Source organism: Pinus tabuliformis, chromosome 9, assembly GCF_031772625.1.
Source record: "Pinus tabuliformis cultivar Carrire ecotype Pingquan chromosome 9, CPIR1, whole genome shotgun sequence".
Lineage (NCBI taxonomy): Eukaryota > Viridiplantae > Streptophyta > Pinopsida > Pinales > Pinaceae > Pinus > Pinus tabuliformis.
Window position 1 is genome coordinate 1,685,078,499 of NC_142307.1, and position 72,089 is coordinate 1,685,150,587.

The following is a 72,089-nucleotide window of genomic DNA, read 5'->3' on the forward strand; positions in this document are numbered from 1 at the left end:
GCTACAACAAGATTATTTTTAGGTATTGAGTTGCATGTATTGTTTCCTTTCTAGTTTTGGCATGCATGGTTATGAATGTATGTATTAATAGTAACCCTTCGAGAGTTGAATCACTTCACAGTAATTGTTCCTCACATGTTTACCATGGTGGATTGGTTAGCTTGGGTAAATGTGGGAGGAGTGTGTTACAGAGTGGTATCAGAGCATGGTTCAACACTTGGACTAGATTGGTGGAATGTGTTTTTCATTCATGCATGTAGGTTGTATATGTGCTTGTTATGCATGCATGGTAGTGGCCATTCTTACAGTTCTGTTTACATGTAGGAGTTGATGGTGTTGTGGTTAGGATGCATTAATCATGAATACATGTTAGTTGTATATGCATTTGTTATGCATGTCAGTGTTTGCATGTTGTTATGCATGCATTGTCATGGTTATAATTATGCATGTATAGTAGGTCAAAAATGCATTGTGAGGTCATTGTGTGCATTTTAGGTCATAATGATGCTATTGGTATTTTATCATACTAATGTGTTGGATAAGATAGAGAAGGAGATGCAGATCATTAGAGTGAGGTTGCAGCACTAGACTTTTGGGGTAAGAGTAGATCATCATACATGTATTGTATTTTTGGCGTGTATGTATGTTAGTTAATGAATTGTTATATGCATTAGGGTTATATACATATTTGACATTTTTGTTGTTGTTGTGGTTACAACATGGTAGATTCTAGTTGATCAATGTATTCATATGCACATTCGTGGTTTGTCATGAATGATAGTAACTTGTTGTTATATGCACTGTTTTTGTTGTTTTATGTTAGTTAGCTTGATGATTATATTATATGTTGTTGATGAGTATGCTATATGTTATGAAACCATCTCAAGAAAAGATAGAAAAGATAGATCAACGCCTTAGAATTCAACCTCTTCAAGGGGGCAACCTCCTTTACATTACATAAATGAACAATTCTTGGATGATACAAATGAAAAGACCTCATTTCTATATATAGGAGTCTAAGGGGTTATAACATAATCAGAGCCGACATAACAATAATAATGTAAGGGCGCAATAATAATAGTGGGCTTCTATGGGGCACAATAGTAACAATATGGGCACTACATGGGTAAATCAATATAATAAGTGGGTTATACTAATAACAATAAGGGGTTACACTAGTAGTATAGGGGCCTAACATGCCCCTCTCCTTCAAAAAGCGTTGTCCTCAACGCTTGAGTAGTTCTTGATGCTTTTGTATAAAATTCTTGTCCTCCCATGTGGAATATTCAGCGGGCAAGTTCTTCCACTTGATGAAATACTCTGAAATTGATCGATTTCGTAGCTGTCGGGTTCTTGTTTCTGTGACTGCTCCAGGTTCCAATATGATTTTTCCTTCCTCTTCAATTTCTGGCAATATTGCTTGAATTGGGATCTTTTGCAACTTTTGAATAAGTGGCCATACTTCTTCGTCCTTCTTCCATTCATCCCTTGCTTCGTTTATCCAATCTGGTTGGATAATATAAATAGCACAAAACAATGCTTCCACATCCTCATCCTTGAAGAGTCTTCCCATTCGGTAAGGTCACCATTTTTTAAGTGCATGTAGTATTGCCAACATTTCCTTCTCATAAATAGCTTGCTTGAGATGTAGCAATAAAAATACCCAATCACCTACATCAAAACATTTTTCACTACGATGTTGATCTACCTGTTGTTTCGTTTGATTTTGCACTGAAGTGGTGTTATCCTTTAAAAGTTGGAGAACTTGCTGTTGATGCTCGATGTGATCTTTCTCTGCTTGAACCTTTTTCTTCTTAATATGTCCTTCTATCTTTTGAGGAGTGGTAATTTCTTCCAGTCCTTTACAAGATATGGTCGGTTTCATTTCTTGATGCTCGATGTGATCTTTCCCTTCTTGAACATTTTTCTTCTTGATATGTCCTTCTATCCTGATAGTTTGAGGAGTGGTAATTTCGAACAATGAATTACAAGATATGGTTGGATTCATTTCTTCTTTCTCGATGTGATGTTTCACTTCTTGCACCTTTTTCTTGATATGTCCTTCTATCTTGAGAGTTTGAGGAGTGGTAATTCTTGCCAATGCTTTACAAGATATGGTCTGATTCGTTTCTTCTTTCTCTGGGGTGGGGTCCTGGCGTATATCTTCTTCTTTTGATGTTTCTTGATCCTTTTCTTCCTCCTCTTTATATTCTATGTAAAATAATTTCTTCTCAGCACACTTATGACCTTTAGTGCATTTGCTATCACAATTGTAACAAAGCCCTTGTTCTCTTTTTTCTTCCAATTGTTGTGGTGTTACCCTTGTAGGTTGTGGAAGGCTAGGAGAAACAACACTTCCATCTTTATAGTTGTGAGGGGTACGCTTCCTGGTTTCCATAATTTTGCTTTCCACTATGTCACAAAGCCCTTTAACTCTTTCCAATTGTTGTGGTGTTGCTCTTTGTATCCTCATAATGTGCTATCATTTCCTCCGTGAAAATTGACCACGTAACAAGTTGTTTACGAGAACAAAGCCATTTGTACCATAAAAATTGATCTGGTTCTAAATATGAAGATGCAATACATACCTTTTGTAACAGTTGTACACCATGTAGATCAAAATATTGCTCCATCTGAAGTATCCAATTTACCGGATCCTTGCCATCAAACTTCCTCATCTTGCTTTTTCTTGATTTTAGGAGCTCGACCTTGAAACGACTGTAACGATGCACTTTTCGATCTTTAAGTTCTAAAAATGCAACCTGTAGTATCCTTTTGTGTCCTCTTTCAAATTCCACTAGTCTGATCCAAATTGGATTATCCAAGAAAGAGTTATGCACAATCTCCCGCAGTGACCTGATTGTAGACTAGTTCAGTAGAGAGAACTTGTATGAAGTGCCACGTGTCGCTGTTTCAATATTTGACTCTCAAAAATATACAAAAGAAAACTACATTCCGTCCTCTTTCTGTACCTTCTTACGAAATTTCAATCCGATGCTCAGAAAGAAAGTTATGACGATTTTGCCTAGGTCACCTGTTTTGAGTGTAATTCAGGAGTCTGCAAAAAGACCAATTTCCTGAGATCATATCTCTGAAAATATTGCGCAAAAATATCTGAAATTTGGACCCAATGTTCAGCGTGAATTATTCTCAAATGGGTTTTTGTTTCGACTTTTGAAACATCACAGAAAAAATGTTATAGCGAAAATGCCACGATGACCTGTTTGGAGCAGCGAAACCCTAGAATCCAAAGCTCTAATACCAAATGTTATGAAACCAGCTCAAGAAAAGATAGAAAAGATAGATCAACGCCTTAGAATTCAGCCTCTTCGAGGGGGAAACCTCCTTTACATTACAAAAATGAACAATTCTTGGATGATACAAATGAAAAGACCTCCTTTCTATATATAGGAGTCTAAGGGGTTATAACATAATCAGAGCCGACATAACAATAATAATGTAAGGGCGCAATAATAATAGTGGGCTTCTATGGGGCACAATAGTAACAATATGGGCACTACATGGGTACATCAATATAATAAGTGGGTTATACTAATAACAATAAGGGGTTACACTAGTAGTATAGGGGCCTAACACTATATGCTAACTTGTTGTTGTTATATGTTAGTTAAATTGATTATTAGGGTTATTTTAGTTAAGAACTTGATGTTATATGTATCGTGCTAACCTATATTGATCTATGCAGATGATTATGGTTATGACATTCAATTATGAATTAATATATTGTAATATTATGTCATAATAATCTATACTAGTTGTGCATATGTGGTTGTTATTCATGAATAACAATTGTTAATGATTTTATTAGGTGAACATGTTAGCTAGTCACTGTTATGGATATCATGACCTTATTTATGTTGAGTTGATGCGTTGTGAATTTATATCATGCTAGAGTAGATTGATTGTGCAGACAAGATAACCTCCCCTGAGATACACCAAGGTATGTGTTTTCTTATGTCTTCTATTTGGTGTTTGAATGTTTGATTATGTCATTTATTTGGTGTTTGAGAGTTTGGTGTCTATTCTGTTCTCTATCTATTGTTTGAATGTTTTCTTAATTGCATGATATGAGTATGTGTTTGTAAGATTGCATGAATCAATGGACTTGTTTTAATATGGTTGTACTAACACATTATATGTTGAGACAACTAATATGTACTTGAGTGCAAGTGAGTGCTAGTTGTAGTGTTATGATTTAGGTCTATTATTGACTATTGTTTATGATATGGTTGTTAGCCTTGGAAAGGGTTGATTCCAAATTAATAGATATGATGCATTGATCTTTGGAACATGTGACTAGCATATGTGAATAGTTGAAGGGAAACTTGTTTGGTATTAGCATGAAAGGGTAATAGTTGATGTGTTTATATAACTAATAGTTGTGTGATGTGACAATACATAGTAAGAATCAATTGCAACAAGGTAACATGTAAAAGAAGGGAATTAGGTGATAACTCCTCTGGCTATGTTTGGAGATATCAACTCCAAACGAATGAGTGCTAACATTATGTGGATATGTGTTATATTTATGACCATGTATTTGACAGGTATAACTGATCCAAAATGGATCCTAAAAACCCTATAAGTCTTCAAAAATAAAAAACTATCATATGAGAGAAACCCTTACAAAAGGTGGATTACACCATCGGGTAAGAAAAAACACGTAGAAATAGTGAAAACAGAGCCTATCAGAGTCTATCGCAACAATGCACAGGAGCTATCGGATCTGGCCGATCAACGGTCCAGATCTGATCGACATATCACAATCGGCGGTGGCAGGTGTGTTATAGACATTTTTGTGCCTCGCAGCATGGAGCATGAAATGTCAATAATTACAGGGATCCTCAGTCCCTAAACATGTTGTTCTTACCCCTAGAAGAACAAGGTCAGCAAACCACAGCACTTCCCATCAGTTCTCCACCTGAAAACACTCAAAAACAGGCTATTTTTGGATCATGTCAGCTGCTCCACTGAGCATCTGCGCTGGAATGCAACTGCTCCTCCTTGTACCTGCGCTAAAAGTCAAAACTAATGAAGGCTACCTGCGCTGGGCGAGATTGGCCAAGTGGCACAGTCATTCTGCAAGGTGTCAATTGCCCAGGAAGCTTCCAAACTGACACTTGGTTCAAGGGATTTGCCCTGTGATGAGTAAGAGGTACTTGATCTCCATGTGTAAGCAAGGATCTCCAAGTGGACTCAAGAACTGAAGTTTAACTGAAGAGGGAGAGGACACAAGGCAGCTTTATGTCAGTCTCAAGCTGACTCATCCTTTCTTCTTCTATCCTATATATAGAGCTCTTCTATGAGGTCTAAGGGGGCTGGAATTTTGTGCAAAGCAAGGAAGTGCTGTTGGTTTACAGTTAGAGCTATTGGGTGATTGCTTTTATAGAGGTGAAGAGGAGATTTCTTGCTGCTGGGGAGGTGCTGCTGGATTGGAGCCATTGATGGTTGTAACCTTCTTAGAACCTTTTACTTCTATCAATAAAGCTTTGAATGTTCTCCTATATACTTGTATTGCATTGATGTATTGTATTTACTTGTATATCTGATTCACTCTAATCCATGCATCAGTTATGAGTACATGTTTCTTGTAGTTTTCCTTCTCTTGTTTGTGCAGGATCTTTGTGTAGCTGGACCGGCAAAGGGAGCAAGGAGCTGGGAACAAGAGACAAAGAGAGAGGATAGGATCGACAAAAGCGAAAGACACCGGTTGGTCAATCTTTTCTTCCTTCTCTGTACTTTCATAAAGGAAAATATCCAAGCTTTACTTTCAGTTGTTGCTAAGGACTGTCACCCTTAGAGTAGGGATAGGGTCATCCGAGTCGGATACTTTTCCCCACAACAAACTAGCAACTCCGCTGGGGAGCCTAGTATCTTGTTGGTGTTTGTAGTATCTTTGCTATTCATTTCCTGAACCAAAGAGTACCAAATCGAAAAGCTTTTGACTATATCAAAAGCGAAGTAGAGGGGCTGCTACTCTTGCTCATTTTTTGAGCAGATTCATGATTTGAAGAGCTGATCTACAAAATAATCTTGTACTCTTTGTGATAGCTTTTCATCCTCTTGATCATCCCTTAGCTTGTACTTGACCTATAGCTTTTTATTTCAGCAAAAACAGTGAATTTTTGAGCTTTTTATGACCCGGAAATCCTTGTAAACGCAACTCTCGTGTCTCAGTGCAGGCTGTCCACAGGCAGTCTGCATTCCAGCGCAGGTACTCCCTTCGGGAACTGCACTGAGAGTCAATTTGACAGACCAGAGCCTGCGCTGATCCAGTTAGGCTATGTCTTCCTGAGGTTTCCCACTGTGTCTTAGCCCTGTTTTCACTGTTATTTTGCTGTTGATTGCTTGTCATTGTACTTGCTGTAAACCAACTTTCCTTGACATTATTCCGCCTCAGTTGTGTGATGAAACTATGATTGTTCTTTCAGTATTTCTTGTTTCAGTTACAGTTTCCCATTGTGAAAACCAAACCAGTATAGCTGTGGCCTCTTAGATCCTGAACTGTAAAAGTGTCTTTGTGATCTTAAGAGCTAGTTTTATTACTGTTCATGGCTGTTTGAGTTTGTTTGTTTTTCATCTTGTGGTTTGAATCTATACATTTCCAGTGTCTAAAAAAGTCGATCTTAAGGTGTCTTTTGATTTTGGACAAGCTTGTTTACTTTCGCTCGAAATTAGATTCAAAGTTATACAACAGTTTCCTTTTTGTCTTACATCAACATTAAGGATAACGAAAAGAAATATCTGCATTGTGCATTTTGCATTTGACTGTGTGCTTGACGATTTAGGAAAATTTGCATTTTAGTGTGTGTTCTATGATCTGTGAGAAAAGTTGATATCCTCTTTTCCCTCAGTAGATTAAGGTTTTCAAAGTTGAAAGATCGAAAAGTTTTGCTTCTCATCTTAGATTGCATGTAGGAAGTTGTATATATACATCTCGTGGTGATCCTTAAAGGCAAACTGCTAAGCAAGATCAACATTAAAATAAATCCAATTTACATAACAACGCTTTGTAACATAACGCAAACATCTAGAGGTCTAGGTAGAGACGTGTTCCGGCGTCGTTAAACATAGTGACTGTCGATCTCTACGAAGGTGGGTGATTCCTCCTGAGAGTCGGTGGCACTAATACGGACTTGTGCTCCCGCGTACCGTCGCGTATATTGGGAGACCCCTATAGGCATTTATCCTTTATCCATAGGAAGCCGTGTTGACCGCCCTACTGATCGCGATGCAGTGAACACAGCATTCACGAAGATCGACCACCCGTACCGTAAAACGTATTCTGTGGTTTCGCGAAAGGTTTGGCACACCCTCTGCCTAGATCTCCAGAGCAGTTTCTTTTGGCCTTTTTCAAACTCTATAACTGAAAAAGTCCAACCGAGCATTTGTCACTTCGGGCTCGTTAATACATCGAAGGCGACTAGAGTCATCTTTAGCTTTTTCTCGACTCTTAAAACATGAAAAAGCAAGTTTGTGTCTAAAAGCGTCGTTAATAAAATTTATTTTAAGCGGAACAAAATCACCTGTTATTCCCACGTTGATCTTTCAGTTGAAAAGTATGGAGCCCACCAACCAAGGAGGCAACCTTGGCGGAAGTCCAAATCCCTTCTCCTCTTGGGGAGATGTTGGTGCGCCTCATATGGCAACATTATCACTTCCAGGATTGACAATCGGCCTCCCTGTATGGCTCTTTTCAACTAATGTAGTCCAGATCGCCACTAATCCTGAGCAATCGAATCAAAAGTCAGACCAGTCTAGAACTACCCACCAGCCTTCCACTTCTTACAATACTTCCTCTGATCCTTCATCTTCGCGAGGTGGAGCTGGCAAAAGTCAACCTCCCAAAAAGAAGAAGAGAGAAAAGAAGAAGAAGGAGCCTAAGGCAACTGGGGGCAAGCAAAAGACATCTGACGAAAACCCACCCACTGCACAGACCGGGCCTAAATCGCCATGTGTCATATGTAGAGGAGACCATTTCCACAGAGATTGTCCCTGTATTCCCCGGATACTAAGGGACTGGTCCCCTCGTCTGCACAATTCGGGGGCATCAACCTCTGACCATCAGGTTGATTGCTTTCCGTCAACCAGTGAAAGTAAACAAAAAGGGGGAGTAAGATTCCCCTGTAAGTTGTGTGAAGGCAGTCATGCCATCCACCGTTGTCCCTTCTTAGACGAAGCGAAAAGAGTTTTGGAAGATCGTCCGGTTTCACCGGTAAAACTTCCTCCTGGATACAAAAAACTCGTGCCAAGTCCTTCGTTGGTTGAAAATACAGCTGGCCCGCTCAAGTGGTCGGCTGAAGCGTCAGTCACTGAAAATGAACCTACTGAATCCAGACCGGACGAAAGTCCAAAGGTCGATACGGCAGTTGACCCGGTTCTACCTTCAGAAGTTTCATCTTCAAATGACACCGTCGCCGAAGAGTCATCTTCATGCGACACCCTCACTGAAGAGAATAAGGATGACACCATCCAGGTTCTTTTCATCAGCACCGACTCTGATGAGCGTCAGGGCAATGCGCCCATTCCTTTATCGCAGGAAGGAACATCATCAGGGTCATATCCGGCCGTATATTCGGTCCCACCACCAAGCAACCTGGTTGTATCCTTTGATTGGAATCAACTAGGCAGACCCCGGTTACCAGCCAGTGTACCATTCAGAATCATTGTCCAGATCTATAGAATGATCATGGCTGGTACTATCATTGATGAAGGGGCGTCTGTGAGTATCCTTTCCTCTGTTGCTTGGAAAGAACTGGGTTCCCCAGCGCTTTTACCTGAGTTAAGAAATCTCTCAGGTTTTGATAAAGGAACCATTCGACCATTAGGAATCCTCCCCAATGTGCCTGTTACATTGAAAGGGAAGACCGTTAAATTGAACGTGATGGTCGTCCAAGGACCCTTGGATTATAACCTACTCCTTGGACATGACTATATTTATTGCATGGGAGCGATAGTCTCCTCACTCTTTAGAGTAATGTGTTTTCCACACGAAGGAAGGATGGTCAAGCTCGTAGACCAAATTTCATTTCCGGGATCTCGCATCGCAAATAGTCAAATACCATTCCTAAATGGTCGGTTCGCGCAAGATTCGCCTCCGCCCCCAGTCCTCCTTCCCGATGAGTGCGAGTGATTCGGAAAGAAAGACTGGAACCCAGGGGGCATGCACCCTGGTCTGCTTCGGGCAGAAGAAACCCTGGGTATAAGGTAGAATTTCCGCAGAAGAATATGACTAGTCCGTACCCCGTCCGTGGATGGAAGAGGGGTTGTTCTGGAATAGTATTCTTTTGTTAAAGTTATGTGTTTGGCAAAAGAGTCATTCACCTTTGTCTAAAGAGGTGGGCACTGCCCAAGTAGGAATTCCCTTATTGCGACAAGCAGTAACCATCTTTGGGGAAAAGCAAGCCTCACCCATTAAAACAAATGTTTTGAAGGATAAGTAGGGGCAGCCTCCAAAGAAAGAGATTCTATTGTTGTGATATAGGGTAACCATATTTGAGTAACCCAATGATAGACATCGCCGGAGAAAGAGATTGATTTGCGGCAGCAAATAGAACCCTCTTCGGACAATAAGAAAGAGGCAAGCCTCCCTCAATAATACCAATGTTTTGTCTTTGAGTAGTGTTCTTTTCTTGTCACAAATAGCTGTTCGTTAAAAGTTGGGCCGACGAGAAGACTGAGTACCGCGTAAGACCCCTTAAAATAACGAGAAGACTAGTATCGTTAACATTAGATTGGCAAGATGACGAGTAGCTGTGAACACCCAAAGAAAAGCAGAGGTCGGGGAGAGGAGGGGCAGCCTCGAAATCCTACCCTATACCTGGGGACATGCAAACTTTTGGAATGTGAGCGAGGGACGACTATTTATTTTTTTAAATTTTTAGGTCCTCCCTTTAAACCTGTAGGTCTAACCCTTTAAACTCGTAGGATTAGTCGATTCCGACCTTGCGTGAAGAAAGTCTGTGGGGCAAAAGTAAAACTTGCCAAAGTTGGAGCATAGCTTCGTGAGATAAAGCTCCTTAAAAAAATAGCTATCTCACAGGAGGCGTTCTTATTCTATGACTGGTATATCGAGCAGTTTTAGCACATAGTTCATGCTCGTTAAAAAATAAACGCAAAATCCGAGCAGTTTTAGCGCATAGTTCATGCTCGTTAAAAAATAAACATAAGTTTATGAGCAGGCTTTCCTTTAGAGTTCAAGCTCATTCAGAAAAAATGAATCGGTAAATAACCTTTTGAGATCGTAAATTCATCAGCCATAAAAGCCTTGGTCGTGTTTGTGCACCGTCACCTCCACTTTTCATTTGGCCGATCATTCACCTCCATTTGTGTGTTTACCTCTTTTGAGAAACAGCTGCGAAGAGTGATTTCACCTAGCCATCCTTGTGACACTGCCGTGATTGGAAAATTCCAACCTGTACCTGGAATCTGCTGCTATCCCTGTTTATCACTCGTTCCTCAAAAGACGAGTCTTCTTTGAGCTCTTTTCACTGACTCGTAAAATATGAAAAGTTTGCCGAGTTTTGGCCTTCCAGCTCGTTAAACGACCGGAACGCTATCCCTCCTCTAGATTTTAATCTTTTTGGACCTGAGGGATTATTGCACAAAAAGATCGAGCGCTTGTTTTGTTCGGCTCGTTAAAGCAATCGAAAACTCATCCCTTCTGTATTGTTTTATACTTTTTCGGACTTAAGGGATTAGATGACGAAAAAGGAATTCTGGAGTTGACTTTATGTACCTTTTCAGACTCTCTAAAAATGAAAAGGACCGAGTTTTCCTTGTCGTTAGACTCGTTAAAATGATTAAATAGCGACAAACTTGTCTTTAGACGAGAACGAGTTTCCCTATCGCTAAGCTCGTTAAATCATAGCGATGGGCTTGCCCGAAGGGCAGGTTATAGAACAAGCATATGTTATCCTCCCCAAGCTTGACAAAAATAAAGAGGTACTGGTCAGAAATGACTGGGGAAAAATTGGGAGAACATCAAAGCTTAATGGTAGCAAGTCGCTCTTGAACATGACACTTTTCCTCCGTACTACATCGGGTTGGGTTGTTTCATTCATCGGTCTCATCACCATGGTCTTCGCCAAACCGTCCACTTTTGGGGTAATGCTACCGATCCATCGCATCAGTGTCATTATATGTTCAAGAGAGGTCATTCTGAAAGTGTCAACTGTGTCCCATCCACTGCCATACATTATCCTTCATCCATTCATGATCGCCACCCTGAATCATATATCACAGTTTGTTTTCACCTCCACTAAAATCATTAGCTCCGTTTCGTGTCATTGATGTGGGATTCATTAAGGCCCTCCTTTGACGGATCGCTTCTTGTCGACTTCAGCTCATTATCCAAGAAGTTGATCTAGGAACAACCCCATCAGTACTTTGAAGCTTGCATGCCTCAATGGCAAGTTTCTCACTTCCGGCGACAGGTATACATCAATGACCTTCGACCAGAAGATTTTGCGTGGCGTTCGACGCCAAGTCCTTTATTCACGCCACGTGAATTGTACTGCAGTACCTTGAGGGTCATTATCATTATCGGTGATTCCTCTCGCGCTTGTTAACGGTTTTCATCATTGACCGGTAATCAAGCGATGTCTTTCCATGTTCGACTTCAGCGAAATTCTCACATGGATCGACTTGTACTTAGAGTGAAGATCGAACGAGTTTGAAGACCCCGGATCTAGTTTCATCCATCCGGGCTGCGATACATATTCAGGAAATATAAAAGCATTTGTCATGTACATCATTGCAGCAGATGATCATCCTACTCAAAGGATGATAATTTCAGCAGAGAATTATCAGTCTACCATCAGACGATCGTCTGTTCTATGTACCAAAATGTATTTATAAAGCTGAGCATGGGAATGCCCGCCTCAGCTAGATCATGAAAACAAAATGAAAAATAATGTATTGTATTGTATTGTATTACAGGGCGCCTCCTCAGCACTGGAATGAACTTCGGACCCTCTAGATAAAGCATTTCACCCGATAAACGGCCTCATACTTTAGGGGGCAACTGTTATAGACATTTTTGTGCCTCGCAGCATGGAGCATGAAATGTCAATAATTACAGGGATCCTCAGTCCCTAAACATGTTGTTCTTACCCCTAGAAGAACAAGGTCAGCAAACCACAACACTTCCCATCAGTTCTCCACCTGAAAACACTCAAAAACAGGCTATTTTTGGATCATGTCAGCTGCTCCACTGAGCATCTGCGCTGGAATGCAACTGCTCCTCCTTGTACCTGTGCTGAAAGTCAAAACTAATGAAGGCTACCTGCGCTGGGCGAGATTGGCCAAGTGGCACAGTCATTCTGCAAGGTGTCAATTGCCCAGGAAGCTTCCAAACTGACACTTGGTTCAAGGGATTCGCCCTGTGATGAGTAAGAGGTACTTGATCTCCATGTGTAAGCAAGGATCTCCAAGTGGACTCAAGAACTGAAGTTTAACTGAAGAGGGAGAGGACACAAGGCAGCTTTATGTCAGTCTCAAGCTGACTCATCCTTTCTTCTTCTATCCTATATATAGAGCTCTTCTATGAGGTCTAAGGGGGCTGGAATTTTGTGCAAAGCAAGGAAGTGCTGTTGGTTTATAGTTAGAGCTATTGGGTGATTGCTTTTATAGAGGTGAAGAGGAGATTTCTTGCTGCTGGGGAGGTGCTGCTGGATTGGAGCCATTGATGGTTGTAACCTTCTCAGAACCTTTTACTTCTATCAATAAAGCTTTGAATGTTCTCCTATATACTTGTATTGCATTGATGTATTATATTTACTTGTATATCTGATTCACTCTAATCCATGCATCAGTTATGAGTACATGTTTCTTGTAGTTTTCCTTCTCTTGTTTGTGCAGGATCTTTGTGTAGCTGGACCGGCAAAGGGAGCAAGGAGCTGGGAACAAGAGACAAAGAGAGAGGATAGGATCGACAAAAGCGAAAGACACCGGTTGGTCAATCTTTTCTTCCTTCTCTGTACTTTCATAAAGGAAAATATCCAAGCTTTACTTTCAGTTGTTGCTAAGGACTGTCACCCTTAGAGTAGGGATAGGGTCATCCGAGTCGGATACTTTTCCCCACAACAAGGTGGAGTTAATTGGGCACGGCCTTATAGAAATCACGATGGTGATCAAGCGTGATTAGACGAGGATCGTCGATCAAGCACATAGATCCAACGGTCTAGATCTACCCACGCTATATCACATCACTCGCATGCATGTACTAAGGGACTTAACCCACGGCCCGGAGGATTAGCAATATGCGATTGTGATATCATAATATCGCATCGTAACTACATAAGGGGTGATGCCAAGAATGGCAGCAACCATGCGATGCACGATAGTCGATAAGGCCGATCGGCGAAATTGGCGATTTAAGGTCCCGAAGGATATGCGATAGTGATATATAGCTGGACCCGGAAGGGTTATGAATGTGATATTATAGTATTTGAAGTTTGATATGAAGCATTTTGTATGTTTCCTTTGTATTTGGGTTTTTTCGTTATAAACCCAAATACGAAGAAAACCAGGACTAAACAATTTGCGATAGCGGTTTAAGGGCAGACCCAATGGATTTTAGGGTAGATTCCATAACATTTTAGGTCCGATAAAAGGCATTTTTATGGATTTATAGCATTTTATGCGTATTTCTTTGTGTAAATAGAGAATGACTATTTTGGATTTTTAATGCACCAATGGTCCCTTCCGTTACAAGACAGGTGGCAAGCATCCCTGAATACGTTTAACAATGATTATTTAATGCTCAGAGGGGATTTGAGCAGACAGAGGCCGGGAGCTAGAGAGCCCGAAGGGGAAAACGAGCAGAGAAATTCCAATTGGCTTAAAAGCCACTAAATGACAGGGACAGGAGCAGGCAGTGCTAAGATAGAGAGAAAACAGAGACAAAGAGCGATATGGGGAGTCTGTGTACTCAAAAAGACTTTGGGGATCCAAGTAAAGCCCTGTTGTTTTATTCCTGTTGTGTTGAGAGTCAATTTGAGCTCACATTTGTAAAAAATCTACTCTTGAAGACATAATAGAGAGTTCACCACTGAAAGCTAGACCAGGAGACATAGCCCAAGAGTTTTGGGTGAACTCCTTGATTATTTGTTGTGTTATGCGTGTATCTTTTATGTTTTTCTAACTGCTTCATTGTCTATATTATTCGCAATATTTTCGATTCGTTGCACTAAATAATATAGGCAAATCCTGCACATGAGTTTGTAATACCTTAATATTAGTCTAAGATCTCATTTTCAGATCAAGTGGTATCGAAGCTTTAGGTTCGCTAAGGTTAGACAAGCTTGTGCTAGATTTTTGAATGCTAACAAGGTCAAGGCTCAAACTAGGAGAAGGATAACTTGTTGAGGATAATCCAGAGATTGGAAGGGTCTAATCTCAGAGGAGAGTGGTTGGAGAAGTCCCACTGGAATCAGAATCTCAATTCATGGACAGTTTTATGGCCATGTGAGCCATGGTGGAAGAGATGTATCGAGAATTTAAGAAGGGTCGAGGTGAAAACACTTCAACACCCAAACAAGACAAAGTAGCATAGGAACCTTCTACAGATTCCCATCCAGAGGGCAAAGGGGAAGGGGAAAATCTTCCTCCATCATCTCCTCCACCATCACCTCCATCATCCTCATCTCCTAGCCCTGAAAAGAGAAAGAAGAAATAATCTTTGATTAAATTAGATATGAAATTTGATTTGCCAATCTGATATGGAGAATTAAATGCATAAAAGTTATATAACTGGATTAGACAGATTGATGTATATTACATGGTGTAGAACATTGATTCAAAGAGGAGAAAGATTCAACTGGATAGCCTTTGCCTTGGAGGAACTGCACTAGTGTGGTGGGAAGGCAAGACACAAGCTAATCTGAAGAGATATGGTAAAATTCTTTCTACCTGGAATGAATTTGTTTTTGCCATTAAAAAACAGTTCTATCCTCTAGCTTATATGCAACAAGTAATGATGAGTTGGCAAACTCTTCGCCAATTAAAGGGCCAAAGTGTACAAAGTTATACCCAGGAATTTAGAAAAAGAGCTTTAACTCTAGGCATATCTCTAGACTCACCTGAAACTTTGCTGAAGTATATAGGTGGTTTGCATAGCTATTTGAAGCACACCATTCTCATGTTTAATCCCGCTAGCCTAGATGATGTATTGGTGCAGGCTACACATCTAGAAGCTAGAGTCAAGAATGTGAACCCAGAGATTCGAGGATCATCAAAACCCTCTGCAAGCAAGAACAAAGAAAAGAAGACACTGGAATGGAAGGAGAGGAAGACAAACACTGTACAGAATGACAAACCTTCATGCACTCACTACAAGAAGGATGGACACGATGATGAACACTACTGGTCTTTGCATCCAGAACTGAAACCTAAGAAGTTTGGTGGTAAGAAGAAGAATACTACTGTTGCTATTCAGAAAGACATGGGGTTAGACTCAGGTGATGAAACAACAGTCATAGCCACAGGTATAAAAGGTAAAAATTCTGAAGCATCTACAAGTAATTCTGCACAATCTATTGATAATGAAGATAATGAGAGGAAAACACATGAGCTTTTTCATATTAGAGTTATTTCCAAGCACCAAAATATTGATACTTTATTTGATAGTGGTTCACAAGTAAACTTGATTTCTGAAACAATTGTAAAGAAGTTGGGCTTACTAACAACACCTCACAAGAAACCATATAAATTAGGTTGGATATGTGATAAAGCAAAGCTACAAGTGACAAGACAATGTAAACTTAGGTTTTCTATTGGGTCAACATTTGTAGATGAGGTTGAGTTAGATGTAGTTCCCTTGGATATATGTGGCATTGTTTTAGGAAGTCCTTACTTGTATGATAGAAAATCCATTTTCTATAGAGCTGAAAATAAGTATCAACTCACTAAAGATGGAATAGAATATATAGTAAGAGATCATAAGCTCAAAAATGACTACTCTCTCATAGACTTAGGGTAAATGAAAAGAATTATAAATTCATGCAAGCAATTTTTACTAATGGTTGTAAAGGAAAAGAACCCTGATAAAACCAATGTATTTGAAGGTTGTGATGCTAAACAAAAAGCTGATTTAGTTAAATTTGTTTTAGAATATGATATCATATTTCAAGAAGCTAAAGGTATGCCACCCAAAAGGGAAATAATACATGATATTCATTTGCAGCAAGATGCTCCATTACCTAACATTGGAATGTATAGGTTATCCTCTTTAGAGAATGCAGAGATCAAGAAGCAAGTACAAGAGCTGCTCGATAAAGGGTTCATAAGACTAAGCACATCACCATGTGGATCTCCAATCATACTGGTGAGAAAGAAGGATGGTTCCTGGATGATGTGAATTGATTACAAAGCACTAAATAAAATAACGATCAAGAATTGTTATCCTCTTCCTCGCATTGATGATCTATTAGATTAGCTGAAAGAAGCAGTTTAGTTTTCCAAGTTGGACTTACATAGTGGCTATCATCAGGTCAGAGTTGCAGAACAAGATGCATGGAAGACTACTTTCAAAACAAAGCAAGGGCTGTACGAATGGATGGTTATGCCTTTTGGCTTAACTAATGCTCCTACCATTTTCATGAGAGTTATGAAAGATGTACTCCGAACTTTTATTGATGATTTTGTAAATGTATATTTCGATGAAATTCTTGTTTTCAGTAAAACATGGAAAGAACATTTGAAGCATGTAAAGCAGACTTTAGATGTTTTGAAAAGAGAAAATCTCTATGTGAAGTTATCAAAATGTGAATTTGGAAAAACATCTTTAAATTATTTGGGTCATATTGTAGGGGGTGGTGAATTGAAGATAGATCCATCTAAGGTTGAATTCAATATGAACTAGCCTAAACCCAAATCTGCTACAGAAGCTAGGAGTTTCCTAGGAGCAGCACAATATTGGAGAAAGTTTATTGCTAACTTTTCCTTGATTGCCGCTCCCTTACATGCTTTAACATGATTGAACAAGGTGTTTCATGGAGAGGCAAACAATAGAAAGCCTTCGACACCTTAAAATAAAAAAAATTAGTACAACACCAATACTAGCACTGCCAGATCTTCAACAACCATTTGAGATTGAAACATATGCCAATGACTATGCCATGGGAGCAGTGTTGATGCAACACGGTAAACCCATATGCTATCATTCTGAGACATTTAATTATGCAATAGTTAATTATCCCACATATGATAAAGAATTGTATGCTCTAGTACAGAGTGTGAAAAAGTGGAAACATTACCTGATGGGCAAAGAAACAATTATACATACAGATCATCAACCACTTCAATATTTGCACTCACAAACTAAATTGCAGCAATCAAGGCACTATAGTTGGATGGGTTTTCTATAGCAGTTTCATCTTATCATTAGATATAAGAAAGGCATACACAATAACGTTGCAGATATGCTATCAAGACCAATCATAAATGCATATACCATACTTAATCATAACTCAGTAATGCATGAAAGAGACATTGAACAATATGCTCAAGATGTAGATTTTAAATATGTATATGCAAATTTAAGTCACGGAAAACAAGTAGAAGAATTGGATTATTACGTTAAGGACCAACTCTTGTATCATTTGGGAAATTTATGCATTCCAAAAACTGAAAGAGTTAACATAATCTGAGAAGCACATACTTCTCTTATAACAAGCCATTTTGGTGTAAGTATAAGAGTTGCACAACTGCAAAGGTTCCGTTATTGGCCAAGAATGCATGAAATAATTTCTAGATATATGAAAGGGTGTACTATGTGTGCTAAAAGCAAGCCTAGTAATAGAAAATTAGGCTTGTACACTCCACTTGCAGTTCCTTCCCATCCTTGGGAAAGTGTTTCCATGGAATTTGTTGGGGGATTACCAAAATGTAGAAAAGGTCATGATTATTTATATGTTATTGTGGATAGGTTCAGCAAAATGTGTATTTTAATACCTTGTAACAAGCAGATTACAGCTGAACAAACAACAAAGTTGTTCTTTTTGCATGTATGGGTCCATTTTGGTTACCCACTTCTATTGTATTTGATCGATATTCCCGATTTGTTGGGAAGTTTTGGTCAAGTCCGTGGGAATTTATGGACACCAGGTTGAAGAAGAGCACATCATTTCATCCACAAACAAATGGTCAAATAGAGGTGGTCAACAGGATAGTGATCTAGTTGCTCATGGGCTATTGCAAAAATCATCCCAAGCTTTGGGATGAACATTTGTGTTATGTGCAACACGCTTACAACCGTGCCAAGCACTCTTCTACTTAGAGATCTCCTTTTGAGACTTGTTTTGGTTTTACACCAAAGTCTCCCTTGGATTTTGTCTTTGGTAATGACATAGCAGTTAATGGACACAGTGATGTGGACAAAGAAACCAAGTTCATTGAACAGATCCAAGGAATTCACCAGGTAGTGCCGGAACAGCTGGAAAGAAGCCAGGCCAAGTACAAGGCAAGGCATGACAAGCATCGAATTGAGCATAGCTTCCAAGTTGATGATCAAGTCTGGCTGTACATCAGCAAATATAGAATGCAAGGTGAAGGTAAGAAGCTAAAGCCAATAAGGTATGGTCCTTTCAAGATACTTGAGAAAATTGGTGAAAACGCTTTTCGCCTTGATTTTCTAGCTTATATGCACATCTATTCAGTCATTAATGCAGAAAACTTGAGACTATTTGAACCTTGATTGACTAAAGATCTTAAAGAGCAAAGTCATTTGCCTTCTATTGATGATCTGTTGCCTGAATATCTCAATGAGTTGTAGGAAGACACAGTTCTGGACAAAAAGTTGAGAATTGCATGCATAGGGGATGTTGAGTACCTCAGAATCGGACTCAAAGGTTCAAAACCAAGCAGTGCACGATGGATAGAGATTGGACAAGTGAGGAAGCTGTATCCTCACTTGATCGATGCATAAAAACCAACTTTTGGTGGTCCAAAAGCTTCTCAGTGGGAAGGCATGATCCAAAATGGATCCTAAAAACCCTCTAAGTCTTCAAAAATAGAAAACTATAGTATGAGAAAAACCCTTATAAAAGGCGAATTACACTATCGAGCGAGAAAAAACACACAGAAATAGTGAAAACAGAGCCTATTGGAGTCTATCGCAGCAATGCACAAGAGCCATTGGATCTGGCCGATCAACAGTCCAGATCTGATCGGCATATCGCAATTGACAGTGGTAGGTGGAGTTAATCGAGCACGACCTTATATAAATTGTGATGGTGATTAAGCGTGATTAGACGAGGACCATTGGTTAAGCACACAGATACGACGGTCTAGCTCTACCCATGCTATATCACATCGCTCGTATGCATGTACTAAGGAGCTTAACCCGCGGCCCGAAGGATGAACGATATGTGATTGTGATATCACAATATTGCATCACAACTACATAAGGGGTAATGCCAAGGAGGCTAGCGACCATGTGATGTGCCGATAGCCGATAAGGCCGATCAACGCAGTCGACAATCCGAGCTCCTGAAGGATATGCGATAGCAATATATAGCTAGAACCGAAAGGGTTATGAATGCAATATTATAGTATTTGAAGTCTGATATGGAGCATTTTGTCGAGTTTTTTGTGTATTTGGGGTTTTTTGCTATAAACCCAAATATGAAGAAAACTACGACTAAATGATTTGCGATAGCGATTTAAAGGCAGACCCGATGGAGTTTAGGGCAGATTCCATAACATTTTAGGTCTAATAAAAGGCATTTTTATGGATTTTACATCGTTTTAAGTGTATTTCTATGTGTAAGCATAGAACAACTGTTTTGGGATTTTTAATGCGCCAATGGTCCCTTCCGTTACAAGATAGGTGGCCACCATCCCTAAAGATGTTTAGCAATGATTATTTAATGCTCATAGGGGATTTGAGTGGACAGAGGCTGCGAGCTAGAGAGCCCGAAGGGGAAAATAAGCAAAGAAACGTCGATTGGCTTAAAATCCACTGAATGATAGAGACAGGAGTAGGCAGTGCTGAGACAGAGAGAAAACCAAGACATAGAGCAAGAGGGAGAGTCTGTGTACTCAAAAAGACTTAGGGGATCCAAGTAAAGCCCTGTTGTTTTATTCCTGTTGTGTTGAGACTCAATTTGAGCTCACATTTGTAAAAACTATGCTCTTGAAGACATAATAGAGAGGTCACCACTAAAGGTTGGACTAGGAGATGTAGCCCAAGAGTTTTGGGTGAACTCCTTGATTATTTGCTGTGTTATGCGTGTATATGTTATGTTTTTCTACTTGCTTCATTGTCTATATTATTCACAATATTTTCAATCCGTTGCACTAAGTAATAGAGGAAAATCCTGCACATGAGTCTATAATACCTTAATATTAGTCTAAGATCTCATTTTCAAATCAATAACAATTGGGTTCTAGTTATGGATGGATCCGTCAAGGAATTGGAGTTCCTTAAGAGATGGTATGTACATGTTCAGTTATAAGGCAATGCGATTGGCACAACAAGATAATGTAACTAGTATATTGTTGTATTTATTTATGCAATGACAATTATGTGTTTATGGTAGTATGATGTAGGGATTTCATGACAAAGGAGACAACCATGAAATGTTGAAGAAGGTTCTAGTTGAGCTTTCCTTTTGAAGCACTGGGAACCATGGGGATTGAGTCATGGTTTTTGTTCGTAGTCTTGTGTTTTTTATCTTTTGTGATTTTTTTGCGTTTTACTGGAAGTTTTGTTTATATCTAGTGTATGACCATACCACTTTATTATGGTGTCATATAGTTATTGGTTTTTCAGGGTTTTCTTCTTTTTGTTTCTTATTCTTTCCTTTTATGTTTTGTGGGTCTTGGGAATTGGTTGGGAAAGAGGGAAGTTAATGGAGTTCGAGAAAATCTTAATGAAACAAAACATGTAATGTAAGACCCAAATGAAGCTCAGTGCATGCATAAGGGTAGTTGAAGGAAAGCGTATGAAAACCAGTTGAATTGATTGGGTCCATTGTGATAAATGGACGATGGTAAAACAATCATGAGAAAGGCAACAACAAAGGTAAAGTAAATGGATTTGAGGCGTCAGATGCCTTGGATATGTTGGGAACAATTGTTCTTACTATTGTGCATGTTGTGAATAGATAAATGGAGTTATCTTAACCTAGACCTTATGATATTTGGTAATTAATTTGTGATTATGATTATGTGATGTTGATATATGTATGTATGTATGTTGTTTTTTGACGGGATCATGACTATTTTATGATAATGTTTATATATACATGTGTATGTATGTATGTATGTATCTATGTCACTATCTAACAGGGTTGTCAAGGATCATTCTTGTGGAGGAATGATTTCTTATGCAGGTGAATGGCATGAAATAGGTTCCTAGTTATATGGGAATCAAGTGGGAAGAGTAGTCCTAGCAGATCTACGATGTCTGTATCATGTGGTTATGAGTTGATATTATGTGATTATACTATGTCTATGTTATGGACAAGCTATAATGAAGGATGCATCAGCAGAATGAAAACAATATGATTTGCGACATGCTAGAATAAGCATGGATGGCATAGAAACACTGGAAGAAAGGTTGGTTGGTAGAGACAATGTGGTTTTGGATGTGTAGTGATAAAGTTTTATACGTGTTGTGCATATTGTATATTCAATTATTATACCTATGGTTTTGTGTGTATATTGCATATACAGTGTTGGGTATAGATGTTGCTATGTACATGTGGATATGCAGTGCTGTGTACATATTATACTATGCACATGGTGGATATGCAGTGTTGTGTGCATCTTGGATACATTGTGTTGTGTACATATGGTGTTATGTACATGTTGTATATGCAATGCTATGTACCTATGGTATTGTGTGCATGTTGTACATGCGGTGCTATGTATATATGATGTTGTGTGCATGATTGTACATGTGGTACTGATGTGCATGTGGTGTTGTCTACATGTCGTGCATGTGGCATTGTATACATATGGTATTGTGTACATGTTGTGCATGTGATGTTTTGTACATGTGGTATTATGTACACGTTGTACAGGTGGTGCGTGTACATGTGATGATGTGCGTAGGTTGTGTAGGTGGTGCTATGTATAGATGGTATTGTGTACATGTTGTACATATGGTACTGGTGTACACATGTTATTGTGTACATGCCATACATGTTGTGTTGCAGACATTTGGTACTATCTATGTGTATTGTGTATTTGTGGTATCGTGACATCTATATTCATTGTGTTGTACTATGTGTAGTACATGTATTGTGTTGTGTTGTATGTCAGATGTAGGTACATGTATTGTGTGGTGTTGTAGATCAGGTATAGATGTATGTGTAGTGTTGTACATTGGGTGTAGATGTATATGTTGTGTTGTACATTGGGTGTAGGTGTATGTGTTGTGTTCTATTATGTGTAGTACATGTATTGTGTGTTGTGCACCATGTGTGGATGTATGTGTTGTGATGTACATTGTGTATGTGTATGTGATTAAAGAGAGAAAAAGGCACTGGGTGCTTGCTGGGTGTGGAAACCGATCTGGTGTGTGTATGGAAAGAACAAATGTAGAAGTAAGCACCGATTAAAGGATAAGTATCAATATTTTATTTTAGTTTTATTCATTTGACCTATGATTATGGTTTATGATGATTTCATGTGATTCATGATCTTGATCTCAATGATGGTTGTGTTTCGAGCTAACCGGGTGTGACATGTTTATACATGATGATTTGGGCAAGAGGTAGTTTGACATTTTGTGATAGGAAGTAAATAGGATTGCAGGTGTACCTTATTGATGAGCTAACAATGAGGTATGGTTTGAGTTTATTTCAAATTATTTTGAATCTAATGGAAGTTATGTGCTTGGTACAGAAAAACATGGAAATTCTTGGTTGGGTGGTTGAAAACTAACTATAAGAATTAGCAACAATAACAAAAGGAATTAGAACATGCAGTAATATGGGACACTGGTACCCAATAGTGTCCATTTATTTCGGTGAGCATGCTATGATCGATATGATGGTTTTTAGGTAGGTATTTTCCTTGGTTGTTTGACCTTCCAATGTGAGGAAGCCTTGCCAAGGGAAAAATTGCCGAAGATAGTGGATGTTGGGGAACTTGGAAGGTGAGTGACTGCATGGAAGGGGAAGAACATATTGCTCGAGGGACTGTGTAGAAGAGAAGGGAAGGCCAGGGAGTACATGTTCCTTCGTCATTAGTATTGCCAGATGGAGTTAGATGCACATTGGGAGTGTGCATTGGAACAATGAGCCTGTAAGTGTTTACAGAGAGGACAACAATGTAGGATTGTAGCATTGGACATTGGATGAAACTTTGACTTTGGCAGTGGATTTTGGATTTCCTAGGAAGGAGGTGAATCCTGGTACTACTTTTGAGGGTAGAGGTGTAAGCCTCTGGATTCCCTTGTTACTGATATGAGTATCATATCCTTTTATTTGCTGGTTGAGCAAATGTGCACATGTGTATGTGTATGTTATTGTCAATATTGTATTGAGATGGATTTATAAAGCTCCATAGACAATATGGTTATTTGTTGATTAAAGAAACTGTGCATGAGTATATGTGGTTATTATTGTAAATACCATAATGCTCTATGTTATAAAGCTCCAGTAAATGGTATGTTTGTCATGTTTCAACAATGGTCATTGTAAATAATGCAATGAGATGTGTTGTAAAGTGCCATGGGTAGTATGTGTTTCTTTTCAGTGGCCTTGATGGTTGTAGGTGTCATTGAACACCGAGGATGGTGTTCCCCCAAGGGGGAGGGTTATGTAACAACCATGGTGAAAATTACATGTAAAAGTTAATAAAGGCAAAAATAAGACCAGAGTCATGGGACACGTATTCCAAGCTGAATGGTTGGAAAAACATCCTAGTGGGTGTTCATTTCAGTTATTATAGCTAAAGGAAAATGGAAATGGTAATCGTAAAGGTTGTGGAGAGGCAAAATGACATTTTTTTTGGCAATTTATTTATGAAAATAATGGAAATTAGGAGAAAAGGAAGGTGAAAGGCCACAGGTTGCATGTGAGGAGTAAAATGAAGGAAAATAATGGAAAATAAAGAAAATACAAGCCTCGTTGATAAAAAGGCTTATGAGGATCAGTTGGTATCTTTTTTTAGTTCAGTTTTGGAGATGTCCCCCTTTATTCTCTCTCACACTCTTGGACACTTAGATTTTTCTTGGAGCACTTTAACATTGGATCAAGAAAAGAAAATAAGGCAAGAGGAAGTAAAGATAAAGCAAGGAAGAGCAGGATCAAGAAGATGCAACAAGATTCTTTCTAGGTATAGAGTTGTATGTAAGGTTTCCTTGCTAGTTTTGGCATGCATGGTTATACATGTGTGTATTTTGTTATCTTTTTGTCACAGGCAAGGGTTTTCCCAAGTGTGACAATGTTTTTCGACCTAGTCTTTCCATTTCTAGATAAACATGGTGTGGTGGTTTGATTTTTATGTGGTTGAGATGGATTATCGTATGGAATCGAAGTTGAGTGGGGTGGTGCCAGGATTATTCAAAAGGCCTAGGAATTCCAAGATGGGATACATGGTAAAGCCTGAATGTGAACACCTTGATTAAGCCTAGGAATCCCTTGACCATTGAATGGCGAGACACATGGTAAAGCTCAGAGTCGAGTACCCTTGATTGGGCCTAGGAATCCTGATATGTGATACATGATAAAGCCCAGAGGATGGAGACCTCATAGGCATAGGAATCCATTGATTAGTAATGGTATGATACATGGTAAATATGGGAGGTTGAGACAAACAAATTCCTCACGGTGTAGGTGGAGAGATCCAATGGCATCCATGCTTGTTTTTGGCCTAGTGATCCGGTGAGGATTGCAGTAAAGCTTATTATTGTATGCTTATTGTTTATGGCCTAGTGATTCGGTGGGGATTATGGTAAAGCATGGTTCTATTATTGAGGTTGAGGTGGTGTAGCTTTAGAAAGTGAAATTTGATTTTGGTCATAAGTTGCACATTCATGCTTGGAATATTACATGGGGGTGATTGGTTGAAAGAAAGATTCGTTTCAACCAATCTATGGTTGGGCGATATGTGGAAGTACCAAACCTGGTTGGCTTATGAATTCATTAATAACATTTCCTTATCGTTGACATTTCATGTGTAAATGTACTAGTTCATATGTGGTATTTATGGTTGTTGTATCCTTGTTATTTCTGTTGGTTATATGTTGGTTATGAGCATGTTTTATGATAATTATGATGTATGGATCTCATCATGTTTTGGTTGATAAATGAATGAAAAATGAATATATGACCTAATAGATGATAATGCAGCTAATTTGATAAGGCATCAATGCTTCCTTACGACTCTCAGATAAGTATGAGACCCCTATGCTCAGATCTGTTGTTATGACCTGTAGATTACTTGTGCACAATGTGTTCGAAGAAATGTATGTCATGGTTAGGATTGGTTAGGTCAAGTCCTTGATCAAGTTTTGTGTTAGAGGCTTTGTCCTGGTGTCATTTATTGTCTTGGAAAGTCTCATAAAGTTCTAGGAAATTGTTTTGAGACTATACTTGAAAAAGTGGCTTAAATATCGCAGTCTCTGGCACATAACTTGATGAAAAAGACTGCAATCCCTCCCTTGAAGGCATTGTGGGAGTGACTAGAGGGTCCCAATCACATGCATGCCCATGTCATCAGAGCAATTGGGGGTTTAATTCAATGAAAGGGTAGGTTAACTTAGGGGTTGGGCATCTGGAGTGGTATATTAGCTCCTGGGGGTGCACTTGAGGGATGTCTGTAAGGTGTTATTTAATCGATTCCACTTCCTTAACTACACTTAGGGAGTTGAATCATATCATACTAACTCTTCATCACATGTTTACCCTGGTGGACCGGTTAGCTTGGGTAAATGTGGGAGGAGAGTGTTACATAGGAGCTCTTATTTCCTAACGCAATTTCGCCCCTAAAAGATAGGAATTTCTCCTATCTCCTTGGACAATTACCAAGAGAATTGCTCTGCTTCATTTTTGAAGCTCTTCATACCAAAAACTATGTACCATAATAAATACAAATTTTGCCTTCATCCAATCTAAATAAGCAATTCAAATTACATGACCTACTAGGTCTAATTTTAGTAGCTGCAACTAGTTAACTAAGAGTAAGTTGATTTAACATAAATTAAACTACCCAAATAAACTCAAATTTATCTCTATTCTAAAACTATAGATCAGTTAAGTAAGAAAAACTAGAGTTAACTCCACTAGATAGCTAATTTTAGCCATAAAATAGTCCACAACTCTTTGAAATCAATCTAATTCAAATTACCTGACAATAACTTAGTGATAGGCCACATCACACATGTTAATAGACAACTAACTCAAGCAACTATGATATTGAATTCAAATTGGCATCTTTGACTAATGCATAAGTCAAAGAAACCATTCCTTGCTACATTTTTAACACTTTAAGAAAATTATGATTTCTATTATGCACAAAAGTAATGGTGAAAAAACTATTTGTTATCTTGTTACAAAATCAATCACCAAGCTAAATTACCACCAACATACTACATTACCACCAGGACTAACCACAACTATGTTGGATTATTATATAATATTGTCACTATCTTTCATGTCAAGATTTTAGTTTAAACTGACTTTTTTTCCTTTTGAGCGGATTGATTCTTCTAATGTTCTTCTGAGACATCTCAATATATATTTTAATATATTTCAATCAGTGTGGAAATGGTGGTAATATGCAAAAATAAGTTTCAAAGCTAATTTCTCTCTATTTGAAACCTAGAAACTCTAAACTCAAAAAAATAAACTGCAAATTTTAGAAGAACCCAAAATTCTCTTTAGTCAAGAAATCCAAATTTCATTATATTCGGGATCTAAAAATTCCAGATGGTCTCCTTAATCTCGATGTTCTAAAGTTTGAATGTTTCCTCCAGATAACCAAAAATCCAGATATATTTACATCCAAATATCCCTAGTTACTCTAGAAACTTTTCCTTTGAATGAGAAATACAGATATCTAGTCATCTAGGTTATCACTATGTTACACACTTTGCAAGCTCTGGATATCCCTTTGGGTTCAAAATTCAAAATATGTTTCTTGTTGTGACTTGTAGTAGGGTCCACAATGGATGACTTATGGTCTAGATATGAATTTTGATCCAGATTCAGTTCTCCATTATATAACCTTTAGCGAAGTCCACTCAAAATACATGTGTGTCTAACTTATAAACTTCTAAATGGAGATCCAAAATTTTTTCTCATTTGAAATGTGCACTCTTTGGTGAGGCTGAGATAGGGTATGACCTAGAAACCTTTTTGTGAATGAATCTTGAGATTTGAATCTTAGTTAATTTTGTTGTGGGTCATCTCCAGATGAATTGAAGTTTATCCATGATTTGAATCTAAATGTTTGAACTATGGCTAATATGTTGTCCTTGATGTCAACTTGGATGGCTAATGTGTTGTACTTAATGTCAACCTGGATGTCAACTTGCCATATTATGTCATCATGATTGTATAAGTGTTGCAAAATTTTGTTGAAGTATTACAGGTCCTATGAATGTTTGCATAGGTGATGCAAAGGATGAGAAAGTGTATTAATAGGTTTCATTTGAGAAAAATTGAAATGTAAAGTTTTCAAATCCATATGAAACTTATATGAAGGAAAGGCACAGAGTCACGTACATGACTCTACACCTGGAAAAGAATAAACCATGAACATTTCCCATGGTAATATATCATAGTTTTGTGTCAACAATGTCTATTTGATTCCGTCAACTATTACCAAAAACAAATCCAAGGGATTTTCCTATGGTATTGGAAAGGAAAAGAGATTATAAAAGGAGAAGGTGATCAAGCAGTTCATGTGTGCATTGTTTATGAGACATTCAATGTGATCTGGTTTGGAATAGGTGTGCACCAGAGCGTAAGGATTGAAGATCATATGGGTGTGTAGATATGATACAGATCAAGGTGAGAGTATGAGGAAAAGCTAGTTTTTGTTGTTTGCAAAGACTAACAAAAGTTGATGGCATTTCTTCTAGTAATATGATGTGTTTTGCTGTAGGAAGGTTGAAGAAGTGTTTAAAAATATGATAAGAGATTGTTTGTAGGGATATTAGTGATTAAGTGAATATAGATACTAAAGTTATAAGTCTTTGTTGTTGATTTTCATAAATATTATAAGTCTATTTTTATTGATGATATTATGTGTTGAGTTTGTTGTTATTGGTATTACACATTCTCTTGAAAACAATATTGTGATGGTTGAATTGATGAGGGATCTGATGGCACATTCATATATTGTTTTTTGCATTGATTTCTGAGAATTGTACACAGATTGTATTATGGAAGGTTTCATATATATGTGGATCTACTTCTAAACAGTCGCATATATATTCTAAGGATATTGTGAAAAATGCAATGAATTATTTTGATGTTATGTCAATGAGTATTTCTTGGTTGTTTGATGATAGTGTTGTATTCAGAGGCTGTGTTTCTTGCAGAGAAGTTTTGACATAGAGTATGTTTTGGATAATCATAACTTGAATTTCGTACATTAGTGCTATGCATGATAAGCGCATGCACACATAAGTCTCCTTAATAATAGTCACACAGACATTCTAATTTGGTTCTGGATAGAGTGGTATTAAAAATGAATGATTGTTGAGGATGTCTTTATTAGTCTGGCATTGGTTGTGGATCAGAGTTTTGCTATTGATATTTGAGTTTGATCAGTGATTAGTTGAAGAAATATTGGTATTTTGGTATTTAGTATTCATTGTTTTTTTTGGAGCGGTTATTGGTATTTGGAGATCAAGTATATTGTTGGGTGCTTCTCCAGTATGAAAATTTAATGAAAAATGGCCTATATGTTTTGTGTTGGTTTTGATACAAGTGGAACCATATGAAAATTTTGAAATGTGGTCCATATAGGTGCAGAGGGTTGGAGCCTTAAGTAAGGGAGTATGATCTTCTGTATGATAGTAGTCGGTAAACTTGTTGAGGGAGTAGGAGCTTCCTTCTGGTAGGAGCTAGTAAACTTGATCAAGGAGTAGTAGCTTCCTTTCTGTCAGACATGGATAATTTGAGGAGGTTATAGCCTCCAACGAGTAGGAGCTTGCTTAATGGTAAGATTCAATGCCAATACAATATGTAGGAATATTTTCTTTATAATAAGAAATAAGACAGAGGTGACCACAATGATGGTTTTATCCCAAATTGGGTTTCCACCTAAAATCCTAGTGTCCTTATGTGTTTATGTGTTATGGTTTATATAATTTTATGTTGAATACTTCCCATGGTTAATGCATAATGAATAGCGAATGAAATAATGATTTAGATAACCGTGAAGAATCAATCAATCTACATATATGCTACTTGTATTATTTAAAATTGTGTACACACATGAGTTGTCTGAAGAAGAGTCACTTATATTTTTTCTGAATATGCAAATAAGGATGAATTAAAATGAAATACTGATTCAACCCCTCCAAGTATTTTTAAAAATTGGTGTCATAGCGTAGGTATCTCTAGTAAATCTTGATTTCTTGTGAGTAGATCGAGGATCATGGGAAAGAAGCATAAGAAGAAGGTAGGACAAAGGAAGGAGTCAGTTCAGAAAAATTGTGACAATGATAGTGATGTATAAGATGTAGTGGAAATATCAGTAAGCATAGATCAAGGACAAATAATACTGAAGCAAGTAAGAGATTCAAAAGCACCCTATTTTTTTTTTTATCAAGGATAAGGAAGATAATGAAGATAGTGAACAAGAATCATTAGGTATTGGTTTTTGTTTTAATTGTATATGTGATGAACATTGTATGAATGATTTCCCATTTCCTTGCTTATGTAGTGATGATGATAAACGAATCAACTGAGATTACTCTTTTGGGTAGAAGTGGAAGTAATACCTTTTTAGAGAAATCAAATTCAAATATATCGGCCATAGAAGTGGAGATTAAAAGTCTCAAAAATGAGAATAAATACCATCAAAAGTTATGAAAATTTGAAATGGAGTGTGCCTACTCAGCAGGAAGAAGGAAGAAAAACTGAAGAAGGAATGAGGAAGAAATATAAGGAAAGGGAAGATCGGTGTCAAATATTGGAGGATGAAGTAGCTTTATTGAGAAATGAACTCAGAGAGAAAATATCCTAGCTATAGGAGGAAAGGAAATCTGAAGAAGGTGCAATAATCAAGGAGCTTAAAGAAAGACCCAGTTATTGTGAAGGACTTGAAGAAAATATCATCTCTCTCAAATATGATCTTGAAAGGTCGAACAAATGATATGAGGAGATACTTAAAGTATTTGAAGAACAAGGAAATGATCTTAAAGAAGGTATCATCGAGTTAGGAACACAATTGGAAACGACAAGAAGAGAAAAAGAGGTTGAGGTAAGTATATTAGAAGGTAAATTAGTAGAAAAGAATAAGAAATTGAGACTTCAAGATAGTTCTAAGATATTGGATAATTTTCTTAACAATCAAAAGTCTCCCTCCACTAAATCAGGCCTTGGTTTTCATGAAACTATGAAGGGAGAATCTATCTCACAAGCCTATGCAAGAAATATTAAGGTTCACATAGAAAACTCTGAAAATCCTAGTAAATAATTAAGAGGTCAACCAAATCAACAATTGAGAAAAGTGAATTTTCAAAGGAAATCATTTTCCCCCAATGAGTATAGAAATAACAATCCAATCTATCCTTTGATTAAATATATTGAATGTCTTATATATCATAACTTTGGACACATTGCAAGAAATTGCAGAAGAAGACTGTTTAGACCTCAAGAAAATAGTCTCTAAACAAGAAGATCATCAGTTCCTAGGTATTCAAGTTTCTTCAAGGGGTATTTTTTTCATGCAATGTATTTGGTGACAAATCTATTGATTACAACAAGAGAAATATGAAGAAGAAATATTATGATTCTCTTTACAATTCATAAAAACAACACATATTCCTTCCGAATCAAGAAACCAAAAAATAATATTGTTATTAAAAGATCTGGAAAAAGATGGATCCACCATAACTCCTCATATTAAATAGAAGGAAGAGGAAGAACTAAGGTGTGTCTTTTATCTGCACATTTGAACAAGAAGATAAATGGTATATAGACAACGATTGTTCTCATAACATATATGGAAATACAAACAAATTTATCTCTCTCTTGATGGTGCTAGACCCGCCAACATTCATGGGATCTCCTCGATATGAAGTCCCAATTAGACCTCACACCGTTTAGTGTAGGAGTTGCATCTAGTATGAAGGCATGGTTTCCAAATCCTTAAAGGTTTTCCTTGGTTCTAATTGTCGACAAGAGAGAGGAATGCAATGGTGCGTAGTAGTAGTATCACCCAAGAAGAGACACACATGAACATGAAGGATCTGTCTAACATCCAATAGAATAGTCCATAGAGGATGTGATGATTATTACAACCAACAAATGGAAAATGTTTTTCTAATATCCTATAGAATAATCCACAAGGATGGGACAAAAATGAAAACCATTACAACACATTCTCAATAAGATAAGTACAAAAACAACTGAAATAGTTCAACTATATTAGCACATGTGAAAGAAATCATGAAGTACAAACATATGTAGAATAGTCTTACAAACATTCATAATTCATGCATGAAGAACGTGTTGGCCTTGAAAGCTTCTGCTATTAATTAAAAGCTCCAAGACATATGAATACAATGGACATCACTAGCTCCGGTAGTGGTGTGTTGGAGCCACTCCTTGCTCCCCAAAAGAACTAGCTTATTTCGCTAATACCTTGCGGGAGGAGCCAAGGTGAGAAGTCCTCTTCTCTTACAATGAGGGAGTATATATGAAAATGAGGAGGTGATGCTTCACCTTCCTTGTGACTCTTCATCTACCCTCATGACTGTTCGAATTCCTATGACTTTTCAACTTTCTCTTTGTATTCTACACATGTACTTTGGACTTTCACTTTACAATACATTTACGAAACACGTGTTACATCATTAGCTACAAGGTGTGGCATGTGACCACTCATGACATGACACTGCTGATATGGATTGCTTGATGATGTGGAAATGTCAAGCCACTGTTGCTGCTGAGTGATGAATTTCTTCTTGAGAATGCTTTTCTCTTCACCTCTGCATGGCTTGGTGATAATGAATCTTGAACAATGTCAAGTCTTTAATGGTGGTCGAAAACTAGTGTCCCTTCACTTTTCTCAATTGATCAACTTGTGTTTTTCAACTACAAGTGTGTCTTTTAGTATTATTCCTTGCTTCATCTCCTTATTTATTATCTTTCCATGGTATGATAGAGTACATGCATTTAAAATTCACTCATGACAAGACAACATCAGTCAGAAAAACCCCTAGTATAAGATATGTCATATTGATCCATTAACTGAGCCAAAACCAGGTGACAGGACATGAGAGAAGGCTCATTTAATGCAAAACTCAAGTAGCCAAGGGTGAGGCTTGATCCCTGACAATGCGTAGAGCGGAGTTCAGGTATGACAAAGGGAAACAAACTATGCAGTTCAAAGAGCTAGTGGGACATGCTGAGCAGATGGGAACCAAGAGTATATATTGTGCAGTTCCTGGAGACAAGGGAGTTTGGGATGTTACAAAACTATGTAGTTTAGAGGCTCAGGGAATGAGCTTGAGGCTTTTGATTGCACAGTGTGAAGTGAAGGCTATGTTGGGAGGTTGTGAAATTTTGGAGGTTAAGGCTGAAGCTTGAGCACAGAAACTACGTAGTGCAGTAGTCCTGGGAGACAGGAACTACAAATTATGTACTACCAAGGGGTAAGGTCACATCTAGAGTATTGAAATTTGTAAGTTCCCAATTTACGGAGGTCGGGTGAAGCTAAGTTTCTTAGTCAAAAAGCCTTCTTAGAAATGGCTAAGTGTAAGACTTGTGAGACTAATGTAAATAGTGATAAGACTTTGACTGTGATATCACACTTAGAATGCTTGATGATACAACAACATAGATCACCCATGATCCATGAATAATTCATTTCCCTCTAAGTGACAAATTTATGATTACTTACGAAAAGTGCGACACTTAAGATAAGCTTTGTGACAACCATGATGATACTCATGCGATAATGCTTAAAAACTTGTGAATGAGTACGACAAATGTTTACATAGTTAGAAAAACTCATATACACAAACATAGCTTGTTGAAATAATCATAATAGGATTTTACACAATGTGTGACAACCAATCATGTGAAAAGGTGATAGTTTACCGAAATTGCAAAGGGGAGAAAAATAATTCAAGAAAGTACATGAAATGAGTTTTGGTGTTTGTGAAAACAATGTGGATGACCAAGGAAGGCTCCGAAATTGAGTGTAAGCCAAAATTTTGGAGGGTGTTTTAGAAGTTACAACAATTGGCGACAGACTAATAGAATTATAGCTTCTCTGCCTCGATTAACTTCTTTGATATAGGGCATTGGTTCTTCAGGGAGTATTGATTCATTGTGTATATTACTTTGGTCTCCCCACTTACCCCATGAATAGAAATGATCCCCTCTATGCATTCTTGGTTGAACACAATAGAAGATTCAACGATATCACAAATTTTTGAGTTGGGAAGGGTAGTGTAGCTCGCAATCTTATGATTTCCAGAGTATCATTTTTTTTCTTTGATGTTGCTCCATTGCCAACAGGCCTAGACAATACCCCAATGGAGTCACATAGGAACTGAAACATTGCTCTGTTTCCAGTGAGCCTGGACAGTACCCCAACAAAGTTTCTTTCTTCACCTCTCTTCACAAGAAGCCTTTATTTATTTATTTTAAAGAGGATTTTTCATTGACATTTATTCGTTTTTGCATGGAAGAGGGATCCCAAATTATTGAGAGTAGAAGAGGTTGTTCCTTCAGAGAAGCATATAGATACTTATAATTTAGGTTTGCTCATTTATATTTTCCCCCTTCTCCTCTTCTACTGATTGGATAAGCTTGAAAACCCCAAAAGGCAAAAGCCTATTGTAGGCATAAGGTTTCCTAAATAGAAATAGGTTCATGGTTGGACCAAAACTCTTCTTATGTATGGATCATATTTTATGTTGGAACACCATCAAAAAAATATATAATCAACACAAGGAATATGGATAGGAGGTTCACCAAATGTTGAAGTGTCACAAGAATATTTAGAGTTCGGCCACACACATACTAAGAAGCCACACCATGTTCATGCACAACACTTATTCACATGACGAAAAAAAAGAAAAATTCAAATAAACAAGAAAGAAAAGACTATGTACACAGTGTAGGGTACAAATCCAGATTATCATTTAAAGTAATGTTTTAAGTCTTGGCCATTGATAGGGAGAGAGTCAATCTTCCTGTCATGTGATTGAAGATGCTAAGTGTGTTGGACAAGATTTTCGTGGACTGTGAATGCCCCAATCCACATGGATTGAAACTTAGTGTGTTTACCTTTGTCCTCGGGAGATTTATCCCACTTCAATACTAAGTCACCCACACTGAAGTTGTTCTTCCCTGTAGACTTCTTGTCGAACCACCTCTTGATACAAATTTGATGAAGTGAAAATATTTCTTTTTCTTTCAACCTTTCTTCTTGTCATGTGTGAAGGGTGTCCATCATATGCTGCACTAGTAAGCATGACCTACCTTGAGATTCTTGTGAAAGTTGGAGAGGAGGAAAGTAGATGTTTGGTGGGAGGATGGCTTCTTTTCCATATACCAAGAAGTAAGGGGAGGTGTTCATAAATGGATTTCATGTGGCTCAGTCAACCCATAAAGAATTTACCAAAGCAGATTGCCATTTAAGATAATATGGTCTTTTTGATGATAAAGTTAAGGTTCCTATTTGTGGATTTAACAAGACCATTCCCCTACAGATAATAATTAGTCGAATGTTTCAATACAATACCATTTTCTAGTGAAAAATCGTAAAGTATTAGTGATGAAAAGTATGTTGCATTATTGAAAACAATTAAAGTAGGAATGTTGAACCTGGAAATGATGTTCTACTGAAGGAAATTTATGACTTCTTGATCATTCACATGTTTGAGCAAAAGTGCTTCTATCCACCATGTAAAGTAGTTTGTGGCATGAGAATATAATGGTGCTACTTTTATGAATGTGGGTAAATTTCTCCAGTAACATCCAAGCCCCACTATTGAAAAGTTTCTTCCATTGAAATAGGCTTAAATGGGGTGGTTGAATTCTTGTTTCTACTGGCACACCTCTGACAGAATGAACACTTATAGGCGTAAGCATGAGGATCCTTGAATAATGTAGGCTAGTAAAATATGACCCTCATGAATTTATGTGTTGACATGTTACCCGCAAAATGTCCCTCGGCTGGTCCATCGTGGAGATCACGTAATAATTTCTCTAAATATTGTTCTTCTAAAAACCTAAGAAGTACTCCATTATGGTGCTTTTTGAAAATCACCCCATGCATCAACTGGTAAGATAATTCTTTGAGTCTAAGGGAAGTTCGCTCTTTGGTCATGTGGATAGATAGGAGGGCACGGTGCTGTGCTCAAGGTATTGGTGCACATATGTGTATGAAGAGTTCATGACAATAGTGGGGGAAACTCATTGAACATTATACATTTTGATTTCTTACTCCCATCCTAAGAGATCTTCTTCTTCCTTTGCATCCACTACTTCTGCTGCTAGTCGACATAGACCATGGCCCTTGATTGTGTGAAATAGTTTAAACTCTAAGTCATATTCCTATAAACCATTCATCTAGTTCACTCTTCTTTCACCCATATATCGTTGGAAAAACAATGATATGACTACTGGGTGTGGAACAAAGATAATACAATGATTTTTCAATAGATATGGCTAGAAGTGCTTCACCACCTTGTATACTACATAATCCTACTTGTCAATGGAGGAATAATTAAGTTTAGGTCCTTGAAGACTAAAAATAATGAAATTTATAGGCCACTAATTTTTATAATCATCCTTTTGTGAGAGCACATCAGTGAGAGAAGTGTCAGAAGAAAAGGTGTAGAGAAAAAAATCCTTGCTAAAATATGGGTTGTGTAATGCAGCTGCTTCTGCGATGGCTTGGTTGATATGGGAAAAAGCACCATTTTACCATATATATTGCATCTGTCTTTATCATCTCATATATTGGGTTAACAGTCTGAGCATAGTCAAAGATGAACTTGCAGAGGAAATTGATTTTTGCTAGGAAGGACTGCATAGCTTTCTTGTTTACCGGAAAGGGAATCTATGTAATTGCTTTGACCCTGTATGGTTCCACTTTAATCCCACTTTTGGAAATGATTCGGCCAAAGAGGTTACCCTTGGACACTGAAAATACTCTCTCCTTGAGATTAAGAGATATCCCATAATTACGACATCGCTCGAAAATTTTCTTCAAGTGTCGTATGATTGAATCTCTATTTGGAAAAAACTATGATGTCATCAAGATATACCACTACTCTCTATCCAATCAATCCCTAGAATATGATTTCCATGGCTTATTGGAATGTAGAACCATCATTAATCAATCCAAATGGAATTCACTTAAATGCGAACATACCCCACTTTGTGAGAAAAGTCATTTTAAGTTTGTTAGTCTCTAACACTATAACCTGGTTGTATCCTGAATACCCATCCAAGTTAGAAAACATTTCTCACCCCAATACTTTTTGTAGTATATGCTCCATAAATGAAATAGGGTAGTTATCTTTGTCTGAGGTGTTAGTGCTCAAATCTGCCTTAGGCTGAAGGAAGGTAGGATTCAAGATAACACCATACCACGCTCAGCCTCGTAGCTAGCCCTACGAGGATAGGAGAGGGCTCTCTCCAGGTCAACTTAGTAAAAATACTCAATAGGGTCTGAGATGACTTAAAATGCGAACTGATTTTAGGCTAGGTAAATAAATATGAAAGAGGTATTTTGATGAATGACTGAGTTTCTAGGCTGTGTGGGACAAGGACAACATGAGCAGAGATTTAACAAAAGGCATAAGATATTTCATAAGGCGAGATAGGCATGAGGTTTAACAAACAAATTGAATTTAAATGAGGTGAAAATACTGTTTAAGAAAGCTGAAAAGGGCATTAATGTATGAATCCTTTCCAAGAAGAAGAAAACACATAAAATCTAAACACTTCCTCAAGGCAGAGCAATGACTGAATTCTACCTTTCTATCTTGAAATTATTCAGCTGGAAACGATCATGAATGAATGGCGAAACATAACAAAGACATATGAGACATAAAGGAAGAAACACATGCTAAATTCATACCGCAAGAATCTTATAAATTAGAGCTGCACCATTTAATTAATCCTCTATCAAAACTGTACAACCAAACACTAAGTTTTTCCTCCACCGTTTCCCAGAACTCAGAACCTTTTACAAATAGTTTTTCAATATAATAAATAGACTCAATTTGTGGGAAAACAAATCGACACCAATGGGGAGTTGTTTAGTCATTAACTAACAGGAGCCAATCATCTTTTCTGAAGATAAGTAGCATTACATTTTTACTCAAAACACCAATGGAGAGGCGGAAGCTGTAGCTGTCAATCCTTTGAAACATAACTGAAGTCAAAAATAGGTAGTTGAATCCTATTCTTTTGCTAAAATTTGAGTCTAGAATTGTGCAATTGTTGATTTTAGGCCAAAAACTCTATTTCATTAATGCCACTTGGCACATTCCCACACAACTGCCCTCAAATTTCTGGAGATGCGTTTGCCACTTTTCATAAATTAGGAAAAGGTCTCCAATATTTTAATGCTAAAATATGGGTCAAATTCGCCGCATATGTTCTTTAAATCTGAAGATGAACGAATGCCCAAGTATTGCACTGACTGCCATGACTGCCACCTAAGACATACAACATAACGTCGCTTTCAGTTCAATTTGGATCATGAATACGAAGATGGATCATTTTACATTCATCCTTCAACGATTACATCACTGTCATTTGCTAGTATGATGACATCTTGCATGCTAAGCCCCATCTCTCATAACGTCAGTTCTTTTCATCTACAGTTGCAATTTCATTCAGGAGGCTAGTCAAATCGCCACCATTGTTAGGGACAGTCTTTTGCTTTACCGTTTGCAGCCAATTCTTGAAATCTAGATCTGCCTACGATTCATTGATGCCATTGCCCCGCTGATCATTTGCAGTTTCATCTGAAAACTCCAGGAGATCACTAGCACCATCTTGAAAACTAGTACCGGGTGATGTTGGAAGACTGACGCCATGAACGACGGGATACAACCTGTCTGCAAATAGCAATATCGCTCCAATTCCCATTTTTACCGGCTATCTCCTCAATCTTAAATTATAATGTCTGAGACGAGATGGGGCAACCACTTAAATAAATGGCATGGCGAGTTTGAGAAGTTATTGTATGCGATTCAGTAGAGAGAAGTGGTATCATGCTCCTTCGCCATATATGCCCAAAATAGAGTAGTTGCCATACAATCATATACAATAGTTGTGAACGATATATAAAGAAAGCCCAGACATTCTAAATTTCGATCGGTCCAAATTGACTAGTTAATTTTTTGGGATCGCAATCGTGTGGGATCAAGAGTGAGTTTAGCATACATAATAGGTGAGGATACCCACTCCTTATGAGAAAATCAGAAGCATACCCAGATGTCATTTGACCAAAGCAGCTCCTAACACTAACGATTCCCACATAAAGGCCCACCTTTTCGTTTCTTGCAGCACTTCCGATCTGAGAAAAGTTATTATGGTAGCACCTGCACTACCTCCACCGCTTACAACCACAAAATCGACAAGCCAAAAGTTAACCATTGCTGTGTCGCATGAAATCATATTCAAATTGCCTCAACGGAATTTGTAGTACAGGAGAAAAACCAAGTAAAAGAACACCTTTTCTTGCCTCCTGAAGTCCATACTGCTCTGCATGATATTTGTTGTCACCATCAAGTTGTTCAGCTTCAACATACTTATCAAATGAAGCATAGACATCTCAGCAGCCTTTAACATCAAGCTGTATATCATAGAATGATTCCTTGCTTGTAGATTTATAATCCACATTTATGCACTCAATGTAGTTCATATGATGTCCTTCAAATAGATGCTTTATTGTATCCTCAACAGCTGTGCCCTTCATCTTATCTTCTAACTTGTCGCAGAGTACTCGATTTAGCTCGTGCACATCATGTTGCAAGAAAGAATCTGTCAGGCCTGGGTAACTCCAGCTATTGATGAACGCAAGACAACTTAATATTTCACATTAGATAACAATTATTTATATACAAAAGAAACGGATCAGTTCATCTTCTAGATGACTGTCCGGCTTCACCTCATCCGTTTCGGATTAGGTGTCAACATTCCCCCCCTTAATCTGAAGGGATGTTGGTGAGTCCAAGCATCGTTCTGAATCTTTCAAGCTTTTCTCTTCCAAGCGCTTTGGTGAAGATGTCTGCAATTTGTTCGTTTGTGGAACAATGACGGAGATGGATTGTTTTGGCCTCAACATGATGTCGGATCAGATGATATTTAGTATTGATGTGCTTAGTACGATCATGGAACTTTGGATTTTTGGCCAACTTTATTGCAGATGTGTTATCAATCATGAGTGGAGTAGATTGTATTTGTTTTACTTGCAAATCTTCAAGAATTTTCCTGAGCCACACAATTTCTTTCGTTGCTTCAGCTGCTGCCACGTATTCTGCTTCTGTTGTGGAATCCGCTGGTACTGATTGTTTGCGTGATCTCCAGGAGACAGCTCCTGATCCAAGACTCATAGCATATCCTGAAGTAGATACCCCAGTTTCTTTGTCTCCATCGAAGTCTGAATCAGAGTATCCAATCAAGTTGAAGTCGTCCACCTGTGTATACTTGATTCCAAGGTCTTGAGTTCCCTTCAAGTACCTTAGAACTCTTTTTGCAGCAGACCAATGTCCCTCACAAGGCTTTTGCATAAACCTGGAGAGGATTCCAACAGCAAATGAAATGTCTGGTCTGGTAGTAGTGAGGTAGATGAGACTTCCTACAAGCTGTCTATACCTTGTTGCATCCTCAAATTCCTTTCCTTCAGTAGATGTGAGCTTCAAGTTTTGTTCCATTGGAGTAGAGAGGGGATTGCACTCTGTCATGCCAAATCTGTATAACAAATCTCCAATGTATTTCTTTTGAGAAAGAAATATGGACTTTGGATGTTGGGTTACTTCAATGCCAAGATAGTAATGAACATAGCCCAAATCAGTCATTTCAAAGATTTTTCCTAATTCTTTCTTTATGGATGCAATATAGCTTTCATTGTTCCCTGTCATTAAAAGATCATCTACATATACCACAAGATATACAACTGTTTTGCCAACTTTCTTGACAAATAAAGTTGCATCATCAAGATCAAAATGTTTGAAGTTGAGTTTCAGAAGATGCTCAGTTAGTTTTTCATACCAGGCTCGTGGTGCTTGTTTGAGGCCATACAAGGATTTCACAAGTTTGCATACTTTGTGTTCATGTCCTTTCACAGCAAATCCTTCAGGCTGGGACATAAAAACATTCTCTTTTAGATCTCCATTCAAGAATGCAGTTTTTACATCCATTTGATGGACTTTCCAACCGTTCTGAGCAGCTAGTGCAAAGAGTGTCCGGATGGTGGCCCATTTTGCTGTGGGAGCAAAAGTTTCCTCATAATCGACCCCTTCCTTCTGTGCAAAACCTTTTGCCACAAGCCTGGCTTTGTGCTTGTCAAGTGAGCCATCAACTTTGTACTTGTTCTTGTAGACCCACTTGCAGCCAATTGGTTTGGTTCCAAATGGAGGATCAACCAGCTTCCAAGTGCCATTCTTTATGAGGGCATCATACTCCTTCGGCATTGCTTCTTTCCATTCATCATGAGAAGCAGCTTCTTTGAAGGAAGTTGGTTCAAAATCTGTAGACAAGTTCAATTCACAATCATAAGTAACATCCATATCAACAGGTGAATTAGAGTTATCTACATCACCTCCATCTTGTCGGTTTGAATTTCGGGTTCCTGTTTTTCCAATTTCATCAGGATGAACACTTTCAAGTGTCTTTGTCAACCACTTTGGGGGACCTTTCTGAGATGGTCCAGGCTGTTCTGTTGATTGAGTTGGGTCTGAATCAAGATTGAGTCTCCCAATTCTATCAATTACATCACTTAAAGCATCATCCGTTGTTGGAGAGTCATGCAAGGGAGATTGTTCTTCAGAAGAAGATTCCACATGTTGATCTAGTATAGGAATCCCCCCTTCAAGATGTGGAATCTGATTATCAAACTCTTGAAATGATTTCTGTTTTGTGAATCTATCCAAGCGATCAAGTTGCCGCTCAACAACATTGTCAGATTTGGATGATTCAAGAAAAATGACATCTCTAGATAAAACAAACTTTTTATTTACTTCATCATAAAGGCGGTATGCTTTAGATGTGTTTGAATACCCCAGGAAGATACACTTACGACTTCTTGCACCAAGTTTGTTTCTATGTACCTTTGGTATTAAAGCATAACAGGTGGAACCAAATATCCTGAGATGTTTTACCGAAGGAACATGTCCATACCACAATTCATAAGGAGTCTTGTTTCTTATAGTACTAGATGGACATCTATTCTTTATATATGCAGCACATAGAATAGCATCAGCCCAAAACATTGTCTTTACATTTTTGAAGAAAAGCATAGATCGTACCATATTCAAAATTGTTCTGTTCATTCTTTCAGCTACACCATTCTGTTGAGGATTATAAGGCACAGTTGTTTGATGTTTAATCCCATGTTGGCGAAGATAGTGTTCAAATTCATTTGATGTATATTCTTTTCCATTATCAGTGCGAATAGACCCAATATGAGATTGTGCATCATTTTCAATCCACTTATGAAAATTCTTAAATGTTTGAAAAGCATCAGATTTGTTCTTCAATAAGTAAACCCAACACATTCTGGTGTAATCATCAATAAATGTCATGATATATTTATTTCCATTTGCAGAAGGAACAGGCATTGGACCACATAAATCTGAATGAATAAGTTCAAGCTTCCTATGTGCTCTTGAATGTGAATCATGAAAAGACTGTTTGCTATGCTTTCCTAGAATGCAAGCATCACATTGTTTATGTTTTCTAGGAATTGTAGGCAAACCAGCAACACCATTTTTCTTCAACAAGCGGAGACTATCATAGTTTAAATGCCCAAATCTAGCATGCCATAATAAACTTGATGGAAGTGTACATTCTTCATGATGAGAAATATATGAGAAATGCTGTGCATGAGCAGAGGTTCCTTGCAGTTTAAGGAGTCTTTCTTCTTCTATACCCCTCATGACAAGTGAGTGGTCAGATGCCTTTCTTACCTCAAGCTTGCCATCAAACATGTGAATGGAGTGACCTTGCTGGCAGATGTGGACCAGGGACAGCAAGTTTCTCTTCAGCTGTGGGAGATATAGAACATGATCCAGAAGAAAGTCTGGAAGACGAGGCAGTTTAAGCCTGATTGTGCCAAGCCCTGATGGCTTGATTTTTGACTGATCTGCAAAGTATACTGCTCCATCAACATTGTTAGTGAAATCTTCAAAGAAATCTCTTCTATGAGTCATATGACAGGTTGCTCCTGAATCAAGCAACCAGTCATTTTTCGAAGAAGCAAGTGAAGCATTAAACAAATCTTCATTTACTCCAATATTACATTGTGCCTCAATATAGTGTGCAGATTCGGGTGCTTTACCTTTGTCTGAGTCATCAGTTTTACCTTTCTGCTGATTTCTTCTCTGCTCAACTTTGTCCCATGGTAGCTTGCATGTAGAGGCATCATGTGATCCATTTCGTTTGCAGCGAATGCAATGCAGATCTGCCTTTTCTGCTTGAGAATGTCTGCCCCCCCTGCCTCTGAAGTATCTTCCTCTTCCTCTTCGTCCACCTCTTCCTCTTGCAGAATCTTGAGTAGGATGCTTTTCTTTGTGAGCAAGGCAAACAGTCTCTTCAGAAGATTCAGGGACTGTTTTCTTCCAAAGGCTTTCTCTCTTTCAGCAAACTTTTTCACAAGAGAGTCAAAGGTTATATCTTTAAGGTTTCCATTTGCTTGTAAAGACTCAAGATAATTGGAGTAGGTAGGATAAAGTGCTTTGAGAAAGGCAATAAGAGAGATATCCAGCTCAACCTTAGTGGATTTTATATCATGCATTATAGACTTTATTTCAGATGCAAGAGCAAGAGGATCATTATTTTTCAGTTCAAGAGTGAAGAGTTTAATCATGAGCTGAACAACTTCAAGTGCAGAATGTGTATCATAGAGTTCTTTCAGCTTTTGTATAGCTTCAAAAGCAGTGGAATAGCAGGAAATATGACGGCTTACTTCCTCATTGACAGATGCTGCAATCAATGCAAAGGCTTTGCTGTTCTTGTTTTCCCAAATGGCGAGTTCTTTGTCTGATGTGGGCTGCACAGGGTCTCTGTCTTCTTCTCCGACACACACTCCTTTCCACAGCTCATTGTAGATGAGGGTGTGTTTCACCATCCGAGACCATTCAGAATAGTTCTCCTTGCCAGTGAGAACTATTCCGACCATTGAAATGATTGAATGCATTCTGTGAAGAAGAGAAAAAAAAATCTCTGCCAAAAAACACTTCTGTTTGAGAGAAAAAAAATCCTTATATGATTGCCTTATGCAACAGTATATATATAACAAGGGTGCTCAATACACTGTTCACTGCTCAAAGACTGCTCACATATATGACTGTATTACTGTTTAACAAAAAAAAATAAGGGCCCTCACTGCTTTTCCATATATCAATATCTGAGAAAAAAAAATTAGCGCTCATATATATGACTGCTTACATATATCACTCCTGAACAAAAGATGGCGCATATATATATGTCACTGCTTAGATACTCATATGAAAATCACTGTAAAAAAGGAGGGCGCTCATATACATATTACTTTTCACACATATTTCAATGTATATCACTGTTCTAGCAATAAAAAGGGCGCTCACATATATATATATATGAAAACGCTTTGGTATATCATTCTCGGCCTTGTCATTTACACAGGTGTCGGCCTTGTCTTCACACAAACACAGTTCTCGGCCTTGTCTTCACGCCAACACAGTCTCCATTAAACTTAAGGATGCAGCCACTGTCAAAAAAATGCGCATACAATAGCTCGGGCCACCAAAAAATCTTTACAAAGGACGCAGTCCACGGCTTCAAATAAAAAATGCAGTCACAGTCAATTAACAAGCAAGCACCGCGAGCTCTTCAAAGTTCCATCACAGATTTGGCCCAAAGAGGAAACGAACCCTCGCAGGTCATATAATGCAATGCCACTGAATCAGTTAGATGCAACAGTAAGTTCCTCGACATTCACGGTTGTATGCAGAGAACCGGCCACCGAGACTAGCCAAGATCAACATGAAGCAATTTTTCTTCTGACAGAAAGGATTCTTGCAAACCATATTAACTTATTATGTAGAAACACGCCAATGACAGATTACAAGACCAGTGTGGATGGCAACTTAGGCAGCGTGGATGGAAGCATTGTATTGTGCAATGGCGCGGGTATATAATAGAGTTGCAATGGCGCAGTTGACAGAGTGTTAAGTATGACTGTAGGATGCTGCGAGATAACTGTGGAATGGGAGCATACTATGGAAACCAGTGAGCCGAGAGAAGGAGTCGACTGGGTATGGAGGTCATGAGGAAGCCAAGTGAGAGGTTGTGTGGTGTATACAACATTCAGAAAAACGTAGAGAACGCTTTTCGAAAATCGCCCTCTGCAATGGAACGCTGCTACCAGGTGAGGGGTGTCAGTTCGCAATTTTATGAAAACGATGCCAGGTCGAGAGATTGCCACTCTCAAAACAAAACGCTCACATACAGCAGCGTATTCCACGCTCACCGCACAGAGGCGCAGAGGTATGTCAGAGGCAGAGGTATGTCAGAGGCAGACGGCAGACTATTCAGGTCAGAGAGCGCAGAGGCAGAGGCAGAGGCAGGAGTTACAGCTAATTTAGGGGACCTGGGCTCTGATACCATGTCAGGCCTGGGTAACTCCAGCTATTGATGAACGCAAGACAACTTAATATTTCACATTAGATAACAATTATTTATATACAAAAGAAACGGATCAGTTCATCTTCTAGATGACTGTCCGGCTTCACCTCATCCGTTTCGGATTAGGTGTCAACAGAATCATATGTGTCCCATCCGAATGATTTGGTTGAGTCTTTTGTTGAAACACTGGTTTCACTGTGCTGGACTTTATAAAACAAGCTCTATAGAGCCAATGGAAGACTTTTTGGGGGTATATCATTTTCAGTTGTGGGCATATGATAGACAACATTTCTGAAGTAAGGAATATGACACAATGTCTGAAGCAAAGAATTCATGTAGCATGTTGCCCCTTGATTCTTCAGCCCAACAAAACCCGTTTGCTTTTTAGAATTATATGCCCAATAATCAGGTACCCTTCGTGCACTGAATCCTACTTCAGAAATCTGGTGAATGTTTTCCTCTAGATCTTGTCCAGCACGATGGATGTAACGAAGGACCCTTTTCACGAGATCAGAATGCACATCTCTCGTCACAGATACTCGAATATCCAAAACAGGCCGAAGTCTTTCACCATTTAAACTCCAATGTCTTCGCTTCTAACACATCATACATGAATAAAATCACTGAACAGGCCTTGTCAACATACTTGGAGAAGAATTGAGCTGAAGAAATTGAGTTTTTGATGAATTCATGATGAATTTCGGCCTTGGGGCTCTGTGCACGACACGCACTCCCAGTGCGCCATGCCTAGTGAGTGCGTCATGCCAGTGTTAATTTACACTGCAGAGGAGCACCCAATGCGCCGCGCGGCCCATGTGCGCCGCGCCTTCTTCCTATGCACCGCGCAACTCTGTTCAACACACGGTCATGGCCTTTTCAAACACTATTTGCTCTTGAAACTTCAAACTTGGCCTTTCTCTTGAATTTTTCAAATGGCACTTATCGCAAAGGAATAAATAGCTTTGAAATATCTTGAAAAGAGATGGCTTATATTTTTACTTCCTCAAAAACTCACTTCATAATGTCTTTGACTATGGCACTTTGTCATTTAATGAAACTCTGTCCTTTGGATTTCTCATTGATTTTCTGGACTCAAAATGATGAAATTGGTTGATTTTTTGCAGGGATATAGGCATATTTTGACTAAGGAAGACCAGGGCCTAATTTTGAAATATTTCATGGTGGAAAGATACAAGTATTTTATTCGAAAAACAAATTTGACAGTTTCCTATTTCAAAACAAAGTTTTGAACAAGAAATGTCCTCGAATATACTTGATGATAAAATTTTGAACTGAGAACTTCTTTGAAAACCATCCTCGTGGCCTGTGGGCATTTATTAAACATGTTAGAAGACTAAACCCTAGACTCAAAAACTAAAAGATTCTTTTTGACCAAAATAATCATCTATGACTGTGAATGACATGAACTAAGTTTTGTAAACATAGAGAACTTTTAACCAGCCCGACAGGTAAAAGCATGAGGAAAACCAGAAAACCAAGCCCTTCCGTCAAATAATGGCATGCCCCTAGCGAAATGCAACGAAGTGAATTGAGCGAGACACCTAAAAATGAATATGAAAAAAGAGGAATTATCTCTGACATAGGGATAACCAGACCGACTCTAACATTGGCTCCAATGGGGATGGTAGCTCCTTGGAGGTGCCAAGAACAGCAGATCTCTGGAAGAGCTAGACAATGCCTTCGTCCATTGGGCTATGGAGTCCATTATTTTGACAAACCAACATGACTCAATTTTATTGACTGGAACTTTGACTCAAACTAACTCAATGCAAACTGAAATGACTAACTCAAAATACTAAGACCTGAACTTAAAACTTAAAGCTTGGTGGAAGTACATGGCCACCTGTGTTTCTTACAAGGCAAAATATGATCAAACTTCATCAAAATGCCAATGTAACCAATCAAACAGATGCCTTCTTGATTGATTCTCCTGATCAGATCTCCTGGTCAACAATAGATACTTGGAACTGGGCCTCCAAAAAGCTAATTGACCATGATCTGCTTCATCACTAAACACTGCAATAATCACTACTGGATACAACAAATTTGACAGAGGATCTTGAAAAACATGAAGATTTGCCATTGCCACCTCCTGCTGAACCAGTAGATGGGCAGATTTCCTCTTCAAAGAACATTTTAAAACATGAGGTATATGAGGAAAAATCTGAAAGGGAATCCTGAATGGTCTGGTCTGCTGAAGTCTGAATATAGTTATGATCATCTTCATATGATATGATAGCCAGATTCTCATTACATTCATCAATCATGAGAAAAGAAATTTTAGATGTTTCGTGAAACCCGACACTATCACTTCTATCATCTACAATAAATTCATCCAGAGAAACCTCATTACTTACTTGAGCGAAGATCTCATCTTGTTGTTCATGAACTGGCTGGATTACCTCGTTAGGAAGGTTGTGTTCTAATGACATGAGGGAAATTAGGTTTGTAACTCTGTCTTCTTCATTTGAGGCAGCCTTAACAATGCAATTTTGTTCTATGAGATCCGGAACAACATGTTTTTCCTCATCACAATCTGTCTCTCGATCTGATTTATCATCATCATTTTCTGAGATTGGAACATCATTTTCCTGCATATTCTCTTTTATTTCAACCAGATCTGAAATAAAACTTTTTCTTTCATCATTTTCAGTCACATGGAAATCTTCAACCTGCTGATTTTGATCCTGCTGCAAAGTTTCCTCTAAGAGTTCTATACGCTGCTGAAACAAATTTTCATACAAGGCTTCCATGACCTCATCATCCATGAAATTATCATGTCCATAAAAATTCTCAAGATCTTCAATAAAACAATGAACATGGCTACAATATTTCTGAACCAAAGTCAAGGATGGATATGATTCTTTATACCTTTCAAAGAACATCATACGAAAATCTTTTAGACAATAAATGGAGCAGGTAGCAAACTTTCATACCAAGATCGGGCTTCATCTTCCAGAGTAGCCATAAACATTTTCATCAAACAGTCTTAAGGAAAATCAATCTTTAATTTATGCACATGAATGTGGAATTTCACCAGATGAAGAGCAGCATCATGACCTTCCACATTTCTGAACATAGGCAAATTCTGGAGCCAATCCACCTTGGGCATTTTATTTGGAAAACCTGGGATATGATCTCGGTTCATGGGAGCGTATCTTCTTGCAATCCGTTCCATCTTGAAAATCTCAAAGCTACTGATCTCTCTGTAGTGGAGTCACCATGAAGGATTGATTGCTGGATTCTTCAGTGAATGGAGTCGCCAGGTGAATGATTTCAGCCTTCTTATGTCTGATCGTTGTTCACCATCAACCATCAGATCTAAACTTCATAGATGTGCTGGGGCAAGACAATCTTCAAGCAAACCATTTTCTTCCCCAGTATGGTCGCCACTATGTTAGTGCTCAAATCTGCCTTAGGCTGAAGGAAGGCAGGATTCAAGATAACACCATACCACGCTCAGCCTCGTAGCTAGCCCTACGAGGACAGGAGAGGGCTCTCTCCAGGTCAACTTAGTAAAAATACTCGATAGGGTCTGAGATGACTTAAAATAAGAACTGATTTTAGGCTAGGTAAATAAATATGAAAGAGGTATTTTGATGAATGACTGAGTTTCTAGGCTGTGTGGGACAAGGACAGCATGAGCAGAGATTTAACCAAAGGCACAGGATATTTCATAAGGCGAGATAGGCATGAGGTTTTAGCAAACAAATTGAATTTAAATGAGGTGAAAAGACTGTTTAAGAAAGCTGAAAAGGGCATTAATGTATGAATCCTTTCCAGGAAGAAGAAAACACATAAAATCTGAACACTTCCTCAAGGTAGAGCAATGACTGAATTCTACCTTTCTCACTTAAAAGTATTCAGCTGGAAACGATCATGAATAAATGGTGAAACATAACAAAGACATATGAGACATAAAGGAAGAAACACATGCTAAATTCATACCGCAAGAATCTTATAAATAAGAGCTGCAACATTTAATTAATCCTCTTTCAAAATTGTACAACCAAACACTGAGTTTTTCCTCCACCATTTCCCAGAAATTAGAACCTTTTACAAATTATTTTTCAATACAATAAATAGACTCAATCTGTGGAAAACAAATCGACACCAATGGGGAGCTGTTTAGTCATTAACTAACAGGAGCCAATCATCTTTTTTGAAGATAAGCAACGTTATATTTTTACTCAAAAGATCAATGGAGAGGCGGAAGCTGTAGCTGTCAATCCTTGAAACATAACTGAAGTCAAAAATAGGTAGTCGAATCCTATTCTTTTGCTAAACTTTGAGCCTAGAATCGCGTAGTTGTTGATTTTAGGCCAAAAACTCTATTTCATGAATGCCACTTGGCACATTCCCGCAAAACTGCCCTCAAATTTCTGGATATGCATTTGCCAATTTTCAGAAATTAGGAATAGGTCTCCAATATTTTAATGCTAAAATATGGGTCAAATTCGCTGCATATGTTCTTTAGATCTGAAGATGAATCGAATTCCCAAGTATTGCACTGACTGCCATGACTGCAACCTAAGACATACAACATAATGCCACTTTCAGTTCAATTTGGATCATAAATACGAAGATGGATCATTTTACATTCATCCTTCGGTGATTACATCACTGTCATTTGCTAGTATGATGACATCTTGCATGCTAAGCCCCATCTCTCATAACGTCAATGCTTTTCATCCGCAGTTGCAATTTCGTTCAGGAGGCTAGTCAAATCACCACCATTGTTAGGGATGGTCTTTTTCTTTACCGTTTGTAGCCAATTCTTGAAATCTAGCTCTGCCTGCGATTTGCTGATGCCATTGCCCCGCTGATCATTTGCAGTTTCATCTGAAGACTCCAGGAGATCACTAGCACCATCTTGAAAACCAGTACTGGGTGATGTTGGAAGACCGACGCCATGAACGATAGGATACAACCATGTCTGCAAATAGCAAGATCGCTCCAATTCCCATTTTTACCGGACTATCTCCTCAATCTTAAATTATAATGCCTGAGATAAGATGGGGCAACCACTTAAATAAATGGCATGGCGAGTTTGAGAAGTTATTGTATGTGATTCAGCAGAGAGAAGTGGTATCATGCTCCTTCGCCATATATGCCCAAAAGAGAGCAGTTTCCATACAATCATATACAATAGCTGTGAACGATATATAAAGAAAGCCCAGACATTCTAAATTTCGATCGGTCCAAATTGACTAGTCAATCGTGTGGGATCAAGAGTGAGTTCAACAGACATAATAGGTGAGGATACCCACTCCTTATGAGAAAATCAGAAGCATACCCAGATGTTATTCGACCAAAGCAGCTCCCAACACTAATGATTCCCACATAAAGGCCCACCTTTTCATTTCTTGCAACACTTCTGATCTGAGCAAAGTTATTATGGTAGCACTCGCACTACCTCTACCGCTTACAACCACAAAATCGACAAGCCAAAAGTTAACCATTGCTGTGTCGCATGAAATCATATTCAAATCGTCTCAACTGAATTTGTAGTACAGGAGAAAAACCAAGTAAAAGAACACCTTTTCTTGCCTCCTGAAGTCCATACTGCTCTGCATGATATTTGTTGTCACCATCAAGTTGTTCAGCTTCAACATACTTATCAAATGAAGCATAGACATCTCGACAGCCTTTAACATCAAGCTGTAGATCATAGAATGATTCCTTGCTTGTAGATTTATAATCCACATTTATGCACTCAATGTAGTTCATATGATGTCCTTCAAATAGATGCTTTATTGTATCCTCAATAGCTGTGCCCTTCATTTTATCTTCTAACTTCTCACAGAGTACTCGGTTTAGCTCCTGCACATCATGTTGCATGAGAGAATCATATGTGTCCCATGTGAATGATTTGGTTGAGTCTTTTGTTGAAACGCTGGTGTCACAATGATGGACTTTATAAAACAAGCTCTGTAGATCCAATGGAAGACTTTTTGGGGGTATATCATTTTCAGTTGTGGGCATATGATAGACAACATTTCTGAAGTAAGGAATATGACACAATGTCTGAAGCAAAGAATTCATGTAGCATGTCGCCCCTTGATTCTTTAGCCCAACAAAATCCGTCTACTTTTTAGAATCATACGCCCAATAATCAGGTACCATTCGTGCACTGACTCCTGCTTCAGAAATCTGGTGAATGTTTTTCTCTGGCTCCTGTCTAGCACGATGGATGTAATGAAGTACCCTTTTCATGAGATCAGAATGCACACCTCCCGTCACAGATACTCGAATATCCAAAACAGGTCGAAGTCTTTCACCATTTAAACTCCAATTTCTTTGCTTCTAAACACATCATACATGAATAAAATCACTGAACTGGCCCTATCGACTTACTTGGAGAAGAATTGAGCTGAAATAAATTGAGTTTTTGATGAATTGATGATGAATTTCGGCCTTGGGGCTCTGTGCGCCGCACACACTCCCAGTGGGCCGCGCCTGGTGAGTGCGCCATGCTAGTGTTAATTTACACTGCGGAGGAGCGCCCAATGCGCTGCGCGGCCCATGTGCGCCGTGCCTTCTTCCTATGCACCGCACAGCTCTGTTCAATACACAGTCACGGCCTTTTCAAACACTATTTGCTCTTGAAACTTCAAACTTGACCTTTCTCTTGAATTTTTCGAATGGAACTTGTGCAAAGGAATAAATAGCTTTGAAATATCTTGACAAGAGATGGTTTAAATTTTTACTTCCTCAGAAACACACTTCATAATGTCTTTGACTATGGCACTTTGTCATTTAATGAAACTCTGTCCTTTGGCTTTCTCATTGATTTTCTGGTCTCAAAATGATGAAATTGGTTGATTTTTTGCAGGGATATAGGCATATTTTGACTAAGGAAGACCAGGGCCTGCTTTTGAAATATTTCATGGTGGAAAGGTACAAGTATTTTATTACAAAAACAAATTTGACAATTTCCTATTTCAAAACAGAGTTTTGAAGAAGAAATGTCCTCGAATATACTTGATGATAAAATTTTGAACTAAGAACTTCTTTGAAAGCCATCCTTGTGGCCTGTGGGCATTTATTAAACATGTCAGAAGACTAAACCCTAGACTCAAAAACTAAAAGATTCTTTTTGACCAAAATAATCATCTATGACTGTGAATGACATGAACTAAGTTTTGATAAACATAGAGAACTTTCAACTAGCCCAGCAGGTAAAAGCATGAGGGAAACCAGAAAACCAAGCCCTTCCATCAAAGAATGGCATGCCCCTAGCGAAATGCAACGAAGTGAATTGAGCGAGACACCTAAAAATGAATATGCAAAAATAGGAATGATCTATGATGGAGGGATGACCAAACCGACTCTAACATGAGGCGTAATTCAGATTTCGGAAACCAACACATAATCAGATTTCCCCAGACTTCTTTCTTACCAAAACTAATTTGGATGCCTAGGTAGAATGTCGCACTTTGTATATGATCCGAGCATCCAAAAACTTCCTTAAATATTTTTGAATAAGAGGCTCAAGCATCGGGTGTACCTCTTGTGGATTTTGTTGAAATGGCTCGGCCCCTTCTTTTATCAGAATCACATGTTGGATAATTCGTGTGTCATAAGTTTTATGTTCTTCAGACATCCACATGAATACATCTCGGTACTACTTGAATAAGCAGATAAAGGCTTGTCACTCCTGTGGTGTACAACAAGCACCAAGATTGACAAACTTCAGATCCTTTTCCATTCCAAAATTGATCTGTTAGTGCGACATTGTGGAACCATGGGTTTTAGCATTAATAGGTCCGCAAAAGAAGTTCTACAGATCATACAAATTTTCTAAAGACACAATGCCTTTTGGCATGAAGTTTCCTTTACTTGTGCTAATTGCATCTTGCAACATCTTCTCATGCTCATCTTCATCAATCATTGCGTCCTTGAAAACATCAGTGTTCACCATAAAATACAATATTTGTTGGTCATCATTAAAAACACATAAATTGGTGATATTATCAGGGATAGATGGCTTATAAAGAATTTCTATAGAAAAACCATCCCTAAGCGTTGACAACCTAGCAACGACATTTTCCAATGCCTCCATAGTTGTGTTACTCATTCTAGGAACATAATTAATCTTAAAAGCTTGGAAATGAAAAATTAAATGCCATACCTATTGTTGATAGCTTTTAAGATGAGGTGACACACAGTGTATGGTATCACGCACTTGTTGCACAACAATTTTTGAGTCACCTACTGTTTTAGGATCTCAACATTGAGCTCAATGGCTCTTTGCAAGCCCAAGATGGGTGCCTCATATTCTACAATGTTTTATTGTGCACTCAAATTCCAAGTGGTTAGAGATCAGATGTTTTCTCGGTAGTGGGTCTATTAAAACACAACGAAATCTAGATCCCTTCTGTGTTTTGGAACCATCAAAATACAAAGTCGACATATCATATGTACAAGGACTATGACCTGCACTAGTACTATTGTTACTATTACTACTAACTGTACAAATGTCATGTTCACTAGTTGGACTGGGAAGGAACTCCAGCTGTGTATATGGTTAGACTAGGGATGGCTACACAAGATAATACCCCAGTTGAGTTTCCAAGAAGGAATTGCCAAAGATAAGTTCTGCGAAAGCCATTGGCTCATTATGTCCATGAAAGGGAGTAATTGTATGTTTCATGTATCTCTCTAAGTTCACTCAGATATAATTAATTTTTCCCTTGTGCGGAAGACATAAATGTCACCAGTTCGTAGCAACGTACCCTTGTAGCTTACTAGATCAATCTCTGGTAAAAAATACTCCACATGCTTCCAAAATGTCCACAATCACTATTTTGATACATTGGTGGACTCACTCATCGAATGATGAACAGATAATCACATCTCTAAGTTCACCAACTGCATGGACAAGAATCTTATCCAGCTGAATGATTTGTGCATCTTTTTTTCCCAATTTTGCATTGATTTTATTAGTGACAGATAATGTCATTACATCTACCGATGATCCAGGTGGATCTTTAGAAAAGTACCAGTGGGATTGTAAGAGGCTGAAAATTCAAAGTGGAAGAATCTAGATAAACTTAGCATCAGATCGAAGTGATCATCATCCTGATTCCAACGATGAAAACAACACTCAAATCTGAGTCGAGATGACAAAGTTAGAGCAATTAAAAGTTTGTGTTTGACTTGTCTAGGTAGTAGGAAGAAGATGACATGGAAGAGAGTGCCATGTGACAGGTTTCCATTGGGCCCTGTATATCGCATATCGACGAAAAGGAGGAGCGGCTTAAGGAGAATCATCCCTTGGCGTTGCCGACTGTGATTGCGATATCGCATATCATAGGCCAAAGGAGGAACAAAAAAGGGTATATTGGCCTTGAAGAATACTCAGTTGCGATGCAACTTTATCACATATCACAAATTTCAGGAATGAGGATGGTGTTACGAAAGGTCCCAATGGAAAGTGCCAATTGTGATTTCGTGATAGGCATCGATTGCGATATTGTGATGGGAGGGCGAACCCAAAATGTTATATATTGTGATTAATAAAACTAATAGGTCTATAGATGTTGTAGAATGCTAGACCAATATGTTGATGGTTTCACGACAATTGTGATTTTGATGGGGTTGCCGGACGTGAAATATTATGTTCTATGGTTAACACTCCTGTCGGGTCCACGATTATTGCAGGATGCATATGTCCTTGTCTTGGATTATCCACCAATAAGGTGGAAGCACTGATAAACCTACCGTCGAGACTCATGCGTAGTTGAAATGCGTTGCCTTGTTGGAAAGGGGCTTCACTATTGTGGTAAGGTTGTTGTCGTGAATCATCCCACCCCATTCCACCTGCTAACTTGGGTTCTTATGTTAGAACTGCCTTGATTTTGAGGGATGTCGCCATGATTATATATATGACTATTTGTGTTGGGAGGAAGGCAAGAGAGGACTAGACGAATACACAAATTTTACTACATACAACAGATGTTGACCCTGGTAGTAGGTTGGAACCTTGCCTTGAGCATCAGGGAGGTTCTGAGAAGGTTGCAGAAGGCCTAATGATCCAAATTGGGAATTTGGATAGGCGTTTTTGCACTATTTTTCACTAGGAGTTCAGTGGTTTTATCTATTTTCAAATCTGGGTTCTCTATTCTCTACCCATCTATCAGCTTCAAGGTATAGGGGTTGTGTTGGCTTAGTGGATCCGGACCCAAGTTCATTGTTAGTTGTGCCAAAAAAATCCCTACACTACTGGCCCTTTCAGCATCAATCCGTGGAGCGTGGACTGAAGTCTCACCTGAAGTAGTATTGGGGGATGCTGGAACGAAGTTTCTGCACCCAGAGATCTATGGGATGTCATTTTATGCCCTAAATCTACCATGTCATAGATCGATAAGCCTTTCAAGCTTGTCGATGTAACTTCTTTAATCAGCCTCTAGACCTCCCCAAAGGTCTACGACTATCTTTCACGAACCCTGAATCGACGAATCCACTATTTACGTGCATCAAAGATTACTTATAACCCATTAATTACTCAGATCAAATTAAGTGTTCGATAACTTCAACAAAGAACAAGATAATCTTCGCGTAAACAATTAACAGTAATTGCATTCGTATAATAGTATAAGGCATGTAAAGTCACGCATCACTACATCATTATTTCATAAACCCATTATAACGTAAGGCACATTCATATAAACAGAAGTAAAGAGATACACACAAGTATTTATGCAACAATCTTCTTTATTAATACTCAGTTCCGCTTACAGACTCAAGACTTCCCTGCGCACTCAGCTGCAGGGGTCTATGCACTCAGCCACGAACTCTACTCTAGGCCTCTACGCACAAAGCTATAGACCCTTTCCCCCTACTCTTCTCCACTAACTCTTTAGACTCGTCCCATAGACCAAACTTCATCACTTTCCTTAGACAATCCCATGGTCTGCGAACCATGTGTAGATCTTCAAAATTTGACTCAACTTACATAGAAGAAGGGTAAAACCCTTTATGACACTTTAATTATCTACGTGCTCCATGACCACAACTTGTAGAGAATTTACATCTTTATATAACAAAACTTTGGATTTTTCCCAAAAACTTGGGCTTTTGCCCCAAAATTGACCCTATGGAACCCCATCCCAACAGGTTGTAATTACTTGTTGCTATAATTTTATCTCTTTTATTCCAGTAATCAAAAGAAGCCCCCCCCACTATTGAGTAGGGCTTGAAGATGTAGTCCAAACTGGACGAACTTCGTAATCAAATCATTGTGTCATGATTTTTGTGTTCTTCTAATTATTTCTGCATTGTTTATGTGATTTTAAGTTCCATGGTTAATTAACTCTATTATATGTAATTCCAATGCATCTGTAAGTAAAATATCTTGGATCAAGTTTGGTATTAGAGCAGGTCTTTATAGATACAAATTGCATGAGTTTATGCTAACCCGGAACAAGATGCAAAAAGGAGAAGGAACACTTAACTCCTTTGATACTAAAGAAGGATGTGCATAGTGAAGAAGAAAAATGGCAATGAAGAAGCTCATTGGGAAGAGGAACAAAATTTCCAAAAGGTATTCTATAATATGGCAGGAAAAGTAGACAAGTTGTTCACAGAGTATGAGAAGGCACTTGGGCATGAGAAGAAGGATGTTGATGATCATGAATCAACAAATCAGGAAGGTGGTGGAGAAGATACTCCTCCCTCTCCTTCTTCCAGTGATAGTTCTCGTCACTCTCATAGAAATTCCAAACAGACCTCTAAGAAACCATTCTTCAAGTTAGACTACGATCTACCCATGTCGAATGGAGAATGTAGTGCAGAAAAACTCAATAACTGGATCAAACATATAGAGGTTTAGTACAGAATCTAGCAGATCGAAGAAGATGAGGCAAAAGTCTAGTTAGCATATCTTTGACTGAGAGGAACTTCTCTTGTTTGGTGGGAGAGAAAGTTACAGAAGTGCATCATGAAGTTAGGTAACCTTCTGTTCTCTTGGTATAGTTTTATTTCTGAATTAAAAGACTAATTCTACCCTCTGGGTTATAAGCAAAAGGAACTTATGGACTGGCAATACTTAAGGCAAGGCAATAGCTAGAATGTAGAAAGATTTACGGAGGAATTTCAGAAACAAGCACTCAATCTAGGCATCTCATTAGATGCACCTGAAAATGTAACTAAGTACATAGGTGCAGTACATAGTTACATCAAACACTCGCTATTACCGTTCGAGCCTACTTCATTTGATATGGTCAGCGTTAAAGCTATACATCTTGAAGGATGAGGAAATAATGATCGAGATGACCAAACCAAGAATATGTCATTCAAAACTCAGCATGGAAAATTACAGAAGAAAGGAAAACAGAAGGATAAGAAGACTGATGTTGCCAAGAAGGGGGACAGAGCAATATCTTCATGCAGTCATTGCAAGAAGGATGGGCATGATGAGGACCACTGCTGGAAGCTACAACCAGAATTAAGACTTAGGAGATTTGGTGGAAAGGGGAAGCAGAAGACAGTGGAAACAACAAAGGACCTTGGATCAGATTCCAGTGATCAAACATTGATCATGACCGTGGGTGCAAAAGATACTCTTTCTATTAATGATAGTTTTGATTCGGTTGCAATCACTAGTTATTTGAATGAGCCCGTGAGTTGCGAGCGAAAGAGAATTGAGTTGTTCCATAGTAGAGTTGTCATAAAGCATACAAAGGTGGAAAGTTTGTTTGATTTAGGTTCCCAAGAAAACTTAATCTTAGAGTCCTTAGTAAAAAGGCTCAACCTTGAAACTAAACATCATCTGAGTCCATACCTGATTCGTTGGGTAAGAAATAAAGACAAACTGTAGGTCACCAAGAAGTGTGGGGCCAGATTTGTAATCGCTTCTAAATTAGTTGATGAGGTAGAGTTAGATTAGTACCTTTGGATATCTATGGAATCATCTTGGGAAGCCCATATTTATATGACAGAAAAGCCATTTACTTTCGACATGAAAACAAATACCACCACACCAAGGATGGGGTAGACTATATCGTCAGAGCTCATCACACGAAAGTTAGTGCTAGCTTTGTCAATGTAGGGCAGATTAAAAGACTAGTTAATTCTAGTAAACGATGCATGCTCATGGTAGTTAGGGCGAAATAAGTCGAGACGACTGATGCTTTCAGAGGTTGTGATCCTGATCATATGAAAGAATTATTTGAAATTATTTCTAACTATCATGAATTGTTTCAGGAACCGAGAGGATTTCCCCATAGACAGGAAATCCAACATGAGATCCATTTGCAACAGGATACTCCTTTACCAAATGTTGGCATGTACAGGATGGCTTCTATCGAGATGGAGGAGATCGAGAAATAGGTGTAGGAACTGTTAATTCATGGAGTCATTAGACTGAGTTCTTCTCCTTGCGGCTCACCAATTGTGTTGGTGCCCAAGAACGATGACACATGGAGAATATGCGTGGATTATAGGGTGTTGAACAACATCACAGTGAAGAATCGATACCCTCTCCCTCATATTGATGAATTTTTATATCAATTAAAAATTTCTCTTTATTTTACCAAGATAGATTTGCATAGTGGTTATCACCAGGTTAGAATTGTAGAGTAGTATGTCTAGAAAACTATGTTCAAAACCAAGAAGGGGCTATTCGAATGGATGGTGATGCCATTCAGAGTGTGAAACTCTCTAGCCATGTTTATGAGGGTAATGAATGACTTATTTCAGCCATTTCTTGATCATTTTGTTCTTGTGTATCTAGACGATATTCTTGTGTATAGTAGGACATGGGAGGAACACATGTGTCACATAAAGAAAGTGCTTGATGTTATGAAGAAAGAGAAACTATATTTGAAAACGTGAAAGTGAGAGTTTGGAAAGACTTCTCTGATTTATTTAGGCCATATTGTCAATAATGGGTAATTAATGATAGATCCCTCTAAAGTGGAGGCAATAATGAAGTGGCCTGAACCCATGAATGTAATAGAAGTCCAAAGTTTTCTGGGCGCGGTGTAGTATTGGAGAAGTTTCATAGTGAACTTTTCCATTATCGCAACCCCCTTGCACACCTTGACTAGTGTGAAGCAGGCCTTTTCAGTGGGGAGGAAAATAGTAGAAATACTTCGACACACTAAAAGAGAAGATTAGCACGACCCCGGTGCTTGCCTTACCATATCTTCAATAGCCTTTCGAAATTGAAATAGATGCTAGTAGATTACCATGGGTGTTGTATTGACGCAGTAAAGAAAACTTGTTTTTTACCACTCGGAGATTTTCTCCCAGGCTATTGTGAATTATCCTACGTATGATCGAGAGTTGTATGCCTTGGTCCAGAGTGTAAAGAAATGGAAACACTATCTGATCAACAAGGATACCATCATCCACATGGATCATTAGCCCCTGCAGTAGCTTTAGTCACAGACCAAGCTTCAACAAGCCCGTCACTTCATATGGATGGGATTCCTCCAACAGTTTCATTTGGTAATAAAATATAAGAAGGGCGCTAGAAACAAAGTAGCAAATATGGTTTCTTGCCCTCCTATTTCTGCATCTGTAGTTTTGCGAAATTTTTTTTTTTTCATTAGAAAGTTATGATGAATAGCATGCTAATGATAATGATTTTAAAGAAATCTATGAAAAACTGACTCGTGGATCATTGGTGGACAATTATTACTTGCAGGGAAATCTATTGTACCACCTTGTTAAACTGTGTATACCTAGTAATGAAAGGGTTCATGTAATACGAGACACTCATACCTCTCTGGTGTCTGGTCATTTTGGCATGGAGAAAAATCTATGTCATTTGTAGAGGTTTTGTTTTTGGCCTCATATGAAAAACATTGTGACTCGCTTTGTAAAGGGTTGTGTGTTGTGTTTTGTTCAAAGCCCTCTAATAGAAAACTTGGGCTCTACACACCACTCCCTATTCCGAGTTGACCATGGGAAAGCATGTCCATGGACTTTGTAGGAGGTTTATTAATGTATAGGAAAGGTCACGACTATTTGTATGTCATTATGGATAGGTTTAGTAAAATGTGTATTTTAATGCCTTGTAAAAAGAAGGTCATTGCTGAGTAGTCTACTTTTCTTTTATTTCAACATGTTTGGGTCCATTTTGGGTTGCCCCCATCTATTGTGTCATATCGGGACCCACTTTCTTGGGGAGTTTGGGACCAACTTATGGAGAATGATGGACACCAAGATGAAAATAAGTACAACATTTCATCCACAGATCGATGGATAGACAAAGGTTGTCAACCACACCGTGGTACACTTCTTGTGAGGCTATTGTTGGAAGCATCCCAAGTTGTGGGATGAACAACTTCCTTATGTGAAACATGCATACAATCGAGAAACACATTCATCTACACAAAGCTCACCATTTGAGACATGTTTTGGCTATCTACCCAAAGATCCTTTAGACATGGTATTTGGGAAAGAGGAAGATGGCAAGGAATGAGATAATAAAGACAAGGAACGGAAGTTCATTCAATGGATACAGGTAATTCATCAGGTAGTGGAGGAGCAGTTGGAGAAGATTCAAGCTCAGTATAAGGCTCAACATGATAAGCACCGAGTTGACCATTAGTTTCAAGTTGGGGACAAGGTATGGCTCCATATCAGCGCAGATAGAATGAAGGGAGAAGGAAAGAAATTGAGACCCATTAGATATGGTCCCTTCATCATATTGGCAAATATTGGAGACAATGATTTTCGTCTTGACTTGCCTACTTATATGAAAATGTACTCCATGGTAAATGTGGAAAACCTAAAGCTTTATGAACCTCCATTTATTATGGATACCGAGGAGGTAGCACAGATTCCTATAGTGGATGATTTTGTACTTGAGTATCTAGATAAGTTTCACGAAGATATCATACTCGATTGGAGGACCAGAACTTCATAATAAAGAGATGTGGAGTACATCCGTGTTGGCTTCAAAGGAATGCATCCAAGCAAAGATCGATGGATGGAGAAGGAGAAAGTAAGGGACACATTTCCTCACTTACCAATTGACTGAAAATCCTTTTGGTGGTCTAAAAGCTCTTAGTGAGAAGGATTGATCCAGGTGGATCTTCATAAAACTAACAATGGCATTGTAAGAGGCTCAAAACTCAACGTGGTAGAATATGGACAAAATTAGCATTGGATTGAAGTTCTCATCATCTTGATTCCAACAGTGTGAACAACACTCAAATCCGATTCTAGATGACAAAGTTAGAGCAAGTCAAAGTTTGAGTTTGACTTGTCCAGGTAGTAGGGAGAAGATCACATGGAAAATTTTCAGCGAATGAGGGAGTGCCACATGGCAGGTTTCCACTGGGCCCAGCATATCTCATATCAGTGAAAAGGAGGACAGGATTAAGGAGAATCGACCATTGGTGTTGCTATCTACGATTGCGATATCGCATATCATAGGTCGGAGGAGGAACAACAAAGGGTATATCGGCCTCGGAGAAGACCCAGTTGCGATGCAACTTTATCGCATATTGCAAATTGTAGGAACAAGGATGGTGTTACGAAAGGCCTAGATAGAAAGTGTTGACTGTGATTTTGCGATAGGCACCGATTGCGATATTGCGATGGGAGGTCAAACCCGAAATGTTATATATTGTGATTAATAAATCTGACGGATCTGTAGATGTTGTAGAATGATAGACTAGTACACCAATGGTTTCATGTTGATTGCGATTTCGATGGGGTTTCCAGGAATGAAATATTATATTCTATGGTTACCACTCATGTTGGGTCCATGGTTATCGCAGCATGCCTGTGTCGTTGGCTTGGACTATCCGCCGATAGACCCATTGTCAAGACTCATGCGCAGTTGAAATTGGTTGCCTTGTTGGAAAGGGGCTTCACTATTATGTTAAGGTTGTTTCTATGAATCCTTCTGGGCCAATTCCACCTGTTAACTTGGGTTCTTATGTTAGAACTTCCCAAATTTTGAGGGATGCTTCCATGCTTGTATATAGGACTATTTGTGTTAGGAGAAAGGCAGGAGAGGACTGGCCAAATATACAGATTTTACTGCATACATCAAACGCTGACCCTAGAAGTAGGCCAGAACCTTGCCTTGAGTAGCAAGGAGGTTTCGAGAAGGTTTCAGAAGGCCTGATTATCCAAATTGGGAGTTTGGATAAGTGCTTTTACACTATTTTCTGCCAGGAGTTCAATGGTTATGTCTATTTTCAAATCTGGGTTCTCTATTCTCTGCCCATCTATTATCTTGGAGGTACAAGGGTTGTAATTTCTTGTTGCTATACTTTTATCTCTTTTATGCTACTAATAAAAATAAGGCCTCTCCACTATTGAGCAGGGCCCAGAGATGTAGTCCAAACTGGATGAACTTCATAATCAGATCATTGTGTCATGGTTTTTGTGTTCTTATTATTTTTGCATTGTTTATGTGCTTTTAAGTTCCATGATTAATTAAATCTATTATATGTAATTCTGATGCATATGTAAGTAAAAGATCTTAGATCAACAGATGCACCAAAATAAACCAAGAAATCATGTACACATTGAAATCAAAGATTTCAAAAGTTAACAAAAATGGATGGCAGAGTGTATTTGCATCAATTGTTAAAGCATTAAGCACAGATTTGAGGGAACTAGAGGATGTACTAGATCCCTTGTCTAAAAAAATAGCATTAACTGTGGTGGACGGCCCAAGTGCAAGTAAGAGGATGTCCCACTGGATCGTGATATTTGTTATTTCGAACATCGATATTTTCGTACAAACCTTCTTCATGTGTTCAAATATGTTGTAATCTACAATGGGAAGGATTGCCAAAGTATTTGGGGGTGTGACTTGGTTTGTGAATTTCATAGTGATGGTCTTATTTTTATTGCTCATGGAAGCATTTTTCATTGTAGTTATGTTCCTAGTCATACTTTGAGTGTTATGTGTTGAGATGATAGGTGGACTGATATTTATTAACATATTTTATTTGAGTTTCTTCTTCGTCAACCCTGGATTGGTGGCTAACCCTTGGCTTCATAGATTGTACCATTTGATCTAATTCTGGGTTGGACCATCATTCATAGGTTGTTTGTTAGCCATGCGCTTTTGGGCTATGAGTATGCAATTGAAAATTTTTATTGTGTGCCCTACACTTGGAGTCTCGTTGGTTGTAGAAAATTTCTTTTATTCTGCAAGCTCAGTCTGCTCATTAACAAGTACCACATCAACAAGATGCATAGCAAGAACATTCATGACATGATTCAATTGTGGGCATGTTTTATTGGAATGATATTCTTGATGATATGAATAGTATTGGTCTATGCCCATACCTTCAATATTCAATACAATGTCCAAGCTCTATGCAGGCTTAGCCGGTTGGTTGCTACTATTGTGGAATTTGTAGTCCTTCTGAATAGGTGAACTTGAGAAGCTTGATTCTCACAGTGGTCTCGCTCGACCTTTGTTTCAGCTTTGACAACTTGTGTTGAGAAATGGAAACAAGAAATTCTAGTTTAATTTGCCCTTGAATTAAACTGTGAATTAAAATAGAATTCTTTTCTCATAACAATTTGAAAATAATTAATTAAGTTTAATTAATTTAATTAATTTAGGAAATTCGAATTCGAAGTCTTAGAAGACATGTATATGTTCTCTCTAACTTATTAGAGTTCAGGATGAGTTATGAATGAGTTGTAATTAGTTAACTCAGTTTATTTAGTTAAGTCTAGTTAAATTAGCTCCAATCAGTTTCAGGAACTAATAGTGAGTAAACAATTAGTTGGGACACCAGTGACCTAATTAGTGCTACTCAAGTTAACTGAAGATTCCACCATCAGAAACTCATGCATGTTGATTCTGAGAAAGACCCAGTTGAGACTAGAATGCAGGGAAAATGTAATATTTGTTTTATATTTTTATGAGTTGCACTGATAGTGCATGCATTCAGGAACTAATCATTGAGGGATTACACTATTTTTAGAGGCTTTATTTCCCTTTAAATACAAGCTATACTTCATAGGAATTACACATTGGAATAGAGACTTGGAGAGCTTGTGAATTGGCTAAGATTTTGCCTTGAGCTTGCTTATGAGTTGGATTTTGAATTCGTTGAGTGCTGGGATTGTTCTAGAGAGAACAAGCAATGTAATTTCATCTTGATTTTCCGGTTTAATACAAAACAAATAGTGGGGTTTTGAGTTGTGGCTTTCCTTGGATATTTATTGTGTTATGTGCCTTTTTATTTTCTTCCTCTATTGATTACTGTTTCCTCGATGTATATGGGCTTCCGTTGTAAAGAGTAGAAGTAGATTATTGTATCTTGTTTTAGTAGATTACATGAGCTTGTGAATATATAGGTTTTTCTACAACTTGTTTGACGAATTCTTAATAGTACAGGTCAAATTCTCAAACTCTAAAGATCAATATTTTCTTTTTATTTGGATTTAATTATGGAGGCCTGAGACCTTTTATCTGTGTATTTGGAGTCTTTGGATGGTTCGTCATCTACAATGACTCCAATCACACACAAGTCCTTTTTAGCCACGATTGCCTCTTCATAATTTTCTGTTAAGGTCTGTTTCACAGTTCTCTTTACAAATTGCACAATGTTGTTTGGAAAGGAAGAAGTGTAATAATCAATGGTGATGGAGTCATGAGGTTTAGTGTTTACTAAGAACTTATTCAAAATATAGTTAAACCTCTAATTAAAATCTTTCACTTTTTCCTCGTGCTCCATCTTAAGATTGACTAGGTATTTCAGCAACATGGCAGGGGTCTTATCATCAACAAATTTTTCAAGGAAAATTTTCTTAAACCCCCTCTAGTTCTGGATAGAATTAGGAGCAAGACTATGATACCATACAACTACTCTACCATCTAAGGTACAAAAAATTTGATACATGCAACATTAGCATAGAATACCTGAAGTGTTTGTGGATGTAGGTAGAAGTTGTCTAAATGAGCATCAACCTTTACTATTTTGCCACAATTGTACTTCGTTAGGAGATTTTCTAGATGCCTTGGCATCTTGTGTAACACACTCGGTAGTACAAGTGGGTCTTGAGACATCCAATATAGATCTTGGTTAACCATGTCTTCATCACTTCCTTCCCCTTGAGAATCTTACTGGTCTTCTTCTTCTCTGCCCAACCCACACAAAATAATGTCTGAGAGCAATACGTTATCATTGTCACTATCGTTGAAGGTTAGAGGGTGTTCTAGTTTTTCAATGTTTTATTCAGAGTCTGCTAACTATTCAAGGGTGGAAAGAACCAACTCTTCAAATTTTTAGATCAATATCACAGTGGGGGTGGTTTGGTTCTTCTTCAGAAAATATGGAAGAGTTTCTATTCTCGATATCAATCCAATAACTCTCGCAAACTTTCAGGTGATGGGGCGGATGGCCCATAACTATTCGCATGTGAGTTCGTAAGGTTGTACAATCCTGGATTGAGAAGAATTACCAACTTCAAGAATGTGTGAAAGGGAGTTGCTGGGAATGATAGTGCCTTGACCATAGGAAGTAAGATTGGGATTGGTGGGGTTATCAACCAAAAACATATGGCTGCCCTCCTTCTGGCGTAGAAATGTTGACGGTGCTAGAATCACCAACATTCAAGGGATCTCCCCAATATGAAGTCCTAATTAGACTTCACACTATTTGGTGTAGGAGTCCCATTTGGTATGAAGTCTCGGTTGTTGAATCCTTAAATATTTTCCTTGGCTCTAACTATCAACAAGAGAGAGGGATGCAATGGTGCCTTTGAAATCAAAGAAGGTGTACCTGGTGAGTGTTTAGTTGTAAATGTGTCAAATTTATTTTACTACAGAGAGGGGAGGAAAGTGAGCCTCTAAGAGAGAGGTAGTAGTACCACCAAAGAAGAGACACACATGAACCAGAAGGATCTGTCTAACATCCAGCAGAATAGTCCACAAAGGATGTGACAATAATTACAACCAACAAATGGAAAAAGTATGTCTAATATCTTGTGGAATAGTCCACAAGGATGGGACAACAATGCCAACCATTACAAGACATTCTCAATAAGATAAGCAATAAAACAATATAAATAGTTCAACTATCTTAGCACATGTGCAAGAAAACATGAAGCACAGACATCCGCAAAATAGTATTACAAAAATTCATAATCCATGCATGAAGAAAGTGCTAGCCTTGAAGGCTTCTTCTATTAAGTAAAAGTTCCAAGACATATGTATACAATGGAAATCACTAGCTCCAGTAGTGGAGTGTTGGAGCCACTCCTTTCTCCCCAAAAGAACTAACTTATCTCTCTAATTCCCTGCAGGAGGAGACATGGTGAAAAGTCCTTTGATCTTACAATAAGGGATTATATATAACAATGAGGAGGTGATGCTTCACCTCCCTTATGACTCTTCATATACCTAATTGTTTGACTTCCTATGACTTTTCAACTTTAAAAGACTCCTCATATACCACACATGTCCTTTGGACTTTCACTTTACAATACATTTATGAAACATATGTTGAATCATTTTCCACAAGGTGTAGAATGTGACCAGTCATGACATGACACTATTGACATGGAGTGCTTGAAGATGTGTCAGTGTCAAGCCACTACTACTGCTGAGTGCTGAATGTCTTCTTGAGAATGCTTTTCTCCTCACCTACGCATGGATTGTTGATAAGGAATCTTGAATGATCTCAATTCTTAAATGGTGGTCACAAAATAGTGTTCTCAATTGATTAGATTGTGTTGCTCATCTACAAGTGTGTCTTTTAGCATGATTCCATCCTTCGTCTACTTATTTATCATCTTTCCATGGTATGATAGAGTGCTTGCATCAACAATTCATTCATGATAAGATGAAATCAGTTTGAACACCCATAGTCTAAGATAGTGCATTTTCATCCATTAACTAAGCCGAAGCCAGGTGATAGGTTGGGAGAGAGGGCTCAGTGACTATGTAACTGCATAATTCAAGTAGCCAAGGGTAAGGCCTTAACCTTAAGATTGTGCAATGCACATTTCCGGCAAGAATGAGGGAAGCAAACTGTGTAGTTCAGAGAGCCAGTGGGATAGGTTGATGGGATGGGAACTAAGAGGATATACTGTGTAGTTTTGGAAGACAGGGGAGGTTGGGATATTGTGAAAATATGAATTTTAGAGGCTCAGGGAATGATATTGAGGCTTGTGATTGCTCAGTGTGCAGTGAAGGCTAGACTGGCAGGAAGGGTTGCGCAATTATGGAAGTCAAGGCCGAAGCTTAAGCACATAAACTACGTAGTGTAGTAGTCCTGGGAGATAAGAACTACACATTGTACAATGCCAAGGGGAAAGGTCATATGTTGAAGACTAAAATTATGCAGTGTGCAATTTAGGGAGCCAGGTGAAGCAAAGTTGCTTAGTCAAGAAGCCTTCTCAGAAATGGCTAAGTGTAAGACCGATGAGACTGATGTAGAGAGTGATAAGACTTTTAATGTGATCTCAAACTTATAATAATTGATGATACAACAACATAGATCACCCATGGTCCATGAACAATGCATTTCCCTCTGTGTGATAACTCTATGGCCAATTACGAAATGTGAGACTTAAGATAAACTTTGGGACAACCGTGATGATACTTGTGCGACAATGCTTAAAAATTTGTGAATGAGTGCGATAGATGTTTAAATAGTTAGAAAAACTCATATACACAAAGATATATCCTTGAAACCATTAGAACATGGTTCTACACATTGTGTGATAGCTAATCATGTGAAAATATGACATTTTACCCAACTTGCAAAGGGGAGAAAAATATTTCAAGAAAGTACATGAAATGAGTTTCGGTGTTTGCCACAATAGTGTACAAGACCATGGAAGGCTTTCAAATTGAGTGTAAGCTAAAATTTTGGAGGGTGTTGTAGCAGCTACAACACTCTCTCAAGAAAAACATGAGTGGTAAGGTTATTCTTGGAATTAATGCACCTACAAAGGTATTAGGAAAGGGTAATGTTGATCTTGATGTTAAGAATAAAGAAGTAGCCAATGCATTATTCGTTGAAGGGCTACAGTAGAACATTCTAAGTGTAGGTAAAATAGATGATAACTGGCATGTAATTGTATTTACATTAATTCAATGCAAAATTATAGAAGAAGAAAATGGAAAAGTTATAGAAAAAGGTTTCAAAAATGTAGAAAAATTATATGTACTAAAGAAGAATCCAGACAGAAATAAGAGGCCTAGCTCCTCTTCTTCTGCAGTCTATTATATCTGATGATTATTTCTAAAAGGACTACAAAATTACATGCCAAGCAGTTCATATCTTGATGATAATCAGGTCCATAGGATCAATGGTGCATGATCTTAGGGGGATCTATGCATGTGTACCTTGATGATGATTTCATATGTTTCTCTTTTGGTGATGTTTAGGCTCCTAACGTTGCATCTGTTAAAGTTTTTGTGCTCAGGAAAGACATGACATATTTAGGGGGAGCTGTGGATATCTACCTCTAAGAAAATTTAGTATTTTATATTGTATGTGTTTCTTATGAAGGACAACCACATATGTACATGGTTATTGAGTTAGACATTAGAGTATAATTTGTTATGTTGTTAAAGAAATGGCACATATTAAGTGGGAGCTCCATAATACATTATTTTAGTTGGTTTATTATAGATTGTTAATGATGCCTATCTCATGTTTGGGATTAGATAAGAGTGCATTGATCCATGATGAGTTTATACTTCATTGAAAAATCTCATATGGTTATTGTTATTGATCTATTTCTTTGATGAGAAGGATATATATTCAACTAATGGTGCATTTGAAAAGTTAATATGATCAAGATTGGTGATGAAGAGTTAACATAGGATCAAGGGGAGCATATTCTATGCTTCAAATGGTTCATTATTGGCATTATGTTTTTTGTTGAGTTCATGGTTATTACTGCTGTGAAAGTCTTATTTCATTTTCTCTTCAATGCATTACTTACTACTAGAATATATGTGTGTGTGTGTGTGTGTGTATTATCACTATGTCATTCAATATGCTATTCATCCATTCTATCCTACTTAATGGCTTGTGATGTTGATGAATCTATTTTTTATGGAAAGCTATCAATGTGATATCACATGCTACTGTTGATGGTTTTCCTGTTGATCATGAGAGTACATGTATGGCTATGTATCATCATATTTTGCATATTAGTCATGAAATAACCCATGTTACATGTATGGGCTATTGGTCATGTCATGTATGTTTCCCTGTTGTTATGGGTGATTGATTTAAACTTAGGACCATAGGCTCATGGTTGTGATAGTTATATGAGAAAGATGTGCTTATGTACAACCATGTAATTGCTTCATAAAGCCTTGTAATTATTTATGGGGGAGCATGTTCAGTGTGAGAGGTCATGATCATATATTTTAGCCGATTTTTTTACTTCACATTTGCATATTAGATTTATAGTAGTGTGCATTTCAGGGGGAGTACTTCTCTCATTGTGGTTTTTCCCTTTTCCATTGATGACAAAGGGGGAGAGAAGGACTTGGTGTTTTGTAGGAGGTTGAAATGAATTCCAAAGGGGGAGATTGTTGGCATTATGGATAATATGTTGTCCTTGATGTCAACCTGGATGGCTAATGTGTTGTCCTTGATGTCAACTTGGATGTAAACTTGTCATATTATGTCATCATTATCGTATAGGTGTTGCAAGACATTGCTGAAGTATTGTAGGTCATATGAATGTTTTCATAGGTGATTTAAAGGATGAGAAAGTGTATTGGCATGTTTCAATTGAGAAAAACTGAAAATATGAAGTTTGGAAATCCATACACAACTTTTGTGAAGGAAATCCATGTACATACACGCATTTCATTAACAAGAGCCATGTACATGACCTGCACATGGAAAATAAAAAACCATGAGCATTTCCCATGGTAATATCCCACAACAAATCAAAGGGATTTTCATGTGGTATTGGAAAGGAAAAGAGTTTAGAAAAGGAGAAAGAGAACAAATAGTTGATGTGTGCATTTTTTATGATATATTCAATGTGATTTGGTTTGGAATAGGTGTGCACCGGAGAGAAAGGATTGAAGATCAGATGGGTGTGTATATCTGATGCATATCAAGGTGACAATATGAGGCATAGATATTTTTTGTTGCTTGAAAATACTAGCAAAAGTTGATGGAAGTTCTTCTAGTATTTTGATGTGTTTTGTTGTAGGAAGGTTGAAGGAGTGTTTCCAGATCTGATAAGAGATTATTCGTAGGGGTATCAATGATTAAGTGAATATGGAAATTGATGTTATAAGTCTATGTTATTGATTTCCATAAATAATATAAGTCTATTTTTAATGATGTTTCTATGTATTGAGTTTATTGTTATTGGTATTACACATTATCTTGAAAATAATATTGTGATGGTTGAATTGATGAGGGATCTGATAGTACCTTCATAGATTGTTTTTGGCATTTATTTCTAAGATCTATACTTGAATTCACTACAACAAAACCAGTGATTAGCATCCCTTTTTACTTCTTTTTTTGAATCTAGAGCCCATTTTTGGTGCTATTTGCATCCATTTATCAAATATGGTGCAAAACTTGACACAAAATTTGCATCAAGTTTTGCACCAAATCTTACACCAAGTTTAGCACCAGGTATTGCAATAGGTTTTGCACCACGTTTTGCACCAAATTTTATGCCAAGTTTTGTGTCATCCTTTGCACCAGGTTTTGTTCCAGGTTTTGCATCAATTTTGGCATCTATTTTTGTTTGACATACTTTTGCATCCTCATTTGCATCCACTTTTTGCACCTACACTTGCATCAACTTTTGCATCAACTTTTGCATCGACTTTTGCATCCTTTTTTAAATCATTTTTTGCATCCATTTTTTCATCCATTTGTGCATCACTTTTGCGCCACGTTTTACATCGAGTTTTGTGTCTAGTTTTGCATATAATTTTGCATCTACTTTTGTTGCATCCACTTTTCCATCTTGTTTGGCATCCATATTTACATCCTCTTTTGCATCTATTATTGTACCCACTATTGCATCTAATATTTTTGTGCCACAATTGGCGCCTCGTTTGGCACCTCCTTTTGCACCCACTTTTGATTATAATTTTGCATCCACGTTTGCATCCTCATTTGCATCTAGGTTTTCATCAACTACTACATCTATTTTTGCATCCCTTTTTGTATCCAATTTTGGACCAGGATTTGCATCGGGTTTTGTGTCTCGTTTTGCATCTACTTTTGCATCGACTTCTATTGCATCCACTTTTGCATACAATTTTGCATCCACTGTTACACCCATTTTAAATTTCACTTTTTGCATCCCTTTTTACATCTCCATTTGCATCATACTTTGATTCTTTTTTTCATCTATCATTACATCCACTTTTGTTATGCCATAATTTGCACCATGTTTTGCACTCACTATTGTATCCACGTTTGCTTCCAATTTTGCATCCATGTTCACATCCTCTTTTGCATCAAATATTGCATCTATTTTTGCATCCACTTTTGTGTCAGGTTTATGCATTGGGTTTTGCATCTCGTTTTGTATCTACTTTTGCATCTACTTCCATTGTATCCATTTTTTTCATCCAATTTTGTTTTGCATGTTGCATCAATGTTTGCTTCCACTTTTACATCCATTTTTGCATCTTATTTTGCATATTTTTTGTCTATTGTTACATCCACTTTTGTTGCACCATATCTTGCGCCTACCATTGCAACCACATTTGCTTCCACGTTTGCATCCACATTTGCATCCTCTTTTGTGTTCAAGTTTGCATCAGATATTGTGTATGTTTTTGCATCCCCTATTGTATCCACTTTTGTTTCATCCATTTTTGTATCTACTTTTGTGTCCGTTGTTGCATCCACATTTGTTTCACGATTGTTTGTGCCAAGTTTTACACCTACCATTGGACCCATGTTTGCTTCCACTTTTGCCTTCATGTTTGCATCCAAGTTTGCATTGAAAACTGCATCTACTTTTGCATCCACTTTTGTGTTAGGTTTTTCATGTTGTTGTGCATCTACTTATGTTGTATCCACTTTTCATCCAATTTTACTTCTATTGTTGCCCCCATTTCTATGTTCGCTTTTG

The 72,089-nt window shown here is 38.1% G+C and overlaps 2 pseudogenes; both read right to left on the minus strand.

The window, feature by feature from the left end:
* Positions 1 to 38,790: 38,790 nt before the first annotated feature.
* On the minus strand, positions 38,791 to 45,844 carry LOC149155348 (ubiquitin C-terminal hydrolase 12 pseudogene; annotated as a pseudogene).
* A 3,884-nt stretch (positions 45,845 to 49,728) lies between these two features.
* On the minus strand, positions 49,729 to 51,525 carry LOC149155349 (ubiquitin C-terminal hydrolase 12 pseudogene; annotated as a pseudogene).
* Between the last annotated feature and the right edge of the window lie 20,564 nt (positions 51,526 to 72,089).